This window comes from Glycine max, chromosome 11, assembly GCF_000004515.6.
Source record: "Glycine max cultivar Williams 82 chromosome 11, Glycine_max_v4.0, whole genome shotgun sequence".
Taxonomy (NCBI): domain Eukaryota; kingdom Viridiplantae; phylum Streptophyta; class Magnoliopsida; order Fabales; family Fabaceae; genus Glycine; species Glycine max.
The window spans coordinates 19,479,795-19,542,790 of NC_038247.2; the positions used below are offsets into that span (position 1 = coordinate 19,479,795).

Below are 62,996 nucleotides of genomic sequence, written 5' to 3' on the forward strand. Positions count from 1 at the left end.
ATGAGTGCCACATATCATTAAATTACATAGACTAAGATCAAAACAAATATAATTTAAAGAGACTAAATAAAAAGCATGACATATATTTGAAGGGGCAAAAAAATATTGAAGTCTCAAATTAAATATTAAACCAATGCACTTGGTAATTTGGCACACATATCACACCATCATCAACTTTCTATGAATTACTACTGTGAACAAATGACTTACCAACATGGTCACCGTCGACAACACCAATACCACACTGTTATTGTGACATTCTCTACTCCGATATACATATTCATATAATAAAATAAATGAAAATGTGGAATTACACAAAAGAGATTTTATTTTTTAAGCATAAAAGAGTTTACGTGGATAAAAGGTTCACATCCACGTTAATCATCAAATTAAAAATTTATCAAATAATGGTATGAAAATATCTCTGGCCCAAAATAAGGTCGTCTAATATTTTTTTTTTTACAAAAGGAGAACAAGTTAAGCAGCGAAACAACATAAAGGAACATGTTTAGAATATTATGCAAATAATGTAGAAACTCATTTCTCAATGTCACATCCTATGAAAGTGTTGTGCCCTAGCATCCTATAGCATGAGGTTCTTTAAAGTCATTCACCTAACCATCTGCTCTCACAAACACAATGTTCGAGATCGTCACAGGATTCAAACATAAACAACACACATAGAATGAATTATCACATTCCTAAACAGGTAGAGAAACAAAAACATACACACACACACATAATATAAGTATAACAAGCTCAACTTAGCACAATTCACATCCTTTTACCACTCATTGTGTAACATCACTTGTCCCAAGGATTTAATCACAAAATCACATTTCACACCTTCACATTAATCATGTGTTCAAAACAACACATCTCAAGTACAACACCACATCTCACACTCACACAATTCATTAGATAACATCACGTAACAAGTCACAATGATCATTACACAAGCATTATGCAACATATACACTAAGATTCAATCATATATGCAATGTGGTGCCATGTCAGTAAAAAACCTTGTTGAACGCCTAGAAGTACATGACAAGAAGGATCACACACTGGAAGTCAGGTCACTCGTACTAGGCGAAATCATTGGGTTACCAGTCAGGATCACTCTGTTTTGTGAGAACACTCCAACCATATGGGATTAGCATAGGCTTGAAGGAACATTTAAACCGAGTGTATTTACCCCCAAGGCCTACACTCCGATGAGTCCGTCAGGGCCTTTTCTTCTTGATTCAGGTCCAACCCAGAAAACATTTTAACATGCACTCTATCTATAAACTATACAAAACACACAACTCCTCAATTGTTCTTAAAATAATTTTAACTCGTTGCACCTCAAAGTGATTAAACTCATCAGGTTCCCACAGTGGATCTCATCATAATCCTTGTCGTGCATTAACTCGTTGTCTTTAAAGGGTTTTACAGTTGTGCGATTGTTTAGTTCATAGCTCACAATGCAATGCGTACAATATCTCAATACACACGTATCTTACAATTCAACACATACATCCAATCTCAATCACAATGTTATAATCTCAAAGCAACATGTTATCTCATCCCATGAATCATATACACATCACACAATATTAATATATACATGACACAAACACAGACTTTACCTATGAACTATACAGTACACACAACTACTCAATTGTTTTCAAAATCATTTTTACTCTTCACGCCTAAAAGTGATTAGACTCAATTGTAAGGTAAAACATCTTTACATTGTATACTTAATAGTTGATGCTTTTACTAGTATAATTAGCATATTCTGATGAAGAAAAGTGTAAAAGGTTTATATATATATATATATATATATATATATATATATATATATATATATATTTCATCCGTAAAATTTATATTGTTTATTGAGGCTATATAAGCATAATGCTTGTTTTAAATGGTGATAGGTAATTAACAAGTAAGTCAACCTCCAATAATGAAACTCATCTTTCCTTTAAGAAGATTTAATATACATTATTTGTCTCCTTTATCATGGCATGGTCATACAGTTGACACCAATTGTTCAGAATGGTTAGATTGATTAAATTTATATTCTGCTATTATTTGAGGTCTATAGAAAAAATTTTAAGGACCCAATCAGCTTGAAGAATGAAAAACCGAAAATAGTACGTAAAAATAATAATTTTGGTTAAGCTAATGCCTCAATGATAATAACCGTCTTTAATTTTACGGGTTAAATATGCTCATTTGTTTATGCATAACCATTTAGATGTTATTTTCAATAGTTAAATGGTTATGCATAGATTGTTTAATTATCATAAAAGTCAATAATTTTATTATATATGATGAGTTATGATTAGATGATAGGTGTAAAAACTTTTATACTGTCAATGTATAATTTTTTTTCTCTATTTTCAATCTTTGGAATGGGTTGTATTTACATAGGAACAACCATTTTTGTTATATATACAGTTCAGTCTATATATAGCGAAAAACTGTTATTTTAGTGGCCTTTTGGTGACATTATTATAAATAGTTCTCCGATGCCAAATGGTTTCATATCATGTTCTAAAGAACATTTAATAAAGAAAACGCATCATTAATAGAATAAGAGAATTTCAAGATGGACATGGCATTTGGTTTGGTGTAACAAAGTATGGTGTAGCATCCGAAGTAGACCACGAAAGTGCTCCAAGGCTTCACTCAATGATTCGTTTGGAAACTAATGGAATGAGGAAATCTTTGCCTTTCCCTCAGTTGTCTTCGACTCAGGAAAATACTTCTTCAAAAATTTCTCAACCACCTCTTCCCAAGTTTTCAAGCTATTTCCCTTGAATGAATGCAGCCACCTCTTGGCTTCACCAGCTAATGAAAATGAAAATAGATTAAGTTTGATGGCATCTTCCGGAACTCTTGCTATCTTCATAGTATTGCATATTTTAATGTATGTGGCTAAATGAGCATATGGGTCTTCATTTGGTAAACCATGAAAGAGATTTCCTTGAATGAGCTGAATCAAGGAATGCGGGTATGAAATGTTTGTTGCTTGAACTTCTGGCCGCACAATGCTAGTGAAAAACTATGGCATGGTAGAACTAGAATAGTCCTCAAGAGTCACCCTTGGTGGTTGATCTTCTGCCATTACGTTTGCTTCAGAGGCACCAACTTCAGATTCTCTCAGTTCAATGGGGAATGATGAAGAAGATTCAGATGAAGGAATCCTCTCGTTACTGAGGTTAGTTGTCCTATCCAGTAGCTATCTTCTTTTCTTTGCTGCGTTGTTTCTTCAGAGCAGTTAACTAAGAGAAGAGATTAAATCAAATCACAAATAAGTAATAGTACAAAAACAAATCAATGAATGAAGAATAATTGCTTCCAAACTGTGACATATGCATTAAGTAAAAAAGAAATTCCCCGACAATGCTGCCAAAAACTTGTTTATTCTCATTGGCAAGTGCACCAATTTGTTCAAGTAGTAATTAAAACGGTAAGACCAAGTATCGTATCCACAGGGAAATTTCTTGTACTTCAATGATGCATATTCAGTTTGTAAACAATTTTTAATTGAAGTAAGGTGAAATAAAGCAGCTCATGCATGTCATCAAGTGAACTATGGTAATTTTTCTTACTTAAAAACAAATGCTCAAAATAAACGCTGAGTTTTGAAACAAAACAAATACCTAAGTGAATATGTCGGGGAGTATTCTACTGAACTTTCTCTTGACGTGATTAACGAAGTTTTTCTCTATTTAACATTATCCTAATGTTCTTTGCATCGTCAAATTTACTCTAACTGCTATCCCTCACATGAAAGAGCCTAGCCCTCCTAGTTTCATTCTTGATTCCTCAACAAATTCAGTCTAAGTAAGCCGCATTACGCATTAGATGCAAATTCTACTAAATTACTTCACACTATTCCTAGAAATGAAGGCTTCTAGCTGTTCTACCAAGTTCTAAGGACTAAAAGCATTTCCTAACACTTAAATCCTAACAAAGCATATAAATGAATGATCAAGTAATAAATATGAAAAATAATCACATATAGAAGCAGAGAACACTAGTAAATAATATTAAATAGATAGTTAGAGTTTTTACATCAAGAGTGCTCAGTGGAAAAATTCCCCAACAATGAAGTGTTTAGCTTTCCATTAGCATGGAGAGCTCATTACAAAGCTAAAAACAAGATAGAAATGGAGTGGTGAAGTGAAGGTTGTTGGATCAAGTGGCCTCGGAATAATTAAGAAAAGGGGGTTGAATTAATTATTACTGAACCTTTACTAATTAAAAATCTACCCTTCTTAGGCTTTTACTATGTTGTTAAGAAAGTAAAGAATAGAAATAAAAACTTAACCAAAAGTAAAAGCGATAATTAAAGTGCACAGCGGAAAATAAAGAGTGTAGGGAAGAAGAAAACAAACACAAGAGTTTTATATTGGTTCGGCAATAATTCGTGCCTACATCCAGTCTCCAAGCGACCTGCGGTCCTTGAGATTTCTTTTCAACCTTGTAAAATCCTTTACAAGCAAAGATCCACAAGGGATGTACCCTCCCTTGTTCTCTTTGAACAACCTAGTGGATGTACCCTCCACTAGAACTGATCCACAAGAAATGTACCCTCTCTTGTTCTCAGTCACAACAACCCAAGTAGATGTACCCTCTACTTGTACCACAAAGGATGTACCCTCCAATGTGTTAAGAAAAAGTTCTCAGGCGGTTAGTCCTTTGAAACTTTGTGAATGGGGAAACAAAAGAATTCTCAGGCGGTTAGTCCTTTGAAATATTTTGTTTATGGGAAAGGGAATAATCAAAAGAATTCTCAGACTGTGTCATTTTGAATTCTTTGACAAGGGAGAAGGGAGACACAAAAGAATTCAGGCGGTTAGTCCTTCTTTCTTTTGGAAAAGGGAGAAGAGAGACACAAAAAGAATTCAGGTGGTTAGTCCTTGGCGAATTCTTTTTGGCAAAGGAAGAAGAGAATGAAAAATATGAATAACACACTTTTGTTTTCAAGGTTTGGAAAACTAGAAAACTTTAGAAGGCTTTTGGCAAAGGAAGAAGAAGAAGAAATTCAAGAAGATGTTCAAAGAGATTCAAAGGTTGTAAAAGATTGTAATGATTGCTCAAAAGTTATAGAAATGCAAGTCAAGGTCTTGCTTTTATAGACTCTTCAAGTCTGGTCAAGAAAACCATTAGAAGAGTTATAACCTTTAGAAAAACTTGAAAACCATTGGAAGAGTTACATCTTTTGATTTTTATTCAAAACTTATCACTGGTAATCGATTACTAAATCATTGTAATCGATTACACAAACTATTTTTGTGAAAGGATGTGACTTTTCACAATTGAATTTGAATTTCAACGTTCAAACACACTGGTAATCGATTACCAAAATCTTGTAATCGATTACACCATTTTGAAATTAATTGAAACGTTGTAAATTCAGTTTGAAAGCTTTTGAAAACTAACTTTGCTACTGGTAATCGATTATCAGTTTTTACAGTAATCGATTACCAGAGAGTAAAAACTCTTCGGTAAAAGCTTTTGTGAAAACTTCATGTGCTACTCAATGTTTTGAAAAACCTTTTTAGTACTTATCTTGATTGAATCTTCTCTTGATTCTTGATTCTTGAATCTTGAGTCTTGAATCTTGAAACTTGATTCTTGAATCTTGAAATCAAATTTCTCTTGATTCTTGAATTGTTCTTGACTCAATCTTGAAATCATTCTCTTGGGAATTATTCTTGACTCAATCTTGAAATCATTCCCTTGGGCTTTTTGTCATCATCTTTGTTATCATCAAAACAACTTGAATCAATCTTGATTCAACATCATGAAGCTTGCTTCTACAAAGGTATGAAGAAAGCAACTTCCTTTCCTTCCCTCAGCCTTGATGCTCTGTTTTCTTCTCACCCATGTTGTATGTGTCCTCTTGTTTCCCTTCCTCTTCCAGTTTTAAAGACTTTTGGGCTTCTTAGATTACGAATGCACGCTCAACGAGCATGTCTCACTGAGAGAGTTAGTGACTGGGCGCTTAACGGATGTGGACGCGAGAAGCGACAAAGGCTTCATTGGGCGGGCTGGCTGGGCGCTTAGCATGTTGTTCTCTGACTTTACATTCTCTAGGGTTCTTCTCTCGTTGGGCGAGTTGGCTTCCTCGCTAAACGGATTAGCCTCGCTTAGCTAATCTGGCTCGCTGAGCGAGCTCTTCAGCAACACTTCCAAATCTTCCTTTCTTAAACCTAAAAATCCAAATAATAACAATATTAATCATCAAAATGAAGCCTCCACTGTGTAAAACTCACAGTATCAATTATTTACAAATCTCACACAAGAAACCATAAAATTAGAGGCACATTGCTACTTTTATCTACTTTTTAATGCATTTTCTACTTTTGAATAGAAATTATCAAATAGTCGCTCAGTTCTTCACTTAAACTCTTGCAAGAGTCATGACTACTATAGGAGACATGTTTTTCTCTTTTCATTTCTTTCATTATTTTTCTTCTTTCTTCCTCTCTTATTCTCTCTCTTTCATTTTGACTTATTTCTTCCACTCTTTTTTTCCTTTTTCTTTTTTCTTTTGTTTTTCTTTCCACAATTTAAGGGATCTTAACTCGTCTAATATCTTATACAAGGGGTCCTTAGGAGAAGAACCCTCACCATTAACACTATATGAAGAATGAAGACTCATGTTGGTTCCTAAATTGTGGTCCTTTCTTGTAGGGGGTTTGAAAACAAAAGGTAAAAGAAACTATGGTTGAAACTAGCCAAAATAAACACTAAAAGAGGTGTGAAAGATAAGGTAAAAACTAAGGTTCAAAAGAACTCAAGATAAGCGTGATAAGCAAGAAGAAAGTATTATGTAATTACAAGATAAGCTAGGCGTGACTAGTAAAGAAAATAAGCTATGAAAGTAAGCAAGAAATTAAAGTGCAAGAAATGTAAACTAGGCAGATCCTAGGAGTGCTTGGATGACCACATTTAAGGTTCCCAACAAAACACTCACTATCCTGGGGGAAAATTGCTTAAAATTATTACCCACAAATGGAAGTTTGGTAACTTATGGGGGGCTCCCAACACACTTCCAATGAAATACCTTTTTGTTACAAAACTTGAAAGCAATGAAGGTAAGTAAATTGTCAATTCCAAAATTACAAAACGGTCCTCAATTTTGGTGGTTGTTCTTTCTTTGGTGATTCACTCAATTTGGAGTGTTTCTTAGTCCAATAGCTCTTAAGGTGGTTGGCCCTTTGCTTCTTGACTCAAATTCTTCAAGGGATGACATCAATCCTCCTTTCCAATTCCCTATATGATAACTCACAAACAAGGAAACAAAGAGACAAGCAATAACCAAAGATCAAAAAAATGAAATGAAAGCTAAACCAATAGAGTTTTAACAAGACAAATTTTCAAGGATTATTCAACAATTAAAGCAATGAAAAACACATAAAAGCAAGTGAGGACTCAAAGAGAAACTTAAAATGGTTCTAGAGTAGAGTAGAAAAACTATAAAAAAAAAACAAAAACTCAAGAAACCTCTAGTTTTGACACTTGTTTTCACACTACTTTTTAATTGAAATTTCATAACTAAGATTGGTATAAAATAGACACCAATTATAGAACAAATTTTGAGCCAAACAACAAGCACAATTCCCTTTCTTAACTAAGATTGGTATAAAATAGGCACCAATTATAGACACTGATTTTCCTGCCAACGTATATGATTTTTCTTATTTTTTTCATTTATCCAAATCACTTGGTTCTTTTTTTTCTATTTTTTTCCAGATGTCTAGAAAATTCAGTAAAAATTTCAGCTCAAAATTTGTAGTGACCAATTCCCAGTAATGTTTACAAGTTCGTATGTTCAAGCTGCCAGCACCAGTGATTTCAACCTAGAAATCATGAGTAGTGCTTATGTTACTTAAGGCTTGAATAGTTACAATTTGTGTTTGCTTATGATCAATTATCTTGAATAACACAATTCAAGAAAGCTTAAGACTTATTTTGATTCACAAATCCAGCCACAACTCAGCACCACAACTCAACTTCTTCATAAGCATCATGTAGGAAACTTAGAAAACAAAAAAAAAGTTCAACAAGACTACTTCTAGGAATTGATTTAGAACATGTTATGAACTAAATAACATGCAAGAATTAGACTCAAAATTCAAAAGATAGGCTAAGAATAACAAGAATACATGAACAAATGTATCTAGAATTCAACCAACAAAATCAAAATTCAACACAAACTTAGAACATAATGTGACAATTATTATGACTAAACATGACTCTAAGACAACATAGATTAAGTGATTTACACTTACATTTTTATGTTTTTTTTAATCAATATTTTGGAAGAAAATTGAGATCTAAAGGTTTAGCACAAGAAGATTTTGACTGAAAAATGATAGAACCTAAAATCAATACAAAAACATGATTAAAGAGTAGATCTATAAAATTTGCATCATAGAAATACAATAACAAGTGTAGATCTGAGATTTAATCAGTTTATTTTTTTGAATCTACTCTAAATAACATCAAACCACAAAAAATGAAGGAGATACATGGAAAAGAAGATGAAGAACAAGGAATTAAAGTGAATTGACCGAACAAAAAGATAGAGGAAGCAAAAGAACATCACCTAAATGAAAATGTTCTTGATACCACATGATGTAGCTCCATGTGGAGCTTGTAAGCTTTGGATCTTCTTCATCAATGGAGTCCTTTGCTTCTTGAAGATCAATGGCAGCGGAATGGAGAAGGAGGAAAGGTGATTGGAGACGCCATTTCAAGGAGAAGATAAGTCAAGAAAAAGTTCACCACCATAGGAAGCCATGAATAAAAGCTTGAAGGTAGGAGAAGATGAGTGGAAGGAGAGGGAGAGAAAGAGTAAGAAAATTTATGCCTCAAATGAGGTCTGAACTTTGAAGTGTAATTCTCAAATGATCAAAGTTAAAAAAATGTCCACACAAGGCCTCTATTTATAGCCTCAGTGTCACAAAATTTTGAATTTCTATTCAAATTTTACTTGAATTTGAATTTGTGGAGCCAAATTTGGAGTCAAAATTTTACTAATTATGATTAGTGGATTTTAGCTATACGGTTCAGCTCACTGATCCTAGATAAAGTCCAAAATTCCCCACTAAGTGTGCTTAGGTGTCATAAGGCATGTAAAGCATGAAGGACATGCACAAAGTGTGACTATATAATGTGGTAATGGGGTGTAACAAGCAAATTCTCAGCTCCCCCTTAGGATGGTCCAAAATTTAATTGGACTAGGCTTCTCCCAATTCAATTAAATTTCTTTCCCAACACACACTTCAAACAGTGCACTTAATGCATGTGAAATTACAAAGCTACCTCTAATACAAAAAACAGTCTAGATGCCATAAAATACATGGGCTGAAAAATCCTACATTGCTAGGGTACCCTCCTTACACTATGAAGCCCTAAATACAAGGCCCAAAAATAATGAAACTCTAATCTAATATATACAAATATAAGTGGGCTCATACTTAGCCCATGGGTCCAAAATCTACCCTAAAGCTCTTGAGAACCTTAGGGTCTTCTCCTGCATCTCTGCCTCAATCTTCTTGAAGTCTTCTATCCAATACCCTTGGAGGGTAGGATTGCATTAGAAATGGCATGGCATCAATTCTAAACCCCCCTTGGTGACAATGCATCCTTACTTTACTTGAAAAAACCTCCAAGAATTTTGACAACGTGATTCCTCCTAACGCTACATATTCATATTCTTGAAAACTTATTGTATTTTGCTTGTTTGATGAAGCTTTAGCACTTAGCAGGAGAGAAGAGACAAGATTTATTATCTATTGTTGCCTCTTGAATCTTGACATCACCCGGTTCCAGATTTCATTATTAGGTATGGATATCAAGAATATTTTTATGAAGTATGTTCCACAACTATTTTCTCTTTTAGATATTAAAAAAGACCTTAAATATAAATATTAGAAAAGACTTGAAGAAATGTTCACTACTAGAAAAACACTTTTTTTACGTCGGTTAAAATACATTTTCTACAACGGTTATTCACTTTCTACTATGGTTCCATAAAAAACCGTCAAAGAAAAAGGTACTCTTCTAAGACGGTTCTTAGCTAAAAACATATTAAAGATAAAGATATCTTTCTAAGACGGTTCTTAATTAAAAATCGTCTTAGAATGATAGACTTTCTAAAACGATTTTTCAGAGAACCGTTTTAGAATACATTTTTTTAAAAAAAATTAAAATATATTTAAAGATTCTAAGACAATTTTTCAGTATTTTTTTTTTAAATAAAAATAAGATGATTTTTGAAAAAAACTGTCAAAATCGTCTTAGAGTTTTTTTAAAAAAATTAAAATATATTTTAGGATTCTAAAACGATTTTTTAAGAAAATCATCTTAAAATGTAGACATTCTATGACGGTTTTTCAAAGAATCGTCTTAGAACGTATTTTTTTTAAAATATTAAAATATTTAGAGGGTATACGTACCTATGCGAGTATCTAACATTACAACATTGTAGTTTTTCAGTTTAGGGTGCAGCTCAATCCCTCAAATCCTATCGGGCTCAATTAGCCAACTAAGCAACACCTTGTGATTAGTGAACTGATATTTCCCTGATCAACTGATAACAATCATTTTATGATTAATAAACAACATTAAAAATTATAACATGAACTTGTTGGACCTTGTGGCCTCAATAATCTTAAGAGGGATAGGCTTAGAATACAGAAGAAGCAACAACAATCAATTTAACAATGTTCTTTAAACATGCAAGACACAATTGATTGCAACAAAATAAATAAGATAAGGGAAGAGAGAATGCAAACATAGTTTTATACTGGTTCGGCCACAACCCGTGCCTACGTCCAGTACTCAAGCAACCCACTTGAGATTTCCACTATCTTTGTAAAATCCTTTACAAAGTCTGAACCACACAGGGACAACCCATCCCTTGTGTTCAGATGCTTTACAACAAGAGACTCACAGTCTCTTAACCAATCTCATTGAATAAGAAGAATAGAAGAAGAATTCTCTCTTCAAGAGAAGAATATTACAATGAAGATCATGTAAGAATCCTTATAGATTTTGCAAGTGTTTGGTCAAGGATTTCTTTTGAGAGAGCATTTGACAATGAAGTTCTTTTGGAATCTCTCTCATTGTCTTTTGAGAGGATAAGACATTTTGGACCAAAAATACTCTCTGCATAAAATTCGTGCCCAAGTCACCTATTTATAGGCCTTTGATGGCCATTCACAAATCTAATGAAAAGATGTGACTGTTGGCAGATTTTCTGAAAACTTTCCACTGGTAATCGATTACAATGTTTGTGTAATCGATTACACAGTTATAATTTGAAGGGTTATGACTTTTGAATTTGAATTTCCAAAGTTTCGTTGCTGGTAATCGATTACAGACATATGGTAATCGATTACATGTTGAAAATTCAAATTCAAAACATTTTTCAACAGCTATTTCTCAACCCTGTCTTCTGGTAATCGATTACACTTCCTGGTAATTGATTACCAGAGCCTTGCATGTCTTGAAAGCACTTTGTTTTAAGGCAAGGCTTGGTCTTTAGTGAATCTTGAAACAAGGCTTTGTTTGTTGAAGCAATCTTGAATTATTCTTGAAGCAAATGCTTATCATTTGAAGCATCCTTGTTAGATTCTTCTTTGACATCATCAAAATCATGTATACATACATTCACATTCTCCCCCTTTTTGATGATGACAAACATGTAATTTCTTCTCGACACCATCAAAGCTTGCATGATTTACATCTCCCCCTTTCTCAAGCAAATTCTTCTTGATATCATCAAAATCTTCATGATTTACATTCTCCCCCTTTTTGATGATGACAACCACCTGTAGGTTAGGAGCAACAACAAAGAAAATATCTATTTGCATATAGTTTACTCCCCCGTGGTTTTACAATGATTGCTTATATGAGACAATTGAAGATTTCATATTTTTCATATATAAAAAGTTGTCTCATAAAATAATAGATCATTTTTCTTACTATTTTATCTTTTATCTTTCTCTCCCCCTTTGTCAACATCAAAAACAAATCATGAATAGAGAGGAGAAAGATGTTACCACTTGTTGCAATGTATGAGAATCAAGTGATACCAAAAGGCATTAAAACAATCATTCAATATTAATCAAGCAAAAATAAGTACAATAACACATCAATCAAACACAATCAAATACAATCAATCATCAAATATTTCAAATCAAATTAATTAAATTAACAATCAACTAACTATACACAATAATTTCTATTATTAAAAAATTCAAAATTCAAAATTCAAATTTCAAATTTTAAATTTTAAATTTTAAATTTTAAATTCCAACTTCCAATTTCAACTTTTAGTAATTTCCCCTTCCAACTTCCAACTTCCAACCTCCATTTTCAACTTTCAACTTCCAATAACTTTCATTTCCAACTTCCAACTTCCAGTAACTTCCAACTTTCAATAACTTCTACTTCCAACTTTCAACTTCCAAATTTTAATTTCAAATTTCAAATTCAACTTTTCAAATTTCAAATTTCAATTTCAAAATTTCCTTTTCTAAATTTGAAATAGTTTTCTTAAAATATGAAACTAATTTGAAAAGTTTAATAGATTCTTTAAAAACAATTAAAAACTCAATCAGGAACAATCATCAAATACAATCAAAAGCAATCATCAAAACACAATCAAAAACAATTATCAAAGATAATCACAAAACTCAATCAAAACAATCATCAAACACAATTAATCAAATATAAAATATAATCAATCAATCAAACTAACAAACATTGAATATCAAACAAGCAAAAACAAATACATCAATCAAAAACTTCAATCAATCAATCATCAAAAGTAATCAATTAAAGACAAGTGACCTGTTGGTATCATTTGATATTACTTGTTGGGGTTGTTGATCAAGTGGCCTTTGTTTGTTGTCTCCATAAATCGCATATTCACTTTTCTTGGGGAGAAATATGAATAAACTTTGATGCATGCCATGTGTTTGGAGAAATTGCTATCAATGTATCGACTTTGCTCTTCTCCATTTTCATAGTCTTTCATCATGATACCCAGACTTATGATTTTCTTCTCTGAATCACTTGAATAATTTATGACATTATCTTCCCAAGTGATATATCCTTTCTTTTCTTTCTTCTCTTTGAAATTCATCTTGTCGGATTTTTCCATTCTTCTTTTAAATACAGGACAATTGAATCTCATGTACCCAAGTTGATCGCACTCAGCATTTTGGGGCTAAAGAGGAACCTTCTTCTTTCTTCTTTCATCATCATCTTCTTTCTTCTCTAGTTTTTTTTATGTAGTTGCATTTCTCTCTACCATTGTAGGAATAAAGGAATCAAATTCAATGACTTCCCATATCTTTAGATCTATGGCTTCTATAAAGATCTGCATTCGGGTTTTCCAATAATGATAACCCTCACCATTGAACATAAGAGCCTATTGATAGAATTTTCCTCAGAAAATGGAAATTTGGATGAGGCCACATCTATTCTTGAAGTTTTTAAACATTATACAAGAATCTCGCTCTGATACCACTTGTTGGACCTTGTGGCCTCAATAATCTTAAGAGGGATAGGCTTAGAATACAGAAGAAGCAACAACAATCAATTTAACAATGTTCTTTAAACATGCAAGACACAATTGATTGCAACAAAATAAATAAGATAAGGGAAGAGAGAATGCAAACACAGTTTTATACTGGTTCGGCCACAACCCGTGCCTACGTCCAGTACTCAAGCAACCCACTTGAGATTTCCACTATCTTTGTAAAATCCTTTACAAAGTCTGAACCACACAGGGACAACCCATCCCTTGTGTTCAGATGCTTTACAACAAGAGACTCACAGTCTCTTAACCAATCTCATTGAATAAGAAGAATAGAAGAAGAATTCTCTCTTCAAGAGAAGAATATTACAATGAAGATCATGTAAGAATCCTTATAGATTTTGCAAGTGTTTGGTCAAGGATTTCTTTTGAGAGAGCATTTGACAATGAAGTTCTTTTGGAATCTCTCTCATTGTCTTTTGAGAGGATAAGACATTTTGGACCAAAAATACTCTCTGCATAAAATTCGTGCCCAAGTCACCTATTTATAGGCCTTTGATGGCCATTCACAAATCTAATGAAAAGATGTGACTGTTGGCAGATTTTCTGAAAACTTTCCACTGGTAATCGATTACAATGTTTGTGTAATCGATTACACAGTTATAATTTGAAGGGTTATGACTTTTGAATTTGAATTTCCAAAGTTTCGTTGCTGGTAATCGATTACAGACATATGGTAATCGATTACATGTTGAAAATTCAAATTCAAAACATTTTTCAACAGCTATTTCTCAACCCTGTCTTCTGGTAATCGATTACACTTCCTGGTAATTGATTACCAGAGCCTTGCATGTCTTGAAAGCACTTTGTTTTAAGGCAAGGCTTGGTCTTTAGTGAATCTTGAAACAAGGCTTTGTTTGTTGAAGCAATCTTGAATTATTCTTGAAGCAAATGCTTATCATTTGAAGCATCCTTGTTAGATTCTTCTTTGACATCATCAAAATCATGTATACATACATTCACAGAACTCCTCATGCTATCATAAACATGTTTTTCAACATTAGAAAACATCCAAAATAACTCTTGCATATCCTAGATTGCTTCCACCAACAGTAGGACACACACTAACCACATATAGAATATCAAAACAGATCAGGGTGTATGAATGAAATTGAAAATGCAAGTTAACGAGAGAATTTGAGACAATAATGAAGTACAGCAAAAGATTAGTTACATTTGTATTATAGATGCATTAGATATATTAGACAATTAATTAAATTGACATAATTTGCAGGGCCAATAGCTTTTTTTTAAAAGCCAAAGCCCTCACAGTAAGATTTTGATCAAAAGCTATTTTAACAAAAATAAACTAATCCAAAACATTATTATGTTTCGAGAATAAAACAACAATAGTCTAATCCCATCAAGTAAAATCAGCTAGATCGATCACACAACATCATTGGACCCGATTAAAAACCAAATTCTCAAGGGAATAGTTCACTATAAAATCCCTTTTAATTATTTATGTCCATGTCCTTCTTGGTCTCCCTCTACCCCTTTTACATAGGGATGAAAACCATTTGATTGACTATGTTATTAGAATATTTGAAACAAATAGTTTTCCAAGCAGAGGCAAAACAAATACAACAAAAACACAGTTCAGAAAACTAGAAGTTACATTACACATCCAAATTTCTCAATTTTGAACTACATCTTAAATAAAAGAATAAAGTATGCAGGTCACATAGTTCAATGCTTCTTAACCAGGATTAAATTCAAGAAAACACAGCTTCAAAAGCTTCTTTTTTTCTCACGAATGAAACCATCAAACTACACTACATTTATTTAAAGAGTAAACTATGCCTTCAAACTTTAGTGTACTACTCGAACACAATGTTTGAATTTTTAAGCATAAAAATTTGTCCATACTTTAGAGTAAACAATTTTATCAAAGAAGAGTAACCGATATTAGTTCCAGTGCACAAGGAAAATAGTTCAAGCTAAAATCTTGTGAACTTCAAAAATCATTTCATCAAAGCCTTCAATAACTTGGATTCTAACCTTGCATGAAAAGTTGAATCTCATTTTCCCAAGATATTGACCCTTAGCTTGAAGAAGACCTCCACAAACACGAAGAAAAGCACTAGTACTTAGTTTTTTTACTGTCTACTATATAAAAAAACATGTATATGGTTATTTTTAAAAAAAGAAAAATAGTCAAACTAAAAATATGAATGGTTGAAATTAAAGAGTAATATGGAGAATTGTGTTGATGATCACGCCTACATGAGCATAGAACCATGCAAGGCTAAGCACTTGAATGTGCCTAAGTTAGCGTGCGGTGATGACTCTCATTGTTGTCAAATATTCTTTAAAAATTCATAAAGGCAAACAAAGCACTTGGTATGATACAAAACAAGAATTCTTTAAAATAGTTATGATCTTACTTGAATTACACGAACCCAATGACCCATTTTCCTTAAGATTTTTAAAGCCTTACACATTGCAATCACTAGGAACTCTGTTTCCCAAGCTGTCCATTTGTCTAATGCCCCATAAACAACCTCTTTCTCATTAGGGAGTTTATAAACCTATGATTTCAAGTTTCACAATGCACAAGATCAAAATTAAAAGAACCCTCCCCTTGATCAAAGCAAAATATTTCAAATTTTCAAAGCCAAATACAAGAAATGCAATTATTAATGCTATTTTCTAGAGTTGTTGTTACCTTTGGCGAGGCAGTTATTGTAATTGTTGAGAATTTAGGGCCATGCATTGTCACAAGTCTCACCCTACCTAGGCTTGTTCCACATTGCAACACATTGCATATGCAGCTTCATGTGCTTCTCTCTTCCTTGAATTAAGTAGCATTTCAAAATAAAAATAGCTAGAGAGAGTGAAGGAAGTTTCACTTTCAGGTACCTTTTAATTTTCAAGTCATGGTTAGTTACAATTTATGATATCATTTAACTAAAATTATTCAGTTTTCTTGGGCTAGCTTGAGAACAGACACAAGACTTAATAGAAACTATAAAGAATATGGGAGATCTAGTCAAAAGACAGAAATTAAATCCAAAAAATTGAATGAAAATAATATGTAGAGAAAATTGAATCTAGTCTGCCCTAGGATGAGCTAGTTGCTCCTGAGGGTGATGGGGACTAATCGAAACTTACTTCAACTGTTTTCTCCCACACTATATACCATGTTTTTTCACTACCAATACATGTAATATGGGTAGACAATGCCAATACATGTAAATGAAATCTTACCTAGATTTCTTCAGCTAGAATGTCAAGGCCATATATATTTGCAACCCTTGATCCTACAATAGCTCCAATGTCCCTTGTTCCCTTTAAGATCACTGCCTGTTCACAATGTCCCCAATTAATCATTATAAGGAATTGCTGCTACGTACTCTACAACCTAATCAAAGCTTGTTTTTAGTGGAGTTAAGGGAATTTTTAGTATACCTTAGCTACTGCAGTAGTATCGTCTACACCAATATTGGCAATATCTAAAACTTAAGCTATATACATACCAAACATATATCAATTATGTTAGTGATACTAGTTGCATTTTGTTATATATGTGATAAATATATCAATTAACTATCTCTAAAATAATCCTACTATACAGAGTTGACCCAAGAGTAAAATAATTAAAACTTAAGTTTTATATCTACCAATATTTGCTATTAATTTGTTAAAGTAAAAAAGGTCACACATGTTAACAAAAAAGTCTTATATATCACTATTTTTTTAACAATTTTTTTTTCTCTTTGTTTTAGATCTCACTTTATGTTGAACCGATCCTGCTTCTATTTTCTTAAAAAAAAAAAAAAAAAAAAAACCATAACAACAACAATGCCATTTCATCCTCATCATTTTTTGTCAATATTTTCACTAGAGAGAAAAAAAAAATTACTGCTTTGGAAACCCCTTCTCCAATCTCCACACTACCTATCTATGTTTCAAAGTTGAGAAACAAGACTAGGCTCATTAGTTATTCTCAATTCCATTAGTTATTCTGTTTCTCAATTCCAGAGAAACACGAGAAGCTAAACAAAAGAGAGCAAAATGACTAAGTGTTTTTGTAATCTAAGACTAATAGATTTAAAATTGACTTCCTTTTTTTTCTATAAAAGTCATATATAGAGTTATATCACAATAAAAAAAAGGACCAGCCTTTCACTTTCAACTCTTCAACCTCTATCAATAAAAAAAAAAAAGGACAAGTCATATAGAAACTCAGATCAGGTACAACAATTTGATCAGTATCTGAGTTTTCAATCAAGGGTGCATTCGAGAAGCTCCGGTTACCACCGGTGCAGGCAATGAATTGAGGTTGCCCAGATGATGAACCTGTCAGTCATATTCTCTACTCCTTAATTTCTGCACCCAAAATTGAAAAAAAAAAAAAAAAAGTCCCAAGTCTTCAATATATTAAGATTCTAGGTAACATAAATATTAAATAAAAAAACTTGGTGAAGAACAAGAAGAATGAAAATGAAGAGGTGAAGCAATAGAGAGGCTACTTGCTATATGAAGTTTGGTAGATGGAAAGAATGAAAAGAGTCGGAGAACTGAAACTGCAAGTATTGTATATTCAGACTCTTTATGTCACAATAAAAAAAGGACCAAAATGTCATCAAAATTGTTATTCAAAATTTGGATATGTACTTACAAAATCAAAGTTCCAACATGATGCCAAGGCACGTAACTTGGTTGAAAGTGATTTTTCCATGAGGTATGGTGACAGTTTACATATAAAACTCGAACTACATGACCCCGAGTCATAGAAATATTCAGAAATTTGACTCACTAAACTTAAAACAAAAAAAATGTGCTAGCATATAAGTGTATTTGGATAAACTGTTTAATTAAACATTTATTCCCAAGCTTAATTGTGAATTTTTTTTTTTTAAAAAAAAAAGAGCTTATTTTGATAACTTTTATGAAATTTATTAAAATAAATTAAAAAGAACTCTAAGAAGTTTATAAGCCATTTTCACTATGAGTTTATGATAACATTTATCACTTCAAAGGAACGCTGAAACTCAATTTATATACAAAGCAATTGAATACTTACCACCTCACCCATCGAAGAATGAATACAAAAATGTTGAGGTTCCATCCAACCATTGAACTGCGTCAAGGAGAACCAAAACTAGCTAATTTCTTTATCATATATTTAATTTAAGTTTTAAAACTACTGATATTTTATATTGAGCAAATAATAATTTTTAACCAAAACTGTACAAATAAAGCCTGCATTCAATTTAAACATAATTTGACCGAATCAACATTACAAAAGCTCAAATTTACACATTAAAATAGATGCATTCATAACAATGCAATATTTTTAAAGACTTTTGCTGTCTGAACAACTCTGACTAATGATGCACCCCCATTTTACTACATGCAGTCATGCACTACAACCTACAGGTTCATATCACTACATGATTGTTTGGAAGGAACCATACACAGTCCTTTTTTTCCTCTTTTGAGTGAGCATTTACTACAAAGGGTGTTGGCATCCAAAGAGAGAAAGTGAGTGAGAGAGGAATTACAGTGAATTTAGGCAGCCAAATTTTATAAACATCGACAGGCTCCATCATGAGATCATATAAGTTTGAAAAGGCACTATCCAACATCATTCCTACAATAGAAGGGTCTTCAGCTCCATAAAGAAGACTACATCACACCAAAGTAAAAGGGAATAGTCAATTAAACTACAAATTTGAATATATGGGTGGCTCATAATTACTTATATACAGAGTAAAGGTAGGACCATAAGATACTACAAAACCCAGTGACTTGGTCATCAAATTTTTAAAAAATATGTACTCAAAAGGGGAAAAATAAGCTATTTTCCTCTTCTTTTCCACTTTCTGAAAGGATCCAGCTAAGTGTTAATGAATGCCCTCAATCATGGGTTAAGAATCAATAAAATAACAAAAAATTAAAAACTTTATTGGAAATCATGATAGAGGTACATTGACTACACTTCAAGGTATAGCCCTTGGTGTTCTTGAGCTGGACAATCGGAAAAATAGATAATCTAACAGTAAGCAAACAATTGGAATCATGATTTAACTATATACAGACAACAATAATTACAAGCAATCATCAGATAAATAATGTCCATACTTGCCTCCAAATCCTGCCTTTGGTATGTTCAACCTATAAGGGAGAATACCTTAATTTTCTTCATGGATTTTCAAAACTGTCTAGTCTTGAAATGAAAAATCATGAAACTGAATTAATGACAGGAACATAATATATTTTTTTATCAGACCAAGAAATAATTAATCACTTTTCATCCAGAAAAAAGGTAATCCAGTTGCTACACACCCTCACACCTTGTACATTTTGGATAAGCTTCCGGCATTCATGAAAAAGGTAGATAATGAAACAGAATATATAAATTTTTTTTCCGTAAAACCAAAATAACTAGAAACAACTAAATCAATTTTAGGGATAAAAACTACATCAGAGAACCTTCCCTATATTCAATGAATATGCAACAAATAAAGGAAACCAGAGTAGCACTCACCTCAAGAAGCTATTACAAGTCGTAGCTCAGGGTGTTTGACTATGAATCTCATGTTTCTAGAGCATTTTTCTTGCAATAAATTGTTTTTTTAAACAATTAAAAACACAAACTCATTCAAGAAGGTCAACAAAAAGACATCAACAATCAGTATTACTATAACTCCCCCATAAAGTCACCTCCAAGCTGATATAAATTACTAAAAACAAAGTCTTGCCATAATTCAGACTTTGCACTCTTCTTCCTGCTCTTGGGCTGCTCATGGTCCCACTGAAGCCCACTCACATGCTCCTACTCTCCGTGCTCAACGTCTCCGACCATGACTCCTCCTCCTGCTTTAACTGAGGGCGTTGCACCAAATGACGTTGTCATGGAAGAGGGCATTCCACCAAAAGGCGACACGGCAAAGGATATTGCTTCCCCCAAACAGCATCGTCATTGTGGAAGACGAAGAAGTGGCAAACAACGTCGTTGCTGCACCGAAAATTGAAGAATCGGTGGCGCCAAATGTGGGTGCGGGAGAGGAAGAGGAGGCCAAGGAGAAGAAGGGTACAGAGGAAGAATATGCGAAGGAGAAAGATAAAGGGGATGGATAAGAGGACACAGTGGTAGTAGGGTTTGTGGAGAAAAAGGCCAGCATGGGTGAGTTAGGGATTTTAAAAAGTTAGGCAGTGGCAATACTAAGACAGTTTTAGATCAAATCGTGGTAGTTTCCATTCCTTCTAATTATAAAATTGTCACATTCTAAGACGGTTCTTCATAATCGTCTTAGAATGTGTGTCATAAAAAATAAATTTTTTTAGTAGTAGTTAATTAAATTAAATGTTTTATTCAAATTATGTGGCATATCTTCATGAATAATTTAAAATTTTTGTAATTTAATTATTTGTAATTGATGTTTTGCAAGTAATTAAAATCAAACAATTTGAATGTTTTTAGGAAAAAAAATTATTAGAGTGCTGCATGGCATTGATGGCATGAAACCAGTTTGTTGTTTCATACAAATTTGACTTAATTGCAAATTTTATCACCAAATTTTTATTATTTATGAATTTTATCACTCAAATTTTATTTTTGTGAATTTTACATCCCAACTTTCTTAATTTTTTCAAATTTTACCACTCAAGTTTTTTCAACCAATTTTACCATCTAACTCAACATTTCACAAGTTTTCCCATTTAATTTTTTAATTTTTGCATATTTTACTATCATGTTGGTAACAAAATGATGTAAAAAGTTAATATCCTAGATTTTCGTACATCGATAATCGTTATAATTGATGTAAAAAATGACTTTCTACATCAATTGTGGTTATAACTGATATAGAAAGTCATTTTTCTACATCAGATATAATTACAAATGATATCAAAAGTCAATATCATCTATTTTTTATAAATAATTTTTGAAACCACCTAGTTTGGTAAAAAAAATCATCAACAGTGGTAAAATGTGCAAAAATTGAAAACTTGAGATAAGATTCACGGAAATAAAACTTGAATGGTAAAATTTATAAAATAATAAAAATTGAGTGATAAAATTTATGATTAAGCCTATAAATTTTCAAATAATATGCCTATATGGCATTAATTAATCATAATTGTGAAAATTGTCTTGATCATCTTAAATTTACTCCAATTAGGAATTAAAAATTATAAACACAATATATTTTGTTTTTCTAAAGGGAAAATTATTAGGAAGATGAGATGTAGCATAACACATGGTTAGAAATAAACTTTATTTTAAATAATAATTCCTTCATATACTATCTTTTTTATCTCGATTTATAGCATATAATGTGATGGTGTGTTGATAAAATAAATAGATATGGGAAAAAGATAGTACTCCCTCTGTCTCAAAATAAGCATTATCCCAAGTTATTTTACACAGACCAAGAAAAATTAATGAATAGATGAAAGAGAGTGATGATTTTACAAAACTAACCTTATTAAATAAATAAATGAGAATAAATTAATATTATATTCAAAAACTAAATTAACATTTATTAGGAGTATTGATGGAAAATAGTAATTAATGTTACATTGAAAAATCAAATATGACATGGGACAATTTTTTTTCAGATGTAACACTTATTTTGGGATAAATTTTTTTTTTCAAATGTAACACTTTTTTTGGGACAATTTTTTTCCCAAATGTAACAGATATTTTGGGATGGAGATAGTATCTTTTAGTAGTACTTATATTACATTAAGAATCTCTATAATGTATGATTGCTTAAATGAGTTGTTTATCTTATATTTTAGAGCCCCACACTGCCACATAAATTTAAAAATTTTACTAAAAAATTTACTTTAATGCTAAAGTTGATAGAGTGAGTGCTTAATTTGAACCACATTAAATTTTATAATTAAAAATGTTTCTTTTAATTAATAAGAATGAATTAAGTAACCGTTGTTTATATAAGCAACTCACTTAAGTAAACATATTCTCAAATGATATGCTCCAATGGTAAAAACTTGTTAAGCTTGTTTAATTTTAAGTAACATATGAAACACCCGCGTCGGAGATGCTCTAATTGATAGTATAAGTAATTTATTGAATAAACCCATAATAGAGTTTAGATTGGAGTGATTTTCAGCTGATTAATTTTCGATTCACTGTAATTATTATTATTATTATTTTACAAATGTTACTTTTTATGGGTAGGAATCGAGACAAATACTAAGATTTATACTCACATGATTCTGAACCAATTGACTGTTTGACAAACGCTGTTTATTGATATATCAGTGTTTCTTTCTGTTATTTCTATAAAAATAACAATCGAAAGTCAAGAAGAAAGTGGTGGCAATGGATTCTAAAATTGTTGAATACTCGGTTAAACCTGTTCGGAGTCAATTTGGTCTTGATTACATAACCTCCTACAAAAGCAACCTTGGAAAGCTCAAAATCGAGGTTCAAAACCTGGAGGCCACCAAAAATAGTGTGCAAAAATCTGTTGATGAGGCTAAAAGAAATGGAGAAAAGATTGTAGATAATGTCCAAATTTGGCTAAAGAAAGTGGATGCCATTATTTCTGAGGGAAAGAAACTTATTGACAATAATGATGTCCATGCAAAAGATAAATATTGTATGAGATGCTTCCAAAATTTATGGTCTAGGCACCAACAGAACAAGAAATCCAAAAAGACGATGCAAGATATTCATGAAGTCTTAGCAAGAGGAAATTTTGATAAAATTTCTAAACCATCAACGCTGAAAGAAATTCAACTAGTGTTGAAAGATCCTGAAATCTACATGATTGGGTTGTATGGGATTGATGGTGTGGGCAAAACAACACTTGCCAAAGAGTTAGCTTGGCAAGTTGAAAAAGATGGTTCATTTGATGTTGTAGTTATGGCTGAGGTAACAGATTCTCTAGATGTGGAAAATATTCAAGGCCAAATTGCTAATGCGTTGTGTCTGAATTTCGAAGAAAAGACGAAAGAAGGAAGAGCGGAACAATTGCGTCAACGGATAAACAAGCAGAAGAACATGCTTATTGTTCTTGATGATATTTGCCGAGTTGATTTGGCAGAACTGGGGATTCCTTATGGTGATGACCACATGGGATGCAAATTATTGTTGACGACTAAAAATCTTAATCTGCTTAAACGACAGATGGGTACTCAAAAGGATTTTAGACTTGAGGTTTTATCTGATGACGATAGTTGGAAGTTGTTTAAGAATATTGCAGGTGATGTAGTTGAAAAAAATTATATAACATTAATTGCACAAGATGTTGTTGAATTTTGTGATGGTTTGCCTCTTTTTATAGTTGTTATAGCAAAGGCTTTGAGAAACAAAGATGTCTCTACTTGGATGGATGCTTTAAACCAATGACAAGATTTGATCAACAAGGGTTGTTTAAGGAATCTATCTGTCCTTTGGAAAGTTATCATTATTTAGAAAGTGATGAACTAAAGTCATTATTCTTGTTAATTATTTCATTTGGGCTAAACCGCATCCATACTGGTGAACTATTTTCATGTTATTGGGGATTATATGGTGGAGATTTGCAAACATTAACAGAGGCAATAAATAAATATTACAATTTAATATATGATCTTAGAGCCACTTCATTGTTGCTTAAAAGTGAAATTGAGTATGTTATAATGCATGTGTTGTTCATGATATGGGTGAAGCATATGCCTTCAAGATTGATCTGACTTATGAACTACGAAAGTTCACAGAAATGGAGCAATGTGATATAATTCAGCTTAAAAAATGCCATTATATTAGCTTGCCTCCATATGATATAGATGAGCTTCCTGATAAGCTGGATTGCCCAAATTTGAAGCTAATGTCACTAAGAAGAAATCATTGCAACTTAACAATCCCTAATAACTTTTTCTCAGGGATGTTAGGAGTAAAGGTTCTTAATTTACATGGAATGAGATTTGTCCCTTCACTGCCTCCATCTCTCTGTCTCTTGACAAGTCTTGTATCATTGAATTTGTATGGATGTGTATTGGAAGATATAGCTATAGTTGCAAAACTCACTAGGTTAGAAATTCTCATCCTTGAAAGATCAGAAATTCAAGACCTCCCAAAAGAAATAAGACAACTATTTTGTCTTCGAATGTTGAATTTAGCAAATTGATATCAACTGAAAACCATCCCTGCCAATCTTTTATCAAGCTTAACAAGATTGGAAGAAATGTATATGGGGAATTGCAATATCCAATGGGAGGTTGAAGGAGAAAAAAGCCTAACCAACAATGCGAGTCTAAGTGAGCTAAGGAATTTGAATCAGCTAAGAAGTTTGGACTTATCAATCCAAGATGCTTCAGTTTTACCTACAGATATTTATATATTTGGAAAGTTACAAACATACATCATATTTATTGGCAACATTTGGAAATGGTCTTCATTATGGTCTGGGGATGCTCATGAAACTTCAAGACACTTAAGCTTGCCAACTCTGAATACAAATATTCTTTTAAACCGTGGGGTACAACTGTTGTTCAATAAAGTTGAGTACTTAAGTTTAGCTTTGATTTATGTTAACTTGAATGGAAAAGACTTTCCACAATTAAGATATTTACATATCCAAAATAGTGATGCATTCTGCAATTTGGAGACACTGATTCTATACAATTTGCACTTTATGAAACACATAGGCTATGGTCCACTTTGTTTCTGAATTAATTAAATACTTTTTATTTATACATGGATGTTGCAGAATTGCAGTAAGTATCCGATCATATGTCATTAAATTGGGGATGCTTATTTCTGATTGATTGAAACTCATCCTGGTTCGGTGGTTACATGCAATATACACTCCAAAACTGATGGCCTTGTTTCAATGTTGCTAGTTTTGGCTGGGGCAAAACACACCCATATGTTTACTTTTGAGCTGGCATGGAACAGAACTCTACTCAGGACCTTCTCTTAGGGTTTTTTTTTTTTTTAGGGGGAGGGGGGTGGGGGGGTGGTGAGAATTCTGTTTTGATGTCATTATCTACTTATATAAGATGTGGTGTTTAGGATAATGAACATATTTAAAGATTTAAAGGCTATAAACATAGATGAAATGTATGTGTTCAATTTAAAAACTACTTTTGGGTAGAGGGTAAAGAAAATTTATATAGCTCACAACAAAGAAATCCGCGTCTGGGTAAAGGTGACAAGTGGACAAGATATAACTAGTCCAACACATGTGAAGTTATTTTTATTTAGAAAACAAAATGACTGGCTATAAGCCATTGTAGATTTCTTTATTATTATTATGTTACTAATTTGTACTGATGCTTGCCAATGCTATGATTGTCTTGCTTACATTTTTCTATCTTGCTATTTGCAGTAGGCCAAGATGGAGATTGGGTAATAAAGAACTGTCTCAGTTGTGGAAATGGGCAGATCAAAATCCGGTATGTTACTCTTTACAGAAGTTGTGACTAGTTCTCAACATGCCATGCATTTCTGTAGAAGTTGGTGATTGTGGATGCTGAACACTAGCATTAAGAATGAGTAGATATTGTCATGACATTTTGTACTTTACCATCAAAGTTCCCTGGTAGTACGTTTTGAATTAGTTAGTCAAAACTCATCACAATCTGTTTAGATATTCCCCTTTCCTAATGATAGTTCATTCAAGTGAAATCTAGCTGATAGGACATCAAAAGCAGAAACCAGTGTAAGTGCTATTCAATTTAAAAGAACTAAGCCGAAGCTTTTACAAGGACACAACTAAGGCCTTGGGCTCCTCGGAGAATGATTTTCTCTGTCAAAACACTAAAACAATTACCCTAGCATGTTGCATGTCTCACACCCCCTCCTCCCGATATTCAAACTACCTTCCTAACTGATTTGCCAACTCATCATAACAAATCATAGTTATTAGAATCTTACACTCATGATTCAAATTGTACGATTAGATACAATTTTGTTTGTTACCAATTCTTATCATCAAATGAATATTAAACGACTTTGAATCTTATAGTACTTTCAATTACAATACTTGAGCTCTGTCTGGGTCTGTACATATGAAATCTTTTTTCTTCTTAAATTCATTTCCTGCTTGTCTTTTTAGGTCACTATTTACATTTCCCAAACATTTCTACCACTTTCATGCATCTCCCCATTCTGAAGGAAAGGGGAAAAACCCTTTTAGCAGCCTTGATTACAGCCAGAACTTATTTTGGTCTATCATAACGCACTATGTTCCAGTTTGTTACATCAGCATCCTTGGATGGTGAAGTACTTATGATGTGTGATATTACTATTTGATGCCTTGATTTTATTTACTCTTAATCTTTATCTATCTAGACCTGTTCCCATTCCCTGATTTGAAACTCACTATCCACTCTTTATATTTCTATGGATATTTGTTTGCTATGGTTGATTATTTTTCCAATAATCTTGTAGAATGATTTGTTTCGAGAAGTAGTTGCAGAGTGCACTCAACATCACCTTGATTTTCAGTCCTTGATAAGGTAACATTAATGTGGTGTCCTGCTTTTTTTTGTGTCCCCTTTTTTTCATTGGAGTATGCTAATCTCATTACAGGCATGTGTTTTTTTAATGCAAGCCTGTGTATGGTAAAACCATATTGCATTACAATGTTAAATAAAAGACAAAGTCACATGCGTATTTTCCCCAGAGCGTCATCACTTTTTGTTGCAGTATCCTATCCCTTTTGAGCATCAATTGTTCTGTGTAAATAGAAAGACGCAAGAAGAAGGTTTGTGATAGGAATATCGAACCTCAGTCACGATCAAGAGGAAGGTCCATGAGGAAGGTGACCACACCTAGGTACCTCAAGGACTATGTCTGAACCGTTGGAAGCTGAGCTGGCAATCTTGTCTACCATATTTCCATTTTGGTCTGCCATTTGCTTTTCCACTAATTCTCTTAAGATTCTATTAGCACCAAATTTCAAATTCTATTATTTGTAATACCACTATAAATATAGAACTCTTGTGATAAGGTAGAGGCAATGAAAATTACCTTAATATTCTCCTTCTCTTTATTCTGGAGGTCAGTGGCCCTGAAAGCCAAGTTCTTGCTTGTTATTGTCCTTGTGCACTAACAATTTAGTGCTCTCGTTGTCCATCTTCAATGGCGGAATCGACTCGATCCAATGTGAACTCCGACAGACTTGAGGACACCATCACCAAGCTCACAACCCATCAATTATCCCTCAATGAGACCTTTCACACCATGACCCTTAAGCTGGATGAACTCATTCACAAACTCACTACCCTTGAATCACCAGGCCACTCCCCACCGTCATTCCACCACTTTTTTTGCCTTCTTCTTCCCATCGCATGAAGCATAAAGTCCCAAGGTTCAATGTACAGACCCTCTGGGTTGGATATTCAAGATAAATCAGTTCTTTAAATATCACTCAACCCCTAACCATGAGCGTCTAACTATCGTTTCCTTTGACATGGTAGGTAGATCTCTTGCTTGGTTCCAGTGGATGACCCATAATGGTCAACTCACGTCTTGGCTGATATTTCTCCAAGCTCTTCAGACTCGTTTTGCCCCTTCCCAGTATAAGGACCCTACTGGGGCTTTGTTCAAATTAACATAACGCAGCACTGTCCAAGCATACCTCTCTGAGTTCGAGGACCTAGAAAACTGAATCATCGGTCTCCCATCGCAATTCCTCTTGAGCTGCTTCATTTTCAACTTGGCCCCGGAGATTCACCGTGAAGTTCAGGCCTGCAACCGTTGACGTTGGTACAAGCAGTTAGCTTGGCCAAACTCTAGGAGGAGAAGGTTCTCGATAGTTGACGCTCCTTCTACGGCAAACCTGGCCCAATTCCATCTTCCACCACCTTGACTCCTCCTTCGCTGTTTCTGGCGTCATCCTCCTCCCCTTTGCTACCCACGTCGTAGAAGCCACTCCCTTCATTACCTATCAAGAGATTGTCTTTTAAAGAGTTAGCCTTGCAACGAGAGCATGGCCTCTGTTTCAATTGCGATGAGAAGTTCCATCACGACCACAAATGCGCCTCTGAGGCTTTTCTTCTTATTGTAGATAATGATGAGGGTTTTCCAAAAGATAACCCTACCATGGACCCATTACCCGACCCACCTGATACCCATGACCCGCCTTAGGCCCAGATCAGATTACACACACTTTTGAGCCATTTAGTTCCTGAGACTTTGCGTCTTTTAGGACACATTGCAGCACAGAAGGTGATGATCTTAGTTGATAAGGGTAGTACCCACAACTTCATTCAAGAGCATCTGGTAAACCAATTAGGCCTGTCACCTTGGGCCACTACTCCTCTCTGCGTAATGGTGGGTAATGGACATTAACTAGATTGTCACCTTCTCTGTGAAGCTATTCCAATACATGTCCAAGACGTCACTTTCATTGTTGACCTCCATGTCCTGCTGCTATATGGTGCGAACCTAGTGTTGGGAGTGCAATGGCTCAAATCCCTTGGCCCTGTGTTGACGGACTACAATGGTTTATCTATGAATTTTTTTTGAGAAGGACACATTGTTGAGTTGAAGGGCGACACTGACTCTTCTCTTCATCTTATCACCCCCACCCCAAATTCATCATTTGGTTCGCAAGGATGGAGTCAGTGCCTACTTTCATATTCGCATTATACCCACAAACCTCCCTTCAACCCAAACAAACACAACCCACCTTCTTCTAGAAATTCAAACCTTCATCACTAAATTTGCTCCGTGTTTTAGACACCACTCTCCTTGTCTCCTTCGCGACTTACCAATCACCATATACACCAGGGTGTTGCGCAATATTTTGGCCCTCGCCGAATTCTATCGCCGGTTTATTTGTGGTTATGCGTCCATCGCAGCTCCGTTGACTAGGTTCACAACCCAGGACCCCTTTGAATGGACCCCTGCCGCCCAACATGCTTTTAGTGAATTAAAGGGTGCTCTTACCACAGCCCTTGTTTGGGTTTTGTCAGATTTCTCCCTGTCCTTCACATTGGAGACCGATGCTTCCGGCATCGGTATGGGCGTCATGCTATCACAGAAAGGGCATCATATCGCCTTCTTCAATAAACCTTTTAGTCTCAAATGCTTTGTGCTTCCACCTATGTCTAAACTTTTTGCTATCACCGCCACAGTGAAGAAATGGCGACAATATCTTTTTGGATCATCATTTCACCATTATTACAGAGAGGGCATCCTATCGCCTTCTTCAATAAACCTATTAGTCCCAAATTGCTTTGTGCTTCCACCTATGTCCGTGAACTTTTTGTTTTCACCGCCGCAGTGAAGAAATGGCAACAATATCTTTTTGGGTCATCATTTCACCATTATTACAGACCAACGTAGTCTAAAAAAGCTAATGACGCAAGTGGTACAAACTTCGGAACATCAAATGTACCTCACCAGACTCATGGGGTACGATTATTCAATTCAATACCGTTTAGGCAAATTGAATATGGTCGCAGATGCTTTATCCAGACTCCCAAACCCTGCTTCAAGCTCTTTGTTCCTTTTATTAGTTCCTTGCTTCATAATTTTTTAGGAACTTAAACAGCACCTCCTGCAAGACCCAGCTTTCATCCAGCTGTGCCAAGCTATTTTGAATACACCAACGACATACCCAGATTATTCCATTGCTCGGGACTTGATCCTGAAGGGCGGCCGCATTTGGCTACCTCAGGGTTCACCTTTCATTACAACTTTGCTCACGAAATTTCATTATTCACCCACCGGCAATCACATAGGGGTAGCCAAGACCCTGCCACGGCTTAGTGAGAACTTTAATTGGCTTGGAATTCGTAAAGATGTGGAGCATTTTATCGTGGCTTGTGTTAGCTGCCAGCATACTAAGTATGAAACCAAAAAGGTAGTTGGGTTGTTGTGCCCTTTATCAGTCCCATTCCGGCTGTGGGAAGACCTTTGATGTGAATCCCCCTTACCTTGCTTCAATTCGAATCAATTTTAGGATGGAATTCGTACACCAATTGAACTAGAAATATATTTTAACTTTTATTCCTTTCTCAACCTACAAAACTAGGATTGGGAAGTTCCAAATCGAGGTGAAAGAGGACATTTTGAAATGCAATTTATGCACAAAAAATACCGAAAAAGGTTAAGTAAAATGAGAGATATGCAAATAAGAAATTCAGATAGAATTACAAAATTAGCATTGCAGAAATTAACAAGGACACAAAAAATGTGAAAGGAAGAACAAGATAGGAACCACAAACAATGATGCCTGATAAGCCTTGAGGATCGCCACAAGAATTGAGAAATTCTTGATAAGATCAAATGGTTCAAGGAAGAACCCTAGTAGAGACAATTCACACACTTCAATGATAAAATCAGCCAAAAGTCTCTTTCCATTCACTTCACAATTGATTTATACAAATCACTTCTTGTGTACTTGGTAGAAAATAAAAGAAACATAAAATCTCAACATTGTAAACATAACTAAAATGCCTTAGTGATTAAGTGAGGCATAATTAAGCTTGAGGTCCAAGTCTCAAAACTAGCTACAAGCACTTTATTATTATTATTATTATTATTATTATTATTATTATTATTATTATTATTATTATTATTAAATGCCTTAGCCAATAATTGTCTTCTATTCTCACTCCAAGCAAGCAATACATGTGACTAGCAACCCACGCATGTAGGCCTCTAGATGTTGGGTCCCCTCATACAATTGGATTGTCCTCATATTAGCCACTATTTCTTGCAAAGCTTCTTGGGTCTTTTCAGCTCTTGATCTTGTTATAGGCCCTCCTATGCCTTGTATTGGGTCTTGGGCTTCCTTCTGGGCTTGGGTATGGTCTTTGATGTCCTCATTATTTCTCTCGACTTCGTTGTTGGCCTGCCGACATTTCGTAGACACACCACTATCTTGGTGGGCGTAGACCGTTTTTCAAAGGGTATTCATTTAGGCATGCTACCAACCCATCATACATCTCACATTGTCGTTGTTCTCTTCATGGAGATTGTTGGCAAGATTCACAGAATACCTCGTAGCCTGGTTTCGGACCGTGATCCTTTATTCATCAGTTGTTTTTGGCAGGAACTATTCAGGCTTAGCGATACTCACCTACGGATGAGTTATGTGTATCATTCGCAGACTAACAGACAGACAAAGGTGCTTAATCATGTAACTGAACAGTACCTTTGAGCTTTCGTTCATAAGAAGCCATCCTCGTGGGGTAAATTTTGGAACTGGGTAGAATGATCCTATAATACATCATGGCATTCGGTTTATGGGGCTTCTCCGTACGAGATTACTTTCGGCAAGAAGCCTTTCAACATTCCTCAATACATTGCCAGAACTTCTAATCTAGATGTTGTTGACAAACTCCTAACTAACAGGGAAGTCATTTTCACTTAAATCAAGAAGAATCTTTTGAAGGCACAAGCCCTTATGAAGCAACTTGCTGATACTAAACAGAGGGATGTCAATTTTAATGTCGAGAACTGGGTCATGGTGAAATTGCACTCTCATCATCAATCCACTCTTTTCGGAACTCTGGTAGCTTACTCTAAGCTTGCTAAGAGATATTATGGGCCCTATCAAATCTTGGAACGCATTGGAAAGGCTCCTTATAGGCTTCAACTTCCTGAAGGTACACGTGTCCATCCTGTATTCCATTGTTCTTTACTCAAACCTTTTCACCATTCGACCACAGACCCGGTGTCTCCCTTGCCGCTACCAGTTACGTTCGTCGAGAACCAACCAATTATAACTCCTTTGGTTATTGTAGGAACTCATTAGGACCCTACTTCCACTGATCCCAAGCTCCAGGTATTGGTTCAGTGGGAAGGATTGTCACCGGATGACACGTCATGAGAAGATTGGGCCCAGCTTAAAGCCACTTATCACCTCGAGGACTTGGTGATTTTGGATGGCATAGGGAATGATAGGAAGATCGAACCTCAGCCACGAACAAGAGGAAGGTTCATGAGGAAGGTGGCCACACCTAGGTACCTCAAGGACTATGTTTGAACCATTGGAAGCTGAGCTGGCAATCCTGTCTACCATATTTCCATTTTGGTCTGCCATTTGCTTTTCCACTAATTCTGTCAGGATTCTGTTAGCACCTAATTACAAATTCTTTTATTTGTAATACCACTATAAATATAGAACTCCTGTAATAAGGCAGAGGCAATGAAAATTACCTTGATATTCTCCTTCTCTTTATTCTGGAGGTCAGTGGCCCTCGAAGCCAGATTCTTGCTAGTTATCGTCCTTCTGCACTAACAGTTTGGATATCCAAACAAAAAATGCAGATCACTACGGAGCCTTTATCCACCATCTTGCTGTAGTCCGAAATAAACATTGCCTAATGGCCTATATGTAAGTATCTCTTTGAAACGCTATTTACCATCAAGCATAGCTCTTGTGTATTGCTGTCTTCTGTAACTTATCTGCATTCTGAGATTCTGTAACTTGTCTCTCTGCAGGTATAATCGAGCATAAATTATACGAAACTTGTTATGGAAGATAGGGCATGTGCTTCCTCAAGAAATTAAAGTGAAGCTTTGTAATACAGAGGAAGAACATTTCACGAAGCATTCTAAAGCATTGAAATATTATATGTGGTAACCTCTCCCTCTCCTTCCCCCGTTTCCTTCCCTTCTCCCTCATCTGCAATCACACATGCACCAGTATACACTCACATAAGAGAAAAAAATGCATACTTCTGTTATGGATACGTGTATCAATGTAGTTCTCAAGATGCTCTAGCTGTAATCAGTGCCATGTTAAGTAATTTTAGCCTGGGCTGCTAATCTGCTTATAATTTAAGGATTATTGATTGATAAATAACTACTTTTGATTGTGTTATAATTATAAAACTATCCCTAGCTTTAAGTTATCTTCATGTTTGTAAAACAGAAAAAAAATGGTTCCGTTTCAGTTCAAATTATAATGTAATATTCATCTTTTGCATGTCACTTAATTGTGGCAAAAAGTCTTGCAGTATTCGCTTAAGCAATTGATGGATCCATACCATTCCCATCTTTATCTACTAGATAGTTGAATAATTCAAGTGATGATGCATCTAAGGAACACTAAGCATGTGCATTGGAATCTTTTATGAATCTGGTTATTCTTTTAATTCTAACAAGTGACATATGCAAGGGTTATCATGCAGATACTTGTTTTGATGCACCTTAAGTTCTATTGCAGAATGAAAGTAATCTCGGGGGTTGAGAACCATGCATCTCGTGTGAAAATTAACAAACTTGGTTCTTTGGGGATATTGATGTGGATTTGTTTTAGGTGTAAGTAATAGGACAACTGGTAAAAAGACCAAGCTGAAAGCTGGGAACAGTGCTTGAGAGTTGAGACTGAAGTTATTCACTGTTCTCTTGTAGTTTCTAGTAGCAGAATGAATTTGCAATCTGACAGTAAACTACTGTATTGTCATTCATTAAAATTTGCATTTTATAGGATACGGTACCGCCAAAAGATCCTTAAATCAAAGTAAGGGTCATTGATGACATTGGAGAAGGCATTATGCTTAGTGATGATAAGAGTGCCAATTTTGCCCTCCATTCAATGCACCTTCTGAAGTGAACTGATGCAGAGCAATTTATCTCACAGGTTAAGTTGTCTTGCGGCTTTAAGATTTATATTGCAAAATAGTATGAAATGCAATTTGATTTTCCAATTTTCTTAAATATAATCAGGGCAAAATGGAGGAGCTCACGAGTTGACCTGCTACGTGTTAGGCTTGTACCTGTAAGATATGTAGATGCGAACACTACTTGTGAACTTGATACCAATTATGTAATAATCATTTTCATATTTGTTAATGACATTTTTATCCATAATTTAACTCATGTTGCTTCAAGAACAAGAACTACTGCTTCATTTATAATTTATTTGTGTTTTCTATTCAAGAAATTGGTTGTTAGTTAAAAGAAGCATTTCTATAAACGGGTCTGTTTGTTTTCTTGTAGAAAAGTATCTTCTTTTTTTGTATTTCTATACGTTTTAGTTTTTCAAAATAATCAAAGGTTGAAACCATTCTAATAATCAATTGCGGAATTACACATATTATTCATAACCACGAGTTTCCAATTTCAATTGGGTGTTCGTTTTGTGCTGTTGTCGGCTGTAGTTTCCTTGATAGCATTTAGGTTTTCATGGCTTAATAAGAAGTATCTTGGATGATTTGATTTTCAAGAACTTGCTTGCATGGGCGTGGGAAGAGAATGGGGATTTTTTTTTTTTTTTTTGTCTTACAGGGATTTTTTTTCATTGAAGAAAAAGTTAATTTGTAATTTTGATTCTCAAGTTTTAGAAAATTTGATTTTGATTTCTTTATTTTTTAGTAGCAAGATTTGGTCCTCTTACCTTTTAAAATTATCGATTTGATATCTTTGTTTATTGACTTTTGTTGATCATTAGGCTTGTGATGTTAACCTATAATCGGTGAGGTGACACACTGATGTATTGGTTATTAGTAATTAATTTTTATTAGTAGCTGTATTAAATTAATATTAATTTAATTAAAAATCACAAATAATAAAAGTGTATGAAGATTGGTGAGAGTTTGGTTTAGTTCTAGATTTGGGTTGTAGAAGGCAAAGAAAGATCATGGTGTTGTAGACGTTGGTGGTGATGACAAACTCGACAACTTTAGTGGTATCGTTGGCTTGGCGTTGAATGTAAGGTTAGTGATGATTACTTAAGGTTTAGTATAGATCTGGATTTGGATATGGATTTAAATATAAGAAAACTTAATTAATTTATTCTAAAATTTAAATTATTTGTTTCATTAGAAAATTAAGATATTTTTATAATTATAAACTGGAAATGAAATTATAAAATAATTTTGTTTATAAAAAACATAATTTCAACCCAATTTGTTTCATTTAAGTATCATGTCATGCCAATTCCTCTTCTACTCCTCTTTATTGATAATTTCAACCTCAATTTGGTTGTGTTGAGCACCAAATATACCCTTTATTTAATGTCCACATGCATGTCACTTCAATTTAAAATAGCAATCAATATAATTGTTCTTAAAAGATTTTTTTTAATGAATTGTAAACTTTAAAAATAGATTAATTCAAAATATTACACATTTTTTAAACTTTCTTTCTGCAATACATTCACGTGTCGCTTCCCACTTCCTCCAAAATCCACATGTTACAGTGTCTATGAAGCTTTACCATGTGTTACTTTAAATGGACAATCAAGTGTTTTTTTTTTTTTTTACATTTGACAGATCTAGTGGATAAAACTCTCATTACAAGCTTTGCTTCTTCCTCTCCCCAATAAATTTTATAATAATATATTTTATGAAATAATTTTAACTATTTTAAAGTTAGGACTAAATGATTGAGTGAATAAATATTTTGATCCCTATCTTTATAGCTATTTTGTAAATTAGTCCTTAACGTAAAAAATAATTTTTATTTTGCATAAGTGTTGTAACTAAATCTCTACTGTTAAAATTTAATTTCTACCCTTTGTCATATATTTATGTGATAAGTTCTTGTCGATGTAAACAAATCAATGTGACAAGTTTTGGATCGAATTAAAAGAGAGCTTCATTCCTCTCACAGCTCTCCATTTCCCTCAGATTCTGCGCCGTTCATCTCCACCTTCTTCTTCTTCATCTTCCCGCCCCATGCCTACTGTATCCTGCACCTCTAACGTTGCTCACCAAAACGTAAATGCACACCCTTCTTTCACAGCATCGCAGCTCCAAGATGGGAAGATCTTGGCCCTTGATTCCACCGCTTCTAATAAGACACCAAGGATATACCATTACCATTACTGAAAATGCAAAGCTAGCTGGACAATGCCTGAAAATGGCGCAAAATTAACTGACACCATCAACAGTTGCCATCACCAAGGTTGAGAATACTGTAATACGCACTAACACATACAATGATCTGATTGTGGTATTAATGAACTAGGACGGAGGGTTGAATAGATTTAGTTCAAATAGAGGAAGCTAATCAATCTGTAACAAAAATGTCATTGAAAATGAAAACAAAAGCTTTAAGTGAAACCATAATTAAAAAGCCTGAGTTGAACAGTAAAAAACGATTAACACCACTATGTTGGGAACGTTTAACTATATTTGGTTTGTTTGAGAAAAGAACACAATTAAAAATTATTACATTTTGAAATCTGTTTAAAAGGATGAAACAAAGAGAACAGAACAGGGCATTCTATTTTATCCTATCTGCACACCAAATGCTACCAGTGGAAAAAGAGTTTTGTTGTTTAGTCTTGCTTTTTGTAGCAAAATTGAAAGAAAAACTTACCATTAGTGAAATGCTTATCTAGAGAACTTTCTGCCACTTGCAGGTTGTCCCGAAGACCTTGGAACCGAGTCTTCAACTAGCAGCTGCTGTGCTTTCTCGGGTAACAATTATCATTGAATATCATATTCCTGTGGGAACAGAAATATTGATATAATGGAAAATATTTTGGCATGTCTCACTCATAATATTTATGTTAATATAGTCTTATTCAAACATGACAGATTCAGTAGTAAATGAGTATGGCTATTTCTTGTTGTGATTGAATCTTGTGCACATTAGCTGAACTATTGTTAATTTCCTTATATAAATAATTTACTCGAGTCTAGGTCAACTTTTCTTTGAAATTGTTTGAGCATACTCTGTTCTTTACTGCATTTGCGAGATTGACTTCATATCTTGTTGGCAGAACAAGATGTTGTGTTCATAAAATTGTAAAGATGATGTTTAATTAGGCCTTATTAGAATCAATATTCAAAGAAAATATTTCATTATATTTATTACTAATTTATTAAAATTATGACACAATGCTATAACATGGAAATGTGTGATCTTTATTTTTCAAAACATTTATTTCTTTAGGCTAAACTCCCCACATCAGAGATTGCAGCAACTATAAATGAATTCAAATCTCGACATCTAGCTGAGCTCATAGAGGTAGGTATTCCTTTTGAATTCATGCATAAGCATACACAGCTTATATCACTATTGTATAGTTGATATCTGAATGGTGTCTGTTGTTCTTGCTCTATCCGTGCAGCTGTGGGAAGCAAGTGGAAGTTCTCTTGGTTATGGATATAATAGAACTATGAACAAACGCAAATCTCCATCCCCAGATTCATTAGATGAGACCACAATCTCCGAAGGGACACTGGCAATATGAAGATTGCCGCATATATACAAGTAGATGGCAAAGAAAATGAGAATTAGGGAAAAAAAATAATTGTCAAAAAAATGTATAGCAGATTACTGGTTCCATTGTTATCTACAGAAATATAGCCAGGATTAGTTTTATTTTCTCTTTTCCCATTAAATTTTGGTTCTAGGCATCTCAAATTCCTGTTAAGGATGATATCCTGTTGCTGTAGTTGTATTGCGCCAATGGCATTATTTTCATTTGTCTTGGTGGGTTTTTTCACTTCAAAATCGTATAGAAGACACAATATGTGTCCAAAACACATTGTCATAAATAGGCGAATGCCCTGGACAAGTAGGGTAACTCTTGCAGGTAGATAGTTGATGATCCTCAAACTCATCCTAGACATTTTAGTTTTTATTGGTGTATTGGAAAGTTGCTACTTGTATATCTACTCAAATCTATGCCACCCCCAAACTTGTTTTCCATATATTTTCTTTTTTAGCTATATGCTACGATTCACTTAGTTTGTTCATAAGACTAAAGTTGAGTAATGATTTCTCTTTTTGATGTGTTTGGATGTTTTTATTATTAATGGGACATGATACTATGCCTATAAATTTCTTTGACATATGAAAGAGAAATTACGGGTAGACGCACCAAGACTTTATGTGCTTGTAATGCCTTTCTATAAAGCTACAGGAAAGGATAAACAAACGAAAGAAAAGAAAAAAGAACAGTAAGAAAACTCAATTTATGCCCCTCTTAACAATCAATCGTTTGAATCATATTACATCCATCTTCCGCCACCATTTATTGAGTTCGAGATCTTCTGTTACTAAAGGATGTCAGTGCACTGACCTACTGTTGAGGATCATTTCGGGTAATAAAGCATTAATTGGAAAGGTGTGTGTTTATGAACAGTTCAAAAGAGAGGTAAAATCATAAATTAGAAGCTACTTCCATGGAGGTTGCGGATGTTTGTAGATAAATGGGTAGGGTTCCAAACCACTGTCTGGTTCTTTTTGTTTCCCACTAACCCCCGAACTTAAGGGTTGCGGCATGGATCTTACTTGCTCCTCCACAGCCCTTCCCTGAACAGGAAAGAAATAGAACTAACAATGTCAAGAGCAGGTTGAGAAATGTACACACTTTAGTGCCACATTGGATAGTCTATGTGGCACTAAAATTATCAACAATGCACCTCACTAACGATATTACTTTCAAATTTAACGGTAAGGACTATTTTACAACACTTATGCAAATATAGGGACTATTTTTTACATTTCAAAAAGATAGGGACTAATTTACAAAATAAATACAAAGATAGAGATCAAAATACATATTCACTCCTAAATGATTGATAAGAAAAATAAGAATTAAATATACGATTGAAAATACGGGGGACCACAACTTGAATGACATGTTTTGACCTGACAAAGACAGAGATGACTCGACCTCCCTGGCATTAGGGCTAACCATGGCAACATTAGCAACGATGTCGTTAACAAGAACACTAGACGCATTGTCAATAATAACTTTGGAGTTACCAAGATGATGGGAGGGTTCGTTATTAGAACTTTCCCCGATAGTGTGAACTTCCAACGAGAGCATCTACCTCCATTGGAATTATCATAATCCCCACCAACATGAGACATAGGAAAGATGGGGAGATGACTTACCCGGATTGACGAAAATGACCAGACAAAAGAAAGAAAGAATGATAGAAAGGAAAGGTACGTTGACCGAAGAAGAAAAACTTGCGCTGAAGAAAAAAAAAACATAAAGAAAAAGATGAAAGAGGAGAGGAGATTTTTATAGTCTTCTGGAACCCCTTGGAAGCCAAAGAGTGTGCCCTTCTACACGATTAGATCATAGCCACTCACTGTGAATTGATGGCTGTGAAAGGTGCCCCCTGTAAGCTTTCAAATTTCAAAGGTCGTAATCATTGCAATTGCCTCCAAAACGTACAATAATGTTTAATGTGTATGAACAAAAGACTGTTGACAAGACACCCCTTCGAATGCTTAATCCACTAAGATTCGGTATAAGACATCTATCATATTTTCCATTTAGACAAGGATAAATATTCGACTAAAGAGGAAAACAAATATCATTTGACTCGACCACATTAGACCAGAACATATGATGAACACAGACTTGACTGATGGATGACCAATATCGATCAAAAGTAGTATATCGTCATTTTATATTATATTGTTATTAATAATATATATATATATATATATATATATATATATATATATATTATTCTAGATATATATTATATTTAATATAATAGGTTATAGATCAAAAGAGACTTTCGCAAATTAATGATGACAAATGACTAATAAGAAGGAAAATACACACATGACACCACAATTATCTGAATGACTGAGAGTATGACAATCTAGTGTGTGAAATTAAACATTAAATAAAGCTAAAATATATTTTTGATTTGTGTAATTTAATATTTTTATTTTATTTTTTCTTTTATAAAACAATCATTCAAGTTCTTATAAATATATTTATTTATTTATTTATTATGTTTAAAGTATTTTAAATAATACTTTTTTAATATTCAGAGTGTTATCTAAAATACTTTAAAAATAAAAAATAAAACAAATATATTTTATAAGATTAAAACAAACAAAATTTACAAAAACAATAATAAAAAAGACATTAAATTTAAAGAAACAAAAATATATTTAATCTTGAATATATAAAAATAATACTTTTCTCATATTCATATTCATTTCATGAGTATCAAAAATAAAAATTGAAGTAAACTCAAGTATGATTTCGAGTTAAAATATGATAATTAATGCAAACTAGTGAAGTAGAGGGGCCTAAGGGGAAAGCAAATTCCTAGGGAAAGCACATGCCCTTCAATCTCGATGGCATCATATGCCAAATGGTGAGATCCCCAAGAAGCACGAAAATCTTAAAACGAAACCTCGTACTGACACATGTACCAATGAAAATGCTGCTTTAGATGGAGCAATTCAAGCCACAAACGTTTGGGGAACCAGAACGTTCTCAGCCACAAACCCCCATAACGTGTCGTATGTTTTTTGCTTTCTCTTTTTATTTACAACTGTCTCTTGCTTCTTCTTTCGTCATCATTCAAGTTGCAACCTCTTCTCTTCACTCTTTTTAAAAAAAATGGTTCTCACCATTTCCAATTAGACACACATAAAACCATTCCCAATAGCCGCCTCTGATAATTGATTACTATCAACCCAACTTCAAGTTGTGTTCTTTTGTGGTGTGTAACCGTATTCTGTATTTGTTTTCATCAATTGGAAACTGGGTTTTCTCGCTTTTTGCAGATAAGCATCAATAGGGTACGCTTCCTTCACTTTTTTAAGCGTTAGTATTTTGGATTATGATGGCTATTTATGTGTGATTTTTAGTAGGTTTTAAGAATCTGTGGTTTACTGTGGGTGGAAGTCATAACTAGTTTTGAGTCAGTTTCTCTGATTTTGTTGAGGTTTTCCTGTTCTTTTCTTCTTTGATATGATGTCTTTTTTTCCTTTCTCCTTTCTTTTGTACTTGATTTTGAATCTTTGATCAGTATAGAGGATGAAAATACTGTTCTGCATACTTTTCTTGTTTACCCTATATTTGACCAAAGCATTTTATAGGCATCCTCACTAGCCAGTGCCATAGAAAGAAGGCATTTGTCTATAACTAGAAGACCATCATGTTGAACTTTTTGCCTGATTTATGTTTTATTTCAACTTTTATTAGAGATTTCTTGAGTCTATCAGTTTTAGCTGAAACGTTTGTTATCCTGTATTTCTCTGAAAAACCAAGTTCAGTTTAGTTTGCATAACAAGGGGATGTAGATGTAGACATTGGATGATGTTGCTTTCTTTCCCCTGTGACATTTTGATATACATATCATATAGAAGGAAGATGGGATATTGAAATACTCCTTTTAATGTTAATTAAATAGTGTTTGTGTATGTGCAACAACAAATTCTGCGTGTATATTCCAATCACAGATGCCATTTTCTACATGCTAATCTTCATTTTCTTTGATCCTATGTGATGTGCAGATACTAGATCATGGATTGGTACTATGGGAACGGCATTAATGATTATCTGGTTCCCAGAGATCAGGATTTATTGGACAGGCATCCTTCACCAGACTATTGGTCAAACTGGGGAATAAGTGCAACTGAAGGTTTTAATTCACCTAAAAATCTTTTTATCATGGATTTCTTTGAAGAAAGATTCAATAATCAAATTGAGCTTGAACCATCTCTGCATGATAAAGATCATTCTAGCAGTTCAAGTGTATGTGGGGATTGCCTGAGCAATCTTTTCAACAGACAGCATTTTCATGCGATCAGCCTAATTACCAGCTTCAAGATCTACCGAGATTCGAACCGATGAATGACACTTTCTTGTACAAGCTTAATCTCTGGGATTGAGATACTTGATTTTTTTTAGGATAATCATGTAGATTCTAAGTAAATTAAATTGGCATAAGTATACACTCAATTGTAGGAAGTCCAGTGCAAATTGAATTGCTCTGTGGTGTTTTTGAATTGTGAACTTCTTTGCATTTATCTTTATCATTGGACCTACACAGACTTAGAGAAATCATATTTTTGGTTTTCCATACCCTTTATCTTGAACCTGTAATAGCATGGATAGGGCTCCAATTTTCTTTAATAGTTCTATCATGGAGGTTTATTTTTCATCTTGCATTACAAACATAACACAGCAGAGCCATTCAATTTTCACTGGTTTACCATAATCATTTAGTTAATATATATTATAATCAAATAGAATATCTTTTGATGTTACAGCATCACTTGTTTAACATATTTCAGGGATTCTGTACCTGAAGGTCTTCCATGTGTTGACGTTGAAAACCTAGACAAATCCATCAACATTTCTCCTGAAAACCAATGCAGCAGTACACCTGGTGATCATTCTATTTTAGACATTAATTTATTGTAAGCATATATTTTAAGCATTATTTATGATTTGGGAGAACAAAGTAACTCAAAATACATGTCTTGTTATCATCAGGTATATTGCAGAAAGATATACCAGCTTCAAAGTCTGTTTCTAGCAACTCAGAATCAAAGAATTGCCTGGATATAGAGGTGACAATTTCCTTCTGTTTAACAATCTAAGACAAAATATCATTTGGCTTGGAAGATAATTTTTTTTACTTATCATGATCAATCATTAGCAGATTGTTTGCACACACATTTTGAACTCAAAATATTATAGTCTAGGCTCCAATATCATTAATTGTCACATGTAAGCCAACATAGTCACCAGACGATCTAGGTTATTTGCATGCTATTTATATGTGCAGGGCAAGTAGGATTTAAAGCAATTATCATATCTAGTTTACTTGCATGCTACTATTTGCAAGGAACTTGTTGTGTAGTTGGTTAGGTTTTTTTTCTTATGCCTTATCATTGTAATATTATATTTTTGGCTCCAACTTTTCTAAATTTTAAGCAATTGCTTCATTATCTAGTGTTCAACCTGACCTGTTTGTGTGAACTTTCAAGAATCCATTTGAACTTGTGTGTAATACTACATCTGTTCATGCTTGCAGAATCCGTTTTTTCCACTAATTTCTTCTTTTATTTAATCTTCACCCCATTGAATAAGCATTAAGGTCATCTTTTATTTAATCCTTTCCACGAATAGATCTTCTTTCAAGGCTTACAGTGTAATCTAATCTATTTATTTTTCTTTAAGGCACCACTGACCAAGGTCTTGGACATATTTGAGCAGTGTAGCAGAGATGATGGCATGTGTGAGCAGTCATCATCACTTGAGGAATTCATACTGAAGGATCTTGAGATGGTAATTGGACAGGTGAAGTGACTAAGAACTCAAATCCCTGGCATCTGATTAACTGCAATAATTTTTTTTCCTTATTCTTTTTGTTTCACATGGCAAGTTCACCGAGAGGACCCGTATTTGCTTCCGAGATGCTCTGTACCGTCTTGCTAGAAACACTGAAGAACAACCTGTAATGCTGGACCAGAATGAAGATCTTAACATACAGAAGGCAATACCACATACAGATCACAATGAAACAATGAGGTACATGATTATGATCAGTCATTAGAAGCTTGTCTGCACTGTGTGTGCAGTCTGCATACACATTTTTATCTAATGCATGAAAAATTGTTAATGACAAAACAGTAAAGGTACATCTAAATATACTAAGGATACTTTACAATTTTTATTTGACTAATTCACATCTCTAGAACTTGATGAAATATAATATCTTATGGACCTTTGTTTCTCTGGATGGCTGAATAATTTGGCTTGATTTGGCCTATGTTTACTCCATGAACAAAATTGTTATTTCACTGCTTCAAGGTTTTCAGCATGAATCATGATAATGAGTTGGACATCATATTGTTATTTCATTCAGATTATTTCTAGTCAAAGCAGTAATATAGTCTGCTACTTATGTTTTTGGCTTACATGTTTCATTTTGTTTTTTAGCTGACAATTTGTTAAGCTTGCATTGCAATGTCAAAACTAGTTGTGTTAGGCACAATTCCATTTAACAATATATTGTATTTAGAACATGATTTTGTACTGGTCCATGGTTGATTCAATTATCAATATGTTAACTTGTATTTAGGTCTCAGGACAAGAAACCAATGGAATCAGAAACCAACAATATTGACAGAATAATTGCAAATCTCATGTTCAAGAGCATGGAGTTCAACATACATCATTCTCCAATTACATCATCAACAAACTCCGTTCAACAAGTTATTGGAAGTAATAATGGTCCACGTGGAAACAACTCAAAAGCCATGAATATGGAAGACAAATCTTGCTACTCCCACCCACAAAAATTACTAGTAGATGCCGAGATTCCCAGGTTTGGACTAAGTAATCAACCAAGGGACACAGGTTCATATATCACATGAGAAGATCCCATGAAGACATCTTTCATGATAGGGTTTGGTTAGGTAGTGTGATTGTGAGCTTTCTTGTAGGCATTAGCTTAACCAAAATCAGGAAAAAAAATATCAATTTCTTGTAATTATTCAATCTATCTGTTAAGGTTTCTTTGAAGTATCTGAATTATTAGTGTTCTGTTATATTTATTCAAAGGTTTGTTGTATACATTCAGCTCAATTTTGCTTGGAATGTAAGTGACTGATTTGATGTAATTTGTTTGGTCTAGATTCTTAGGATTTTATAGGCTCAATTCAGGGTACTTTTGAACTTTAGAATTCAATAAACTATACTATGAATTCAATATTACATGAGCTCAAAATTGACAAAAAGAAACTAACTAATAAACTATACTATCAGTTCACTAACCATGTACATGAAAAAAAATGTAAATCAATGTTTAAATTATTTTCTACGAGTAAAATGGATGTTATAACTTAATTTAACTTTACGAAAATCACGCTGACATTACGCATGAATTCATGTCATTTAAGCAATATCTCTATACAACTGAAAACACATTTTATTTACTTGAATAGAACTCTGGTAATAATTCTCTAATAAATAGAACTCTGGTAATAATTCTCTAATAGAAAGTCAAAACCTATAATATCATTTAATCTGAAAATAGGAAACATGGAACAACTATTCAAATATGAATAAAATTGACTAAGAGAGTCTATCTTAATTGGTTTAGCAGTGTACATAAAAGATAATTAACAATAATATAATTTGTATTGAAAATCTTGTCACTCTATCAAGGACAGGAACAGAAAATTTAATTAGGGGACAAGAATTTAAGACAAGACAACAGCAATTAAAAATGACTAATTTTTATTATTAATAATTGTTTAAAATTTAGTCTAATAAAAAATATTATATATTTTATGAAAGTAAATGTAACTATATATTTATTTATTTCTTCTTTATTGCTTAACTTGCTTTATTTTTAATCTCTTAATGTCTTTGAAGACAGAAAAAAAAAAGATGATATTCACGACCCAGATGAATTAAAGAAAAAAAAAACACAGAATACAATGGATAAAGCAATGCAACTTTTATATCAATGAAGTATCATATATCAATGATTTACGTTTCTCCTCTTGGTGTGTTGTGACCAAAGAAATGAGGGTTTCTGCAACTTTATCATCTTCCTCCAGTGCTGGTAACGATGATGATGATCCTTCAACAAATTCTTGGTATTGTTCCCAATGGCAAATACAGGACCACACGTTAGTGAGAGTAATCTATTTAAATAAATATTATTAAAATGAGTGAAAAATTGAGGATTGTAAATTCAAATCTACAAAATTATGGGTGTAAAATATAAAGAATAAAGATATTTATATGTAATGTTCTTACAGTGAGAGCTTGCATTTGTACATCCTTGTTACAATGTAGGTTTGTCATTGCTTGTTTATGATTTTCATGCTGATTTTTTTCTTGTTTCATAACTAGAAGCCTTGTGAATTCTTCAGTAAATTTTGTTTCCACTTGAGGCCATTCCTTATGTTGTTTGCAATTCTTTTTAGTGTCTTTCCGATATAGTGTACAAGCATTATTCATTTTGTAATTTGATGAGGATGATGACCCTTCAACAAATTCTTCAGATTGTTTGTCGTGGCTGGTCCAGGACTTTAGTGGAGTGAGAGTAGTCTATTGAAAAAATAAAATAAAAATTAAAAATAAATGAGAAATTATACAAACTTAGAAAATACAAAATATAAAAAATGAAAATATTTACATGTAATTTTCTCAAAACTCAAAATAGGAAGACGCACTGCACGCCCTCATTACAATGTAAGTGCACCGTTGATTGTTTGTACTTCTTGTTGGTACGTATAAAGATTTTATTGTCGATCTTTTTCTTGTTTCATGCTCTCAAGAGCTTCAAGTGCTGTTTTTTCATTGTGAGTTAATTCTTCATCAAACTTTCTTTGTATCTGAGACCTTGACGGCTTAGGTGGTTTCCAATTCCCACCAGTGTAAAAGCAGTATTCTACAATGATCAAAATGAGCATTCTACAATGGTTGTCAGCCGTCTTTGTAAGTCGCATCGTGGAAAGTCAAGTGTTGATTTTTCACGATAGTCCCATAATAACCGACTTAGAAACAGTGTGAATTCAAATACAATTTCTATTTAAAAGGCATCGTATAATCATAGTAGCATTCTACAACGGGTCTTACATCAAAACTGTCTTAGAATCAATAAAAGCCGTCTTTGAATTCAAGCATTCTACAACGGGTTTCACCGTAAAAACATCTTTGAATCGTAGTTTTCTAAGACGGTTTTGATGTAAGATCCGTCGTAAAATGCTATGATTCTAAGATGAGTTTTACCTTAAAAATTGTTTTAGATGTTGCATTCCCTAACCTAAAGCTCAATTAATTATATAGCATTCAATATATAACAATTGAATAACAAAATTGAAGTAATTAATTAGCCTAAAACAACAAACCATTAATGAAAAACAATTAAACCAATTTTCTATCGAAACACACACACGCGTGAATACAATGAGTAATGCAAGATGTTCAAAACAGTACTGAAGATCCCAAAACTATGCTAATTAGAATTTGTATTGTGTTCTCTTGAATACTCTAATCTACTCAAGATTTATTGTTAGAAATGTTGAGTCTCTGGCAACAAAACTTCATTCCACTCCTTATCTTTCTAATAGTATTGTATATTTTAATCAATCCTCTCCTTCATGCTTTGTGGAGACAGGTCCTTGTTCCTGTGTTTCATTGATATTGAATTAAAAATACATATATATTAAAATAAAAATAACAAGAACCATGTTTAGTCTCATAATTTTAAAACTGTAATTTTGGACCTTAATGGTCGATTCATAAGAAACAGGTTGTGTGTAGTATAGGATGTGTGTAGACAAGGCTACAATGTGAGAGATACAAAATGTTTTGTACATTCCAAAACTTAAAGAATAGTGGTTGGTGAAATATACCTTATTTGTTCCTATCAATTTCCATGTACCTTCTTTACTGACTGAGTGGTCCAAAGTTTAATCATTAAATTCCACATACCACATTATAAGGAAGTTATAAAAATCACAAATCATCATGAGTCATACATGGTCAATGTTTATAAGGAAGCAAAAGTTATAAGAAACATTATTGGATTTGTACCCTTACCTAAAAGCTTAAGTTGCAAACCTTATACCAATTAAAACACAGCAGAAAATCATGGAATTGTTAGTGGCAAACACTATGAGCAAATATAGGACAATGTTTATGTTCAAATATTAGAAATATCACCTTTTGAAAACTAACCAAGGAATGAAAACCAAATTTTACATTGATAATTTTGTTCAGTGCCCTAACAGTATCTTACAATTTTGTACTCAACTAATGTAACAAAATTTGTTTTTCCCTTTTTTCCCCACTTCAATTTAACTTCCACATGTAATTTACTACTAACAGGACAAAAAAGCTTGGGTAACAGAATTGAAAGTCAGCTCAGCTTCTTACTTTCTCTCATCTACTTACTCTTCTCACTGTACTAGAAATCAATGAAAAACATTTTCAGAATTTGTCCCTCTCTCGTCTACTTACTTTTCAAGACAAACGTCTTTCAAGTTTGCTTAATTAAATTTTCAAGACCCTCACGAGCTTCCTTTTCTACCAATGCATTCTAATAAATTCATATTGTAATTCTAATACTAAATTTTTATACTTTTATATTTCTATAAGATATAACCCCCATCGTTTGAATTTTTTTTATGCAACACGATTAGACAAGTATGTTTGCATAAACTTCTTCACAAGCACTTATTGTAGAAGAAATTATGAAATAGAAAAAACTGCACATCTCCTGTATACTAAGATGAACTTGTGCACTTGACATTATAAAAAAAGCTCTTTAATTTACCTTCTATAAAATTTGAAATGCATACATTGATTTTAGAATACAGGAGAAACTTGATTCATTTTTTTCTTATTTTTTTTCTCTCACAATAGAAGGACTAGTTGTCATGGCTATTACTGAAATTAAAAATATACCAATAGTAATTGTAACTAACAAACCTTCAACCAAATTCCCTATGAGAAGTGCCTCAATTCCCGTGTTTGGATTCTTGAGCTTCCTCGCTTCCAATTCCCCCATTGCATATGACTTTATAGCCCTCGCCGACCACCTGAACCAAACCACACAACCCTCAAAATACACACACACAACAACAACAACAACCCAATTACATCACTCAAAAACGACAAAAACAATGAACTCACTTTGGGGTTTTCTCAGGCGTATCTGAAAGGGGTTTCTTGCAAAAATGGAAGAAGAAGAAAAAAAAAGATGGAAACTTTCAGCAATCCGAGATGACCCAGAAGAAAATTCGAGAGACCCATTACGTGTGTTGGTGAAGAGAGAAGCTTACGGGGTAGGGAGGCTAAACGACACGGTGGCTGATGTCGCATGGCAATTGGTGTTGAGGAGGGAACGAGACGATGAGGTGGCACGTAGGAGGGTGATCCTGGTGCCGAAGAAAGAGGTGGGAGAGAGAGTGAAGTGGTTGTTTGGGTTTGAATGGGGTGAGGAGTGAGTAGAGATTGTGGGTAAATGCATCTCATGAGAACGACCAAGCTGACGGCGATGAACCTTAGGCTTCCACTGTACGGTCTTCGCACAACGCCGGCCGACCATGGGACACACTAATGATGGAGTGTGATGGAAAAACTGCGATGGAGTTCAATCGTACGCAACGCGCAAGTGATGATGAAGACCTGTATAAGCAGTATTATATCGATGCTAACGAAGATGGTCTCTACACTCAACTGCCTTTGTAGACATCCAATTTACAAAATTGTCATTGCGTCTCTACCCCTACAAAGACAGTCATTAAAAAATGTCGTTGTTCTCTTGCCTTTAATTATAGTAATGCCACCGCAACACATTCTAAGATGGTTCTTTAGAACCGCCTTAGAATGTGCATCGTAAAAAATGTCTTTTTTAGTGGTGTTCATTAGAAAACCATATTTCTCAGGATACATAGAAACTTGAACTTAGCTGGAATATTTGTTGGTACTACATTTCATTCTACGACATATTGCTTTTATTATCTATCTACACACAAATATAAAATAGTAACCTCATATCTGGTGGTAGTTCACATTCTCTGCATTCCAAAGAGAAACTTCATTGCAACCAATAGCCACATAAACAAGAGGCCTAGCATTTTCCAAATCACGCTACGTCTCATAGCCCCACACCTTCTCTTCCACTTGCCACCTGTCCTTCATTAACAATAAGACCTAGCCTACAACCTTCTTCAAAGGGATCTTAAATTTTGATGTTTTTGGCTCATTACTAAAGTCTATTCACAAATTTTGTTGCTATACTTTTCTGAAACAATAAAACCATCTCTCACTTTATCAATGTTCAAAACTCAACCAATGCAATTGCTACAAAGTTTACAGACAAAATGTTATCACTATTTAAGTATATCAAAACCTTCCTGTTTAGGCAGCATAGTAAGAAAAGTAAGCTACAAATACTTGTTTGTGAAGAGGGAAATGTGTTATGGATGAATCAAAATCAATATGCGCCTACTTACATGCACAATAAGGCGACATGTTGCAATGCATATCTGACCATTTGTCAAGAAGCAACCAAAGACGGTCCATTCAGCAACTGTTTAAATCAAGAAAAATAGAAAAATAAATGTTAAATGGTAGATGGCTGTCTATTTGGATTTTGGTTTCAGTAATAAGCTCTAGGTACCCAAATTTAACTCATCAACAACCACTCAATCAGTTTCATAGGAAATATGATTCCTCAATGTAAGAAAACATAGGTTTTCCATAACAAAATAAAAGGCACTTACTCTTATCAAGATCAACATCCTCAAAAATAATGATTGGGCTTTTTCAACCAAGCTCTAGACAAACAGGCTGCCAACAAGAAACCCCAAATTGGATATTGCACGATGTCACAAAGAAAAGCGAATGAAAATATGGAAGGAAAAATAAAAAGGATTTCTATCATTTCATCTTATGCTTGTTCCTTAGTCTCCTCTATTATATCTTTTAAAGCAGAAGGACAATATAAATTGTACATAATTTGCATATAATATTGCTTAAAAATTCCTTTGTTAGTTGTGTTGCAGTTGTCATAATCCTGCTTCCAGTTGTAAAGCTTCTAGTAAAGGAAATTTGTTGAAAACTTACACATCAACCACAATGGCTAAGTAGTTTTTAAAAATCATAGCACAGTAACAATACTTGCAATATATAGAATCAAATATATCTCCATATAATTTTGATTCTACTAATAAGTAAAATCGGTTAAACCTTGTCTACGTTAGGATGAGATTGCCTAATCCAGTAACAATGCTTAATACCCCTGGATGAAGGCCAACTTCTCTACATATTTCAGCCAACTTTCTCTTTTTATAACATTCCTCACTTTTGTTGAAATCCTTGATCTTGGTGGCTTAGTAGGCCTCACTGGGACAATTCCAAAACAATTTACCTGCAAATTCCAAACCTCTTAAAGCTCTACCTTTTTTGCAACAATTTAACTGGCCCAATACCAGAAAGCATTTGTGACTTGCCAAACCACCAGGAATTGCCATTGCAAGAAAATAGGATATCTAGGTCAATCCCTTCTAGCATTAGAAGCTTGAAAAAGCTAAAAAGGCTGTTGCTTTAGTCACACCAAACTTCAGGTACAAAACCCTACTCATTTGGGAATTTCACCAATTTGGTAGAATTGGATGTTGATGACAATGCTCTTATGGGTCATATACCCAACAACATCAGTCAAATGCAGGCTTTGGAGAAGCTTTATCTTTCAAGCAATATGCTTAGTGGAAGTATACATTCTTCTGTAACCAATTTAACTGCCATTTTAGTTTTGTACATGGACACCAACTATCTTTGGGGAACCATCCCATTTCCCTCAAGGTCTAGTGGAATGCCTTATTTGGGCTTCTTAAGGCTCCACAATAACCACCTGATTGGAAATATACTCCCCACTTTTGGCTACCTGGTTTGTCTTCAAAAAGTTTCACTATCAAACAACAAACTTGAAGGAACATTGGCTTCTAGTTTGGGAAATTTGCATTCTTTGACACAACTTTACCTCAGTGACAACTCCTTCTCTAGCTAAATACCAGAATCAATAGGCCAACTATCATCCTATAGTAAGAATATTTCTTTTTGAAGTATATCTAGTAACCATATTACAAGTAAAAATAAGATCAATCCTAATAAGAACATCTCTTCTAGATAATGAATTATTAAAACTCGGTAGCTGTACACACCTTCTCAAAATAAGTTAATTCCATAGTGAAACATTGACTGGATATCCTTCCACCAAGAGTGCTACCTAGATATAATGCGTCTACTATTATATTTCAGATGGAGCCAATTTGATAGTGAATCAATGATCACCTTCTTTGGATAAGACATGAAGAATCAAATATAAAGTTGAAAACTATATCTTCCATTAAGAAGTGCTTCAAAGAAAGAAGAAAAATTTCTTGAATATAGGCAACAACAACAATTACAGCAAACTTCATTGTGCACAATGGTATTATTGATGAAAAAAGTAAAAAGTTTTGCTTATATCCCTGAAGTTTAGGGCATGGTTAATCATCTCAAGGTTGTTAACGATAGTTTGCAGCTACGTTCCACTATTGAAGATGTGCAGGTATTGTTTTTTAAATAAAATGAAACAAATTGGGTACCTTTTTTGTGTATTTGTGCATTTTTTTTCTTTTATTATGTTGGTGGGCAGTATTATGTTTTTGTATTAATATATTTACTATTTTTGTGTAAATTGGGGTATAGTGTAACACTTTATGGGGTTTAATTTGTTTTTTTTGCTTCAGTTATAACACATGAGCCATAAATTTTGGTTTTTTTTTTGGATAGGGGGTGGGATATATCTTGTGCGCGTTTCTATTTTAGGTCGTCACCTTTGTTGTGCTAACAAGGATTATTCGATTACTTTTTTGTTTGCAGACAGAAAAGGTTAAGTTTCAGCTTAGACTGGGTCCAAGCAAACCTATTTATAATGCGTTCAAAGCCATTCAGGAGTCTCCTAATTGGCAGACACTTAGTGATGCTTGCAAACGTCTAGTTGAAAGTAAGTTATCAAAATGTCTTGTTGATGTGATGTTCTTGTGATGTGAATTTATTTGAGTACTGCCATGTTTTTTATGCTAAAAGTTGCTTGAAATTGCTCTTGGGTTATATCCTGACGTTGTTGCTCAGCTTCTAGGCTTTTGTTTAATAAGATGGAAGGTGTTGGGTGTGTACTTGGTGTAAAATTTTCTGATTTATGGATCTACTCATTTGGCAATTTGATGTTGAGCTTCACAGTGCGAAAGAGATATTGTGTGTGCTCTAGTTTTTGGTGTTTGACTTGTGATATGGAATATCCATGTTACTTTGTATTACATATTGTTGAAGAACTTCTATAATCTATACTCATGATGCCATGCTAAATCTCAAATTGTAGTTCCATTCACCGTTCACTTGATTTTACATTTACCAAATAATAAAATACTTTTTTCCTTTGCAGGCCAAATAAAGGAGGCGGTTCTTAATGGAGTTTCTCTTGAAGATGATAAAAGAGAAAGTTTTAACAAAATTGAACAGGTGAGCAGTGTGTTATTTAACTTATTTTAACAACTAAAAAAACATATATGGTAGCTTTTATCAGCACTTTTAAATCCCAATTTTATTAGCAGTTCATGATAGTGGATATTTTTCTTAATATCTCAACTCCAAATTAAACCAAGTAATAATTTTTTTTATTAAATAATGTTTTTCTTGTGCTCAAATTCCAGAAGCAAAGTGATTGGACTTCATAACTTAGCAAAATTGCAATTAATGGTTCTTTTCTTTTATGTTTATTTTTTATTTTCTGTCTTGATTTCATCCATAGGAGCTAGAAAAGTTATCACAAAGGTTTGGGGGAAATGTTCTGGATGCAACAAAGAAGTTTGAAAAGCTAATCACTGATAAGAAGGAAATTGAAGGATTACTTGCTACTGCTCTTGGGTTGGCTGCATAGAGTGTAGTATCCAAGGCATGTCATGTTGACATGTTTTGTACTTTTATTATATTCTTAAGGTATGAAAATCAACTATGTTGGGTTCTGGCTACTTAATGGGCAAATGCAGGGGCATGAAAATGCCACCGCTGAGAATAGGCCATGCATAATTACATTAGATGCTCCTAGTTTTATTGTTGTTATGCAACATGCTTGCAATCGTTCTTTGCATGAAGAAATCTACCCTGCATATGTATAATGTGCATCTAGTGAAGATTTGGATAATACATGAATAATTGATCAAATTTTAAAGCTAAGGTTGGAAAAGGCCAAGCTTCTAAACTACAATAACTATGTTGAGGTATGATTCATATGCTATATTAAGAATACAATTTAGTTATAGGTTGCTAATGACCTAATGTATAATCAATCTTTCAGGTTAGCATGGCAACCAAAATGGAAACTGTTGATAAAGAAGAAGAACTTCTTGAAAAGCTTCAGTGCATAAGCTTTCTGGAGTTAGCCTTTCATTGTCATTATTCTAAATGCTTAATTATGTTTTAGTCCTTGAGATTTGGGGTGAATTTGCTTTTAGTCCCCCAAATTTTTTAAAAAAAATAGAAGTCATTTTAGTCCCTCAAATTTGAAAGAAAACATGTCTTTATTCTCTGATCACTAAATTTGAGACATTGAAATGATTTTTTTTAAAACTGTTTTTACTCCCTAGACAGTAAATTACTAAATTTGAAGGACTAAAACTGATATTTTCAAATCTTAGGGATTAGAAATTTGGGGGACTAAACCAAATTCACCTCAAATTTTAGGGACTAAAAACATAATTAAGGCCATTCCAAAATAGAAGGAAAAAATGTCCTTTTGGAAGGATTTCTAATTTCCAACACATATTAGGTGTGACACATATGCCCTAAGTGACTGTATTTGTCTATTTACATTTGGTTTTATATATAGGTGTGTCTTCCTATAATCAGGAAATAACTTAGGTTTTGCATCTTTCTTCCTCTCAGATATTAAAGATGTAACATCCCAATTTTCGTAAACTAGATTAAAAAGGATTGTTATTTATAAATAAATAGAGTTTTAAAAAAAATGATGAGATTTTATAAATAAATAAATAAAGAGATATAATTATTAATTAAAATAATGATTTGAGAAAAAATAAAAAAGGTATTTTATTTATTTGTTTGATAGAAAATAAAATAAAGTTTGTTTTTACAAAATAATAAATAATAAATAAATAAATAAAGTAAATAATAGGTCGTAAATACCCATAACTATAAATAACAACATGCTAGGTCAATTTTCAGATGGACTCCTCAGCCTCCTGCCTCACAATTTCGTTTCTTCTCTCTTCTCCCAAAACCCTCTCTTTTTCCCGCAGGCCACCTAACCTGTCTCAGAAAAATGACGATCTCGGACTCATTCACCGTTGGATCGTCTTGAAATTTGAGCACTACATTTGCAGCCCAATTCTGAGAATTCTCACCGTTGGGAATTTTGATATCATGTTTGATCTGAGAGAAATACCTTTCGCATTGTAGCCTTTTCCTTTCCCGCAGAAACCCAAAACGGTCTCAGTACAATGACGATACCAGTTTCGTTAACCGTTGGATTTTCAAGAAATTTGGATATGTTGTTCGAAATTAAATTGCGCACACTTCCACCGTTGGGATTTGCGAGATAATATTCTTGGAGGGAGAAAAAGGAATCGCATGAAGACAGTACAAGTGGAGGTTTCAATCTCTTCTCCGTCTCTCTAACGTTTGGGAACTCTATCGGAGCAGTCGGATGAATAACTGAAGGAATCTCAGGGGAACCGCTAGAGATGCTGCTATCGCTGTCGGAAGACACGTGAGTCCTCTTAGAGGTAAGGGATGAGTTATTCACAATTAAGGATTAGTGAGAACATGTGTAGAGATCCTTAGAGATATTAATTGGAATGAGTTTTGGAGTGTTTTTGCAATTTTCATTTTATCCTTATAATTATTACAGTAAATTATATATGTTTGACAAACCAATTGTTGTGAAATTGATATGCTATTGTGTTGAGCATGAACCCTATAAATCGAACATTTTTCTAATTAATATGAATTGATGAAATAAAGGAAAAACTTATATATAATTTAAAAAAATAATATCATAATTGAAATTGACCAAAGTGTTCATATAATTATTTAGAATTTGTGCATTGAAAGCTTACTTTGATATTTGTGATTCAATATGATGTATGCTAGCTTATATATATAGAGGTAGTTATTTATATTAATAATTTATGTAAATAGTATTGTAGAGTGTTATAGTATGATTCCAAAAATTATTAAATGTAGGAGTTTGAGAATATTATAGTTAAATTTCATGAACATGTGTATGTTGTACCTTATGAATATCATTGGAAATGTTATGAGATGGTTGATGTGATGTTATGAGATGTTAAAGTGTGGGCATGATATTCGATTGTGAATAAGTGGATGTGTTAACACTTGATGTTACATTAATTATATCGTGAGCTATGAATTATACAATAACCCGACCAGTGTTTATGCGCAGTGTTAAAGAGAAAGTGTAGGTTCCTAGTTAGGAACCAGTGTTAAAGAGAAAGTGTAGGTTCCTATTTAGGAACCAGTGTTAAATTGTAGCGCAATATGTTGTACGTGTTTAAGACACGAGTGTAAGATTGTGGTATTGTATAATTCATGAGTAGTGCTTATAAATGAAATATGTGATGAATTGTGGAATAATATGTTGCCTTGAGATTATAATATTGTTATTGAGATTGAGTAAAAGTGTAAAGTAAAACAAGTGTTGAATTGTGAGATACGTGAAAACATGTGATGGTGGATTGTGACATTATGAGATGTGAAATTGTGAATGAGTTTTGGTTGTAAATAAGTGTGTGATTAACTCTTGATGTGACATTATTTGTGTTGTAAGTTGTGAATTGTACAATAACCCGACCAGTGTTATCTTGAGAAAAGTGTAAATGCGCAGTGTTAAAGAGAAAGTGTAGGTTTCCCTATTTAGGAACCAGTGTTAAAGAGAAAGTGTAAGTTCCTATTTAGGAACCAGTGTTAAATTGTAACGCAATATGTTGTACGTGTTTAAGACACGAGTGTGAGGTCGTGGGTATTGTATAATTCACTAGCAGTGTCCGTGTGCTAAAATGATTTTAGGGGTTGGACCTGAATCAGGAGGGAGAGGCCCTGACGGACTCTTCGGAGTGTAGGCCTTGGGGGTCACCGGGTTTGAGTGCTCCTTTAAGCCTATGCTGATCTCATATGGTTGGAGCGTTCTCGCAAAACATCATGACCTTGACTGGTCTCCCTATGATCTTACTTAGTGAGAGTGACCTAGCAAACCCATTGTGTGGTGTGTCTTGTTATGTACTCCTAAGCGCCCCAGGGTGGTTTTTCACTGACATGGTACCACATTACATATAGGCTTGAGTCTTAGCATAACTGTCTCATGCGCTTGCTAATTGTTGATTATAAAATTGAGGTGTTATTATGTCTTGATCAGAGCGTGTGATTCTTGTGTAATGTGATTGATGATTGAAAAGTGTGATTGATGGATGAAAAGTGAACTTTGGATGACAAAGTGGTGGAATTACGTGTAAGTAAGTTATATTTGGTTTATATGATATGTATATCTAGTTGTCTTATTTTTCTATTAGTTAGGAATGTGATAACTCACTCTCGGTTTGTTGTGTGTGTTTGGATCTTGTGATGATCTTGAACTCTGTGTTCGGGGGAGCAGATAACTAGGTGAACTGCTTTAAGGGATATTGTGCTGAAGGACTTCGAGACACAATGCTCTGATAGGATGTGACATTGGGGTATAGGGTTTTATATTAATTGTATGAAGTCTCAGACGGCCTTGTTTGAGCCGATGACTTTATTATTTATTTGAACAAGTTTGAATATGATGTAGAAGAAAGTGATTGTGAACATTTTATCCCTTTGAAAGTCTTGTATTTAAAAATATTTTTAAAAAGATACTTTTAATTAATATTTAAATTTTTTATTCCTTTGTTAGTATATAAGTGAGGGGTAGAGGGTGTCACAAAAGACCTTAAGAAATTCTCCAAAAGTCAGGGAGCATTGGAAGCTGATGATTTGACTCATTGGGATATTACCTATTTGAGTGAGAGGCTACGTGAGTCAAAATATGATATTAATGAGGTTGCTCTCTTGCTTTCTCTCTCTCTCTATCTCTTATTTATCAGTTAGAAAAAAAATACTTTAAGAAAACAAGGTTAAGTAACTGTTACACTGAACAATGAAATTTTGAATGATTAGAAGAAAGATTATTTTCCATTCCACATTATTTAATATTTAATACATTGTTTTTGCATAGAATTATTCATGCAATCAATACTTTTTATATAGCTATTTTGTGAGCTATTGAATTGTTGTCACTTTTTATACACTTGAATGCTCTTTATATAACAATGACTTGGATGAGTTGCAAGAATTGGCACTCAGGATGATGAGGAACTGTGATTAGGATAGTTATATAGTTAATCCTTAATTGTGTTTATTAAATTTCTTGAAGGATATTAATATTCCTTTGATGTTGAAGAGTGATAGTTTTTTGCCTAGTGTTGTATATACTAATGAGTGTCAATAAGAAACGTGCTTGTCATAAATGATAATCCTAAACCAACACTAGGCTTTTCTATTTTTGGATTCAATCCAAAAGAAATGAAATTTTTGAAGACTAGCAAAGTCTTTTTTCTCTTTAGATAACTCTTTGACGAGTTATATTGTTTTACTCAAATTAGTGTAGTAATTAACTTCCAGTGTTTAAATAATGTAGTTTTATTTTAAATAAAATAATAAAAGACAGATTGAAACTACCAAAAACTAACAACACCCAACAAATATTGGCTAGAGCCAAATTAAATTTGATTGTTGTCTTATCATATATGATCGCAGTGTTCCCAAGTTATTAGTTTTGGTTCAATGCTTCAACCGAATGTCAAATATCAGGTTCCCAAGTGCTTTCGAAACTACACATCAAAGATAAATATACAATGAAGTGTACAAAATCATTGTAGCATGTACGAAAAATAAAGCAGGATAAGTTATTAGTTTTGGTTCAATGCTTCTAACCAATTTATAGGACTATTCTCATAACAGGGTACAACGACTTGAGCTATAGCCACTCTACAGTGCGACTTAGGGTGATGCCACGACGCGAGGTATAGTGAGGCCACGATGGGAGCTTAGGTCAAGGCACAACACTAGATATAGACAGAGGGATTCATGGGTTATGAGCGCGAGAATGAGGGATTATCAAAACGAGAGTGATGAGTGCGAGAGGTCACAAATTAATTAAAGATGTTATCTTTAAAATTAAAGACGATTTTTACATTATGACCGTCATTATCTCCTTGCCTTCAAAGACGATGTATCTCAAAATTATCTTAAATAATTTTAACTTAATTTCAAAAATGTCATTGGATTTATGATACAGTAGATTCTAAGATGGTTTTATAAATAACCGTCATCGAAGAGGTCATTTGAAGGTGGCTTTGAGATACACCGTCTTTGTATAGCAACTCATATTTACAAAAATGTCACAACCTTAATTTTTAAGACAGTTTCCTAACGAGATTATCGTAGAAACTGCGTTGTAGAAAATGTTTTTTTTAGTAGTGTCCTTATACTTTCCATGGCTGAAAGCTTGGCATATACACATAAAAAACATAAATTAATTTAGAATGTGATTATTTGTTTAAAAAGAATGTGATGAAACTAACTAAAAACAAAGAACAAACAGTGAGCAAATTAAAAAACCTATTGCACGATAAAAATTGGAAATCAAAAACAGAAAAAACAAAAAAAACAAGGGCTAACCTTTTCTAATTCTTTTGAGCGGGACTATATATTAACAAAATTAAAAGAGCCAAAGCAGTGCATGTTTTAATAATGATAAATTGATTATAAAATATTAGATAAAAAATTTCTTAATTTTTTTTAAAAGTTGATATTAAAGATTTAATAAATATTTTTTTATTAAATATTTTTCTTAATACTTAAAAAAATAGTTTTTCTTGGTACATGAGGAAAACTAAAACAGATTTTTCAGTTGAGAAGGGTGATTCGGAAAAAGCCCAAAAGAGGGGGCAAATAACAAAAGAAAAAATGAAGAAGAAACTGAGCCGTTAATTTAAAAACAAAAAGATCTGATGGTTCACCAAGGGTTTTCCACGGTGGGTGGAAAATATGTTTAAGTCTCCCATCGTAGCCTCGTATAGATTCTTGTCCTTTTCGTTAAATAGAGATGTGTTGCTTTGTGGTGTTCAATGGACACTGGCTTTTATTAAACCCAACTCTTCGAAAATCCCAATGTTGCTAAGCTTAAATTTTTCATAACTTATTTTCTTAAATAGTTTTAGAAGAATAAAACAAAAATTAATTTAAAATTAACCGATGCTTGAGTTAATTTGTAAAAATTAACTCATGTTAGCTTCACCAAAAAATAATTTTTCGCTACTTCTCTTTTGTTTTTACTTGTACTAATTTTTTGACCCGTAGACGGAATAAACGAAGTGTTTGAGAATCTTTATTTTTATTTTGTTTTGCATATACTTTGACAGCAAATCACGCATATAAAAATGCTTCTAAAAATAAGAACACATGATATTATTCAAAACATAATAACATTATGTTTGTTTCGCCTTTCTTTCCTTTATGTTTCATAGATGAATAACAAATACTAGAAATAAACTACTCAAATAATTGTTACAAATAATATATCTTAAATCCTTCAATCATTTGAGACATATGCAAAACAACTGATAAAAAGAAAAGTTGAAAAAAACTAATTCGATAAATATATTCTGAATCATAGTAATATTTTCTAAATTGTAAAATAAAATGGATCATAAAATTTTCCTAAATTTATCATAGTTAAAAAATAGAATGTATGACATACCTAATATGAAAATAGTACTATTATCTTAATAAAAAAAATAGTATTATTATAAAAATTCCCATAAGTTAAGTAAAAAAATTACATGTTTTTTAAGAGAAAAAAAAATCCACCCCTATGTGCTATACTTTATACATAATTAATCATAAAAAAAACTTTATATATAATTTTTATTTTAATATATTGACATATGCAAAAACATGTATAAAATAAAATTAAAATTTATTTAGGTAAAATAAAAAAAACGAATAATTTGTTTAAGTGAAAAGATATTGAATAAAAAAGAATAATTATCCGCTTAAAAATTAATTTTAGACTTTAATTTTGCATGAAGAAAATATTAGTGATTATGTTTATTTTATTTTATTTTTTATGTAGTTAAAATTACATTAATTATAAAAAATTATTTTTAGTAAAAATATATATCACGTGAATTTAGTGTAAATTTTTCTATTTGTTTTAATAAAAAAATGTTCATCTCTGTGTTATATACTAAGTTATGTCTAAATTTATCTTCATATTGACCTAAAAAAATTAATCTTCATACTTTAATGAAACATATTCAACCTCATTTGTTATATTTTTTATACATTATATGTTTGTAAAATAAAACATTAAGTAAATTATTTAAATAAAAAGTGACAATAATAAGAAAACATTTAAATTAAAAGTATTATAATAAAATTAGAGAAAAAAGATTATACATTGATAGTGTCAAAAGTTTTACACAGTTATTCAGTCACAACTCATATGATAAATTTGTTAACTTTTAAAATAATTATTTTAAATTCAAACAGTGATTTGTGATTAGACGATCATATAAAATTATTTTATAATATCAGTGCATAAAACATTAAAATGATATAATTATATAATTTCATCATATTAATGTAATTTTAGGTAAATTTTTTTTTTACAAATTTTGTGCTTACTTTTATACAAAAAAAATAAATTTATCTTTGTGGAGATTACATAACTTTTATTTTAATATTTTGGAATATACATAATAATTTATAAAAAAAATTAAAAATTTATAGGAGAAAATCATGGATAACTTGTTAAAGTAAAAAAATATTTAATAAAAAATAAATAATTATTTGCTTATAAATTAATTTTAGACACTAATTTTTCTTGGAGGAACTATTAGTAATTGTATATTTAATTTAAATTTTTCTGATTAATTAAATATATATTAATTATGTAAAATAAATTTAATTTTGATTGGACAAAAAACTTTGTTAAAAATGTTTTTTTAATGAATTCAGTGTAAATTTTGATTGGACACTAATGTTTGTTTTATTTTTTGTCCTTATAAAAAACATTTTCTATTCAAAGTGTTATTTAAAGTACTTTAAAGACCAAAAAATAATAATTTTGTAAGGATGAAAATTCAAAAAATATTAAATTACAAGGATTAAAAAAATATTTAAACTTATGTTTTATATACAACTTTTAATGTAATATTTTTGCATAGACATATCAATATTATAGAAAAATCTTGAATAGTTTATTTAATTAAGAAGATAATAAATAAAAAATGAATAATTATTTGCTTTAAAATATTTTTTAAAGACTTATTTTGTTATTTAATTTTTGTTACTAATTAAATATATATTAATTATGTAAAAATAATAATTTTGATTGAAGACAAAAATTAGTAGCAAAGTTTATCTTCGTGATGAGTTTAGTATAAACTTTATGTAATTATACATGAAACTACAAGGGGATGGAAAAGTTCCACATTTTTTTTTATCTAGAACTAGAATCACTAGACATGATGTGATGTTGTTATTTGAAAAATACTTAATAAGGAATAATAACAGATTAACATAATAAATAATTTATTATGGATAAAAAAAATTACTAGTTTATCGGGTACTAAAATAATATATTAATGACTAAAAATATATATTTTTATTTTATTAGGAACTAAATAAAATAATTAAACACAAAATATAATTCTTTAATTCATCATGAACCTAAAATATATTTTAGTTTTTTTTCCTTTTTTTAAGAGAAGAAAGATTAATCTTAAAAATTTAAATTAGATCCAACATATCGAAAGGTTGCTGCACTTGGTTGAATTGAGCAAAATGAATGAATCATTATAAACTCTTTATTATTAATTTTTTATTCCTATGGCTAAAAAGGATTACATCCACAACATTGCCTAAAAAATTAGATCCAATATTATTTAAACAAATTCTGATTAGGCTTTTTGTCGTACTAATCTTAGTTGGTATCTTATATCATCTTTTCTTAAAAAAATAAACAATTATTATGTATTAATAAGATAACATTTTGTATAATATTGTATTATAATGATTATTATTTTAAATTATAAATATACTTTAATTTAAGTTTATAT

The 62,996-nt window shown here is 32.9% G+C and overlaps 3 long non-coding RNA genes across 10 annotated transcripts; 1 reads left to right on the plus strand and 2 right to left on the minus strand.

Moving 5' to 3' along the window:
* Window positions 1-7,225: 7,225 nt before the first annotated feature.
* On the minus strand, window positions 7,226-20,796 carry LOC100778651 (uncharacterized). Of its 7 annotated transcripts, XR_005887310.1 has the most exons (5): window positions 19,141-20,796; window positions 18,660-18,716; window positions 17,042-17,962; window positions 16,841-16,936; window positions 14,474-16,492 (listed from the first exon to the last, which is right to left on the minus strand). It is a non-coding gene; the product is annotated as an uncharacterized lncRNA (long non-coding RNA). The 7 variants fall into 7 exon arrangements; XR_001383495.3 differs by adding an exon at window positions 7,226-7,287 and having other exon boundaries at window positions 16,299-17,962; XR_416854.4 differs by having other exon boundaries at window positions 14,474-16,936.
* A 19,914-nt stretch (window positions 20,797-40,710) lies between these two features.
* On the plus strand, window positions 40,711-44,867 carry LOC100779717 (protein LNK3-like). 2 transcript variants are annotated; one of them, XR_001383496.3, is made up of 7 exons: window positions 40,711-41,030; window positions 41,748-42,100; window positions 42,531-42,625; window positions 42,733-42,809; window positions 43,423-43,542; window positions 43,628-43,773; window positions 44,327-44,867. It is a non-coding gene; the product is annotated as a protein LNK3-like (long non-coding RNA). The 2 variants fall into 2 exon arrangements; XR_003263403.2 differs by having other exon boundaries at window positions 43,459-43,542.
* Window positions 44,868-45,083: 216 nt separating this feature from the next.
* LOC121173104 (uncharacterized) lies at window positions 45,084-47,004 on the minus strand. Its single transcript, XR_005887311.1, has 3 exons — window positions 46,397-47,004; window positions 46,015-46,308; window positions 45,084-45,847 (listed from the first exon to the last, which is right to left on the minus strand). It is a non-coding gene; the product is annotated as an uncharacterized lncRNA (long non-coding RNA).
* Window positions 47,005-62,996: the final 15,992 nt, after the last annotated feature.